General features: G+C 43.7%; 3 protein-coding genes across 8 annotated transcripts in view; 1 reads left to right on the top strand and 2 right to left on the bottom strand.

Moving 5' to 3' along the window:
- Positions 1–174, bottom strand: part of LOC110532711 (proton-transporting V-type ATPase complex assembly regulator TMEM9) — a 10,794-nt gene extending 10,620 nt beyond the window's left edge. Inside the window, exon 1 of the mRNA XM_021616809.3 lies at positions 1–174. This exon is cut by the window's left edge and continues 132 nt beyond it. The gene's annotated coding sequence lies outside the window, so the exon portion shown is untranslated.
- A 35,913-nt stretch (positions 175–36,087) lies between these two features.
- Positions 36,088–68,051, top strand: LOC118966098 (complement C1q-like protein 4). Of its 3 annotated transcripts, none has more exons than XM_090185233.1 (3): positions 36,088–37,950; positions 63,787–63,876; positions 66,431–68,051. In XM_090185233.1, the coding sequence occupies exons 1-3, from the start codon at positions 37,390–37,392 to the stop codon at positions 66,434–66,436; spliced, it is 657 nt and encodes a 218-aa protein (XP_090041359.1). In that variant the 5' UTR covers positions 36,088–37,389; the 3' UTR covers positions 66,437–68,051. The 3 variants fall into 3 exon arrangements, with proteins under 3 accessions (XP_090041359.1, XP_090041358.1, XP_090041357.1); XM_090185232.1 differs by lacking the exon at positions 66,431–68,051 and having other exon boundaries at positions 36,092–36,755; positions 37,209–37,950; positions 63,787–65,363; XM_090185231.1 differs by lacking the exon at positions 66,431–68,051 and having other exon boundaries at positions 36,092–37,950; positions 63,787–65,363.
- A 2,561-nt stretch (positions 68,052–70,612) lies between these two features.
- LOC110532709 (myosin light polypeptide 6) overlaps positions 70,613–72,089 on the bottom strand; it is a 9,886-nt gene continuing 8,409 nt past the window's right edge. For all 4 annotated transcript variants that reach the window (XM_090185234.1, XM_090185235.1, XM_021616807.3 and 1 more), the window contains one exon: positions 70,613–71,350. In XM_090185234.1, coding sequence (XP_090041360.1) covers positions 71,322–71,350 — 29 coding nt within the window. In that variant the 3' untranslated portion in view covers positions 70,613–71,321. The remainder of the gene's footprint in view (positions 71,351–72,089) is intronic.

Here is a 72,089-nt window from a genome sequence, read left to right as displayed (position 1 = left end):
GACGGGTGTATTTATGATTCCTGGCAATGCACAAATTATTTACATATTTGAATGCAATTTAATGCTTGCTGGGTAAAAAGCCTCAGTCCATCATGTGAAATATTGGCTAAAATGTCTGTTTACGATGTGTAGCCTGATGTATCATTTAACATTTGAGTCATTAAGCAGACACTCTTATCCAGAGTGACTTACAGGACCAATTAGGGTTAAGTGCCTTGCTTAAAGACACAGCGACAGATTTGTCACCTTGTCGGCTCGGGGATTCAAACCAGTGACCCTTCGGTTACTGGCTCAACGCTCTAACCACTAGGCTGCCTGCCACCCTCGAATCCTCTCTTTAGCTGTAACGTAAACCCTGCTTCTTCTTCTTGACCCGATCAATATCTCTATTTCCTGGTAATCCTATCATATATATTCTTTCAGCCTAGACTCTAGGCTACCTTTTAATACGTCATACAAATCAATAACGCACGGATGCAGCTGAAAACACTTGAGGTCCTAGTCATCATGGGGAGAAATGGCAGAGGGAGACACTGATACTTCTCTAATGAGAAGTAACATCAGTGACATCAGTGTAAACACTTCTCTGTATTGTCTGGTTGTCTTCCTCTTTCCCTCCACCTGTATCTGTATTTCAGACTGGTCTCATAGACTAGACGGAACATAGTTAAAGTAAGTCCAGGACAATGAAATTAGTATGATATGTTAGGTTTGGTATAGTTATATAAGACAGAAGGTCAACTCTACTGGAGGGATGCTCAGGCGCCGCTCCAGGATGTCCCATAAGTGATCAATTGGGTTGAGATCTGGTGACTTACACACCCGCACACACACACACACACACCTACCAGACAAGCTAAATGCCTTTTATGCTCACTTCGAGGCAAGCAACACTGAAGGATGCACGAGAGCACCAGCTGTTATAGATGACACCAGCTGTTCTAGATAACGTGACTGAGTCTGTAATACCTACATGTTTTAAGCAGACTACCATAGTCCCTGTGCCCAAGGAAGCGAATGTAATCTGCCTAAATGATTACCGCCCCATGTCACTCACATCAGTAGCTTTGAAAGGCTGGTCATGGCTCACATCAACAGCATCCTCCCGGACACCCTAGACCCAATCCAATTCGCATACCGCCCCAACAGATCCACAGATGACGCAATCTCAATCGCACTCCACACTGCCCTTTCTCACCTGGACAAAAGGAACACCTATGTGAGAATGCTGTTCAATGACAACAGCTCAGCGTTCAACACCATAGTGCCCACGAAGCTCATCGCTAAGCTAAGGACTCTGGGACAAAGCACCTCCCTCTGCAAATGGATCCTGGACTTCCTGATGGGCCTCCCCCAGGTGGTAAGAGTAGGCAACAACTCGTCTGCCACGCTGATCCTCAACACTGGGGCCCCTCAGGGGTGTGTACTTAGTCCCCTCCTGTATTCCCTGTTCACCGACGACTGTGTGGCCAAACACGACTCCAACATCATTATTAAGTTTGCTGACGACACAACAGTGGTAGGCCTGATCACCGACAACAATGAGACGACCTATAGGGAGGAGGTCAGAGAATTGGCAGTGTGGTGCCAGAACAACAACCTCTCCCTCAATGTGAGCAAGACAAAGGAGCTGATCGTGGACTACAGGAAAAGGGGTGCCGAACAGGCCCCCATTAACATCGACAGGGCTGTAGTGGAGCGGGTCGAGAGTTTCAAGTTCCTTGATGTCCACATCACTAACTAACTATCATGGTCCAAACATACCAAGACAGTCGTGAAGAGGGCACGACAAAACCTTTACCCCCTCAGGAGACTGAAAATATTTGGTATGGGTCCCCAGATCCTCAAAAGGTTCTACAGCTGCACCATCGAGAGCATCCTGACCAGTTGTATCACCGCCTGGTATGGCAACTGCTCGGCATCTGACCGTAAGGCACTACAGAGGGTAGTGCGAACGGCCCAGTACATCACCAAGCTTCCTGCCATCCAGGACCGATTTAATAACAGGTGTCCGAGGAAGGCCCATAAAATTGTCAGAGACTCCAGTCACCCAAGTTATAGACTGTTTTCTCTGCTACCACATGGCAAGCGGTACCGGAGTGCCAAGTCTAGGACCAAAAGGCTCCTCAACAGCTTCTACCCCAAAGCCATAAGACTGCTGAACAGTTCATAAAATCGCCACTGGACAATTTACATTGACCCCCTCCCTTTTGTACACTGCTGCTACTCGCTGTTTGTTTGTTACCTATGCATAGTAATTTCGCCCCCACCTACATGTACAGATTACCTCAACTAGCCTGTACCCCAGCACACTGACTCGGTACTGGTGCCCTCTGTATATAGTCCTGTTATGTTATTCTTATTGTGTTACTTTTTATTGTAATTTTTTATTTTAGTCAACTTGGCAAATATTTTCTTCTTCTTGAACAGCACTGTTGGTTAAGGGCTTGTTAGTAAGCATTTCACTGTAAAGTCTACACTTGCTGTATTCGGCATGTGACAAATAAATAAAGTTTGATTTAACACACACACACACCTTTGAAACCCCCTATGCTCCTTTGAGACCCCTCTTTCAAAGTCACTGAGATCTCTTCTACTAGCCATGGTAGCCCAAATAATGGACAACTGGGTATTTTTATACATGACTCTAAGCATGATGGGATGTTACTTGCTTAATTAACTCTGGAACCACAGCTGTGTGGAAGCACCTGCTTTCAATACACGTTGTATCCCTAATTTATTCAAGTGTTTCCTTTATTTTGGCGGTCAACAATATTAGGAGAGGACTTCAGGAAATAGCAGAGCGAGCACCCCACTATCCACATTGATGGGACCAAAGAGGAGAAGGTGGAAAGCTTCAAGTTCCTCGGCATACACATCACTGACAAACTGAAATGGTCCACCCACACAGACAGTGTGGTGAAGAAGGCGCAACAGCGCCTCTTCAACCTCAGGAGGCTAAAGAAATTTGGCCTAACACCTAAAACCCTCACAAACTTTTACAGATGCACAATTGTAAGCATCCTGTCGGGCTTTATCCCCGCCTGGTATGGCAACTGCACCATCCACAACCGCAAAGCTCTCCTGAGGGTTTTGCAGTCTGCTCAATGCATTACCGGGGGCAAACTTCCTGCCCTCCTGGACACCTACAGCACCCAATGCCACAGGAAGGCCAAAAAGATCATCAAGGACATCAACCACCTGAGCCACTGCCTGTTCACACCGCTATCATCCAGAAGGCGAGGTCAGTACAGGTGCATCAAAGCTGGGACCGAGAGACTGAAAAACAGCTTCTATCTCAAGGCCGTCAGACTGCTAAGCAGCCATCACTAGCACATCAGAGGCTGCTGCCTGTAGACATAGATTAGGAATCACTGGCCACTTTTAGAAATGGATCCCTAGCCACTTTAATAATGATCCGTATCTGGCATTACTCATCTCATATGTATAAACTGCACTCCACACTATTCTACGGTATCTTAGTCACTTTTAAATTGTGTTTACATATTGCATTACCCATTTCATATGTATATACTGTATTCTATACTACACCACTGACTGTTAAACAGTCATCTCCAGCACATCTGAGGCTGCTGCCTATAGACACTTTAAGGAAATGAAACACCAGCCACTTTATGTCTCCGTATCTCGCATTACTCATCTCATATGTGTAAACTGTACTCTATACTATTCTACGGTATCTTAGTCACTTTAATTGTTTGTAAATATTGCATCACCCATCTGATATGTACTGTATATACTGTACTCTATACTATGCCACTGTATCTTAGGCCAACGCTCTGACATACACAACCGTTCAAAGGTTTGGCGTCACCTGGAAATGTCCTTGATTTTTAAAGAAAAGCACATTTTTGGTCCATTTAAAATAACATCAAATTGGTCAGAAATACAGTGTAGACATTGTTAATGTTGTAAATGGCTATTGTAGCTGGAAACTGCAGTTTTTTATGGAATATCTACATAGGCGTACAGAGGCCTGTTATCAGCAACCATCCCTTCTGTTTTCCAATTAGCTAATCCAAGTTTATAATTTTAAAAGGCTAATTGGTCATTAGAAAACCCTTTTGCAATTATGTTAGCAGAGCTGAAAACTGTTGTTTTGATTAAAGAAGCAATAAAACTGGCCTTTAGACAAGTTGAGTATCTGGAGCATCAGCATTTGTGGGTTCGATTACAGGCTCAAAATGGCTAGAAACAAAGACCTTTCTTCTGAAACTCGTCAGTCTATTCTTGGTCTGAGAAATGAAGGCTCTTCCATGTGAGAAATTGCCAAGAAACTGAAGATCTCGTACAACGCTGTGTTCTACTCCCTTCACAGAATAGCGCAAACTGGCTCCAACCAAAATAGAAAGAGGAGTGGGAGGCCCCGGTGCACAACTGAGCAAGAGGACAAGTACATTAGAGTGTCTAGTTTGAGAAACAGATGCCTCACAAGTCCTCAACTGGCAGCTTCATTAAATAGTACCTGCATTAAAGAGGACTGGCAAAAGTGCTCTTCACTGACGAGTCATGGTTTTGTCTCACCAGCGGTGATGGTCGGATTTGCATTTATTGTTGAAGGAATGAGCGTTACACTGAGGCCTGTACTCTGGAGTGGGATCGATTTGGAGGTGTAGGGTCCGTCATGGTCTGGGGCGGTGTGTCACAACATCATCGGACTGAGCTTGTTGTATTTGCAGGCAATCTCAACGCTGTGCGTTACAGGGAAGACATCCTCCTCCATCATATGGTCCCCTTCCTGCAGGCTCATCCTGACATGACAATGCCACCAGCCATACTGCTCGTTCTGTGCGTGATTTCCTGCAAGACAGGAATGTCAGTGTTCTGCCATGGACTGCGAAGAACCCGGATCTCAATCCCATTGAGCACGTCTGGGACCTGTTGGATCGGAGGGTGAGGGCTAGGGCCATTCCCCCCAGAAATGTCTGGGAACTTGCAGGTGCCTTTGTGGAAGAGTGGGGTAATATCTCACAGCAAGAACTGGCAAATCTGGTGCAGTCCATGAGGAGGAGGAGCACTGCAGTACTTAATGCAGCTGGTGGCCACACCAGATACTGACTGTTACTTTTGATTTTGACCCCCCCCCCCCCCCCCCCACCTTTGTTCAGGGACACATTATTCAATTTCTGTTAGTCACATGTCAGTTTATGTCTCAGTTGTTGAATCTTGTTGTGTTCATACAAATATTTACACATGTTAAGATTGCTGAAAATAAATGCAGTTGAGAGTGAGAGGACGTTTCTTTTTTTTTTGATGAGTTTATTAGAATTTTAGCAACCAGGAAATGGCTGAGTGATTTCTGCATATTGTACCTTTTTAAGAAGCTGATAAAAAGAAAAACATAGAAATGTTAAGAGGAAACAGTTAATCTGGTTTAGACTAGTTCTAGTGTTGTTCAGTCCGAGAACTGTTGGTGTTCTTCTGCCTCATATAAGTGGACAGCTGTCAATCACACACCTGAGTCCCGGGAGAGGAGGAGGAGGGGGAGAAGAGGAGGAGGATGAAGAAAAGAGGAGAGGAGCTGTGGTGAGTCTGGTGCCGAGGGGAGAGGAGAAGAGGATGAGGAGAGGAGAAGAGAGTGTATCTGAAATGGATGCAGTGTAGAAGAGGTAGAGCCTCTAAGGGACAGAGATGCTCTTTGAGGGAACTGAGAGGAGACTGACTGCTGAAGCAGAGCAGGAGATTCAGCCAGACAGAACACGCAGCCCTAGCAGCTACCATGACACATGCAGGACACACACACACACACACACACACACACACACACACACACACACACACACACACACACACACACACACACACACACACACACACACACACACACCTAAATGAATAGGCAGCAGACACTGTCTGAATAACACAGCAGCTCAGTGCCACTGTGTTCTGGGGTCACAGTCTTCTAAAGTGATGACAGAAAACGATCCCTAACAAACACACACACAGACAGAAACACATGCGCCGGCACGCACACACACACAGGCATACACACATATACATGTGCACACACACACACACACACACACACAAGCATACACACATATACATGTGCACACACACACACACAGACACACACACATATGCATGCATTTCCCTCATTACTACTTATTTAATGTTCCCCATTCCCGGAAGACAAAACCTTTTTTAAATAAAAAATAAAAAATCTCTCTCTCTCTCTCCCCCCCTCCCATCCACACTGTATAAACAGCATCATGACAATAAAACACAAGAAAACAATTTCATGCATGTCCCCCAAATTCATGCTAATCTCTGTAGACTGGTACAAAGTGTCCAAAATATCCCTGTTCAGGGAGGAGGGGAGATAAATACCACACATGGAGAGGAAGAGGACAGAGGGAAGAACTGATCCCTATCTCCATCCATCGGTCCGTCTGTGCAGACACACTCTACCTTTTTATCAGAGTCAAAGGAAGACACCGTACATCATCCTAACATGGGGCTCATCGCTCCTCTACTCCTCCTCAGGTGTGACAGGCAGGGACATGACAAGGATACATAGTGCGGCCCAACAAACACAATCAACACATTTAAAGACATTAACATGACATATACATTACCAGTCAAATAATTGGACACGTCTCAAAAAGACACAGCGGTTGGAACCAAAAATCTCTAATTTGGACTCATCAGACCAAAGGACAGATTTCCATGGATCTAATGTAAATTGCTCGTGATTCTTGGACCAAGCAAGTCTCTTCTTTTTACGAGTGTCCTTTAGTAGTGGTTTCTTTGCAGCAATTCAACCATGAAGGCCTGATTCATGTACTGTAGTCTCCTCTGAACAGTTGATGTTGAGACGTGTCTGTTACTTGAAGTCTGTGAAGCATTTACTTGGGCTGCAATCTCAGGTGCAGTTAACTCTAATGAACTTATCCTCTACAGCAGAGGTAACTCTGGGTCTTCCTTTCCTGTGGCGGTCCTCATGAGAGCCAGTTTCATCATATCGTTTGGTTTTTGCGACTGTACTTGAAGAAAGTTCTTGAAATGTTCCGGATTTACTGACCTTCATGCTTATTTGAGCTGTTCTTGCAATAATATGGACTTGGTATTTTACCAAATAGGGCTATCTTCTGTATACCAACCCTACCTTGTCACAACACAACTGATTGGCTCAAATGCATTCCACAAATGAACTTTTAACAAGGCAAACCTGTTAATTGAAATTAATTCCAGGTGACTACCTATGGAAGCTGGTTGAGAGAATGCCAAGAGTCTACAAAGCTGTCATCAAGGCAAAGGGTGGCCAATTTGAAGAATTTTAAATATAAAATATTTTTTATTTGTTTCACACTTTTTTGGTTACTACATGATTCTATATGTATAATTTCATAGTTTTCATGCCTTCATTATTATTCTACAACGAAGAAAATAGTAAAAGTAAAGAAAAACCCTGGAATGCGTAGGTGTGTCCAAACTTTGGACTGGTACTGTATATAACAATTCTTTATGTTATTAGCATTTATGACCTATGCATACTGTATTCTTCTGTGTTTTGATCACATTATCATTTAGTTGTTAATTAATTTATAAGTTAGTTGGTATTAAACTATCTATCCACTTTGTCTTCCTCATAAGATTCCTATTGACAAATATAAATAGAACCTCAGGAGGCTGAAGAAATTTGGCTTGTCACCGAAAACACTCACAAACTTTTACAGATGCACAATTGAGAGCATCCTGTTGGGCTGTATCACCGGCTGGTACGGCAACTGCTCCGCCCACAACCGTAAGGCTCTCCTGAGGGTAGTGAGGTCTGCACAACGCATCACCGGGGGCAAACTACCTGCCCTCCAGGACATCAACACCACCCGATGTCACAGGAAGGCCAAAAAGATAATCAAGGACAACAACCACAAGAGCCACTACCTGTTCACCCCGCTATCATTCAGAAGGCGAGGTCAGTACAGGTGCATCAAAGCTGGGACCGAGAGACTGAAAAACAGCTTCTATCTCAAGGCCTTCAGACTGTTAAACAGCTGCCAATGTACTGTCTCAATCCCTAGCCACTTTAATATAAAAAAATTGGATGTAATAAATGTATCACTAGTCACTTTAAACAATGCCACTTTATATAATGTTTACGTATCCTACATTACTCATCTCATATGTATATACTGTACTCTATACCATCTACTGCATCTTGCCTAAGCTGCACGGCCTTCACTCATCCATATATTTATATGTACATATTCTTATTCGTTCCTTTACACTTGTGTGTATAAGGTAGTTGTTGTGAAATTGTTAGATTACTTGTTAGATGTTACTGCATGGTCTGAACTAGAAGCACAAGCCTTTCACTACACTCGCATTAACATCTGCTAACCATGTGTATGTGACCAAAAACGTTTGATTTGATTTGATTTTACAGCCTGCATTTTATATTGAATAACTTGAGATGTCGTGCCACTGATCAACACACAGTGCCCCATAATGTAAAAATTGAATTTTGTTTGTAGAACATTTTTTTGTTAATGAATAATACACTTAAAGCTGAAATGTTTTGAGTCAATAAGTATTCAATCCCTTTTGTATGGCAAGCCTCAATAAATTCAGGAGTAAACATGTGCTTAACAAATTGCATAATAAGTTGCATGGACTCATTACGTGTTCAATGATAGTGGTTAGTTAACATGATTTTTGAATAACTCTACCTCATCTCTGTACCCTACACATGCAGTTATCTGTAACATCCCTCAATCGAGTAGTGAATTTCAAGCACAGTCAACCACAAGGACCAGGGAGGTTTTTCAATGCCTCGCAAAGTAGGGCACCGATTGGTAGATGTGTAATAATAAAAAACATATATGAATATCCCTTTGATCATGATGAAGTTATTTGGCTTTGGATGGTGTATCAATACACCCAGTCACTACAAATATACAGGTCTCCTTCCTAACTCAGTTGCCGGAGAGGAAGGAAACTGCTCAGGGATTTCACCATGAGGCCAATGGTGATTTTAAAACAGTTACAGAGTTTAATGGCTGTGATATGAGAAAAATGAGGATGGATCAACAACATTGTAGTTACTCCACAATACTAACCTAAATGACAGAAAAAAAAGAAGGAAGCCTGTACAAAATAAAAATAAAAATATTCCAAAACATGCATCCTGTTTGCAATAAGGCTCAAACTAACATAATACTGCAAAAAAATGTTTCAAAGAAATAAATACAAAGTGTTATGTTTGTCGCAAATCCAACACAACACATCACTGAGTACCACTCTTCATATTTTTAAGCATGGCCGTGGCTGCATCATGTTATGGGTATGCTTGTCATCAGCAAGCACTAGGGGGGTTTAAAAAATACAGCTATAAGCAAAGGCAAAATCCTACAGGAAAACCTGGTTCGGTCTGCTTTCCACCAGACACTGGGAAATGAATTCACAATAACAATAACCTAAAACACAAAGTCTTATCTATACTGGAGTTGCTTACCAAGAAGACTTCCTGAGTAGCCTAGTTACAGTTTTGACTTAAAACAGCCTGAATATCTATGGCAAGACATGAAAATGGCTGTCTAGCAATGATCAACAATCAACATGACAGAGCTTGAAGATTTTTTAAAGAATAATGGTAAAATATTGTAGAATCCAGGTGTGCAAAGCTCTTAGAGACTTACCCAAAAGGACTCACAGCTGTAATCGCCGCCAAAGGTGATTCTACAAAGTATTGACTCAGGGGTGTGAATACTTATGTAATTTTCAAATATTTCTAAAAACATATTTTGATTTTGTCATTATGGGATATTGTCTGGGTGAGAATATATATATTTTTAAATCCATTATGAATTCAGGTTTTAACACAACAAAATATGTAATAAGTCAAGGGGCATGAATACTTTTGGAAAGCACTGTAGATATAAACATGTCAAATATGTTCAGAAAGAAGGATACTCTTCCTGCGTCTCAAATATCTGAAACTTAAATGGAATATAAGAAGAGGACAAAGGTGAATTGAGTATTGCAAATGCAATGGAACGTTCCCATGCAGATGTCAATACAGTTAATGTGGCCTCTGAAATGCAGGATCACCATCTGGTGATGCCGTGTTAGAAACATACACTGTGTCCTGTTATATTCCATCGTCTTTTATCCATCCACCTTGTAGTGGTGATTCTCAACCCAAGATCTTTAGTACGTATTTAAGGGGTTTCGTGAAAAAAGGAAGTAAAAATGCACAGCTGTTCTTGTACAGTAGACCCAACACAACTCCTGTGGAATGAACAAATCAGAGACAAAACCAACGCACCATATAGCAAATCCGGTACCGACAGACAGTAGTTTGACCTATCACTGCGGTGGTACCAAGGGCATCAGGAAGGAGAGAGGAGGACATGAGGGATCTCTGTGCGATTATTTAGTGACTTATGGTAGGTGCCTGTCAGGGATTTAACGATAAATGGTGGCAGCCAAGAATTACACTTTTCACTTTTATTTTTTATCTCTCTCACCCTCCCTGGTTTCCCCCCCCTGCCTCTTTTCGCCCCCCCCCCCTCCACCCCCATCATCCTCTCTCTGTCCTATTCCCTCCCCCAGAACCTCTCTCTGTCTTTGTTGTCTCCCTTCTCCCTTGACAGCAATAACTTCCAAGTTGCAATGAATTTTGTAGCGATATGTCCTCAGTTGTCGTAATGTGTATAACAGACTGATTTAAAACATGCTGTGGTGGTGTTACAGGACACATCTACAACGTATTTTACCCTGTTACCAGGACAAACGTCTAATACTGCAGTGGGTCTGGTGTGACCTGGCCGGTTTAGTATGAGGGTTTTGTCTCATCCTGTTTGATACATTGCCTCTCTCTCTACTTGTCATTCCCTGTTGTTACATAATGTTTCTAACAGACTGAGCAGAGATCAGAGATTGACTTTCCAGTGTAAATGCTGCTTGCATTATTCATTCCAGCCCGCCAGTCTGTCTGTCAGGTCTGTTTGTGTGTGCGTGCGTGCGTGCGTGCGTGCGTGCGTGCGTGAATGGTGTGTGCGTACGTGGTGTGCATGACCAGGGCCCACAACATGAATAATTGATCTGATGTGATTAAAGTTTTGAGACCCTCCCTTCTCTCTCCTGGTTGATGAAATGACACCACAGCTGCCTGTGTTCACATCCCTGCCTCTTTAAGCTGTTCCCTTCTCCTCTCAATCAAGCTTGTTTCAATTAAACAAAGCTGTTACCATAGCTTTGTTTACTGAGCGTTTCTCTGGTAATATGAAGGACAGTGACTTGTCTGCAGTGCCTCCCATTCATTTGGTTCCTCCCACAGTAACAACATTTCCTGATTAGGCTAAACTGCTTTTGTGCTGAAACACAACTATCTGTTCCTCCAAAAATGTTAGAACGATGAATCCGTAGATGTGCATAGACTGAGAATCAGATAAAACTGTCATTGTAAATGGCAGACTGTCTGATACAATGAAGCACATAAATGAACACTTCAACAGGGTCCTGTTGAGAGCAACCTTGGTCAACTTGACTCTACTGCCCTGCCTCTGCATGTTCTGCATTCCCTCCCATGTCCACACTACATACTACATTCTTCACGCTACACGCTACAAGCTACACGCTACACTCTACACACACACTCTGCTCATTTCCTAGTAGGATCACTTCTCCCTCTCTCCGCTCTTAACCTTCAAAGCCCAACTAAGAATGTCACTTTGATGTGTCTCCCAGAGCCGAGGAATAAAATCCATGACAGAGAGCGTCTTGAGGAGGGAGAGATGGAGGGATGGAGGGAGGGAGGGAAGGAGGGAGGGAATGTGGGAAGAGTGACAGGTAATGACAGTGGCTACAAGCTGTGACCTTTGGAATGGTCAGGGAAGCATGACGACCAGGCTCAAGGTGACAGAAGAGGATCACTTTGGGGGAGAGGAGGAAGTGGAACGGACAAAGTTTGTGTGTATGGTTTATTGGTAGTAGCAATAGAGAGGATAGTAGGGATAGTAATAGTTCTGTAAGGGAATCATTGTTGTAGCTATAGTTACTAAAACACAAACTGTACCATTCACACTAATAAAGAAGACAACATACAAAGCTATTGTAACAGCTTTGTTTAATTGAAACAAGCTTGATTGAGAGGAGAAGGGAACAGCTTAAAGAGGCAGGGATGTGAACACAGGCAGCTGTGGTGTCATTTCATCAACCAGGAGAGAGAAGGGAGGGTCTCAAAACTTTAATCACATCAGATCAATTATTCATGTTGTGGGCCCTGGTCATGCACACCACGTACGCACACACCATTCACGCACGCACGCACGCACGCACGCACGCACACACTTGGAACACAGAAGTGAATATATCACAGTATTATTGATGGGATTTTAACTGGTCATGTGAATCTGGTAGGCATAAGAACTGTGCACAGAAAGGACTAGAGAAGGATATGTGGACAGTGAGAGGAGCGTTAGAGGGAGGAAAGGTAGAGGTAGAGGGAGGAGAGGAGAGGTAGAGGAGGAGAGGAGAGAGAGGTAGAGCGGTAGAAGGAGTAGAGGAGAGGTAGAGGGAGGGGAGGTTGAGGGAGGATAGGTAAAGGGAGGTGAGGAGTGGTAGAAGATAGAGAGGAGAGGTAGAGGATAGAGAGGAGAGGTAAAGGATAGAGAGGAGAGGTAGAGGATAGAAACGAGAGGTAGAGGATAGAGACGAGAGGTAGAGGATAGAACACACACCATTGTAAATACAACCCATATTTATGCTTATTTATTTTATCTTGTGTCCTTTAACCATTTGTACATTGTTAAAACACTGTGTATATATATATATATATAATATGACATTTGTAATGTCTTTACTGTTTTGAAACCTCTGTATGTGTAATGTTTACTGTTAATTTTTGTTGTTTTTCACTTTATATATTAACTTTGTATGTTGTCTACCTCACTTGCTTTGGCAATGTTAACACATGTTTCCCATGCCAATAAAGCCCTTGAATTGAATTGAATTGGATAGAGACGAGAGGTAGAGGATAGAGACGAGAGGTAGAGGATAGAGAAGAGAGGTAGAGGGAGAGAGGAGAAGCGGTAGAGGGAGGAGATGTAGAGGGAGAGGAGGTTGAGGGAGGATAGGTAAAGGGAGGTGAGGAGTGGGAGAGGTAGAGGATAGACAGATAGAGGGAAGAGAGGAGAGGGAGAGGAAGGAGAGCAGAGGTAGAGGAAAGAGGTAGAGGAAGGAGAGGAGAGGTAGCGGAAGGAAATGAGAGGTAGCGGAAAGAGAGGAGAGGTAGAGGAAGGAGATGAGAGGTAGAGGAAGGAGAGAGGAGGTAGGGGAAAGAGAGGAGAGGTAGAGGAGAGGTAGAGGAAGGAGAGGAGAGCTAGAGGAAGGAGAGGAGAGTTAGAGGGGAGAGGTAGAGGGAGGAGAGGCAGAGGAGAGGAGAGGAGAGGAGAGGAGAAGTAAAGGGGGGAGAGGAGAGCTAGAGGAAGGAGGGGAGAGTTAGAGGTAGAGGAAGAAGAGGTAGAGGGGTGAGGTAGAGGGAGGAGAGGTAGAGGAGAGTTATAGGGAGGAGAGGAGAGGTGGAGGAAGGAGAGGAGAGGAAGGAGAGGAGAGGTAGAGGGAGGAGAGGCAGATGTAGAAGAAGGAGAGGAGAAGTAGAGGGAGGAGAGGAGAAGTAGAGGGAGGAGAAGAGAGGTAGAGAGGTAGAGAGGAGAGGTAGAGGACAGAGAGGAGAGGTAGAGGACAGAGACGAGAGGTAGAGGACAGAGAGGAGTGGTAGAGGGAGGAGAGGTAGATGAGAGATAAAGGGAGGAGATGTAGAGGGAGGAGAGGAAGATGGGGGTGAGGTATAGGGAGGAGAGGGTGAGTGGGGTGAGGTAGAGGGAGGAGAGGTAGAATGGGGTGAGATAGAGGGAGGAGAGGTAGAGTGGGGTGAGGTAGATGAGAGTTAGAGGGAGGAGAGTTAGAGGGGGGTGAGGTAGAGGGAGGAGAGGAAGAGTGGGGTGAGGTATAGGGAGGAGAGGTAGAGTGGGGTGAGGTAGAGGGAGGAGAGGTAGAGTGGGGTGAGGTAGAGGGAGGTGAGGTAGAGGGAGGAGAGGTAGAGGGGGGTGAGGTAGAGGGAAGAGAGGTAGAGTGGGGTGAGTTAGAGGGAGGAGAGGTAGAGGGGGTGAGGTAGAGGGAGGAGAGGTATAGTGGGGTGAGGTAGAGGGAGGAGAGGTATAGTGCAGTGAGGTAGAGGGAATAGAGGTATAGTGCGGTGAGGTAGAGGGAATAGAGGTAGAGAGGGGTAAGATAGAGGGAGGATAGGTTGAGGGGGGTGAGGTAGATGGAGGAGAGGTAGAGGGGGATGAGGTAGAGGGAGGATAGGTAGAGGGGGGTGAGGTAGAGGGAGGAGAGGTAGAGGGAGGAGAGGTAGAGGGAGGAGAGGTAGAGGGGGGTGAGGTAGAGGTGGGTGAGGTAGAGGGAGGAGAGATAGAGGGGGTGAGGTAGAGTGGGGTGAGGTAGAGGGGGGTGAGGTGGAGTGGAGTGGGGTGAGATAGAGGGAGGAGAGGTATAGTGGGGTGAGGTAGAGGGAGGAGAGGTAGAGGGGGGTGAGGTAGAGGGAGGAGAGGTAGAGGGGGGAGAGGTATAGTGGGGTGAGGTAGAGGGGGTGAGGTGGAGTGGGGTGAGGTAGAGGGAGGACTTGTCCAGCCCAAGTCCCTGGTGGCGGCCTTTCAAGTCACTAGTCTTCCTGTCCTCTCTGTCAAGCCTTAACAAACACCCCGTCACACACACACACACACACCACCCAGCCTGAGCCTCACCAGCAGTCCACATGTCTGCATTTCTCTCCCCTTTGAGGCTTCAGAGGAATGCTAAGAAAGCAAGACGTTCTGCTGGAGAAAAAGAAATCTATCTATCTATCTATATATCTATATATCTATCTATATATCTATCTATCTATATATATATCTATCTATCTATCTATCTATCTATCTATATATCTATATATCTATCTATCTATCTATCTATCTATCTATCTATCTATCTATCTTTGTCTGTCTCTACCTCTCTCTCCTACACACTCTGTAGTTCTCTCTCTTCCATTCTGTCTCTACCTCTCTCTCCTACACACTCTGTAGTTCTCTCTCTTCCAGTCTGTCTCTACCTCTCTCTCCTACACACTCTGTAGTTCTCTCTCTTCCAGTCTGTCTCTACCTCTCTCTCCTACACACTCTGTAGTTCTCTCTCTTCCAGTCTGTCTCTACCTCTCTCTCCTACACACTCTGTAGTTCTCACTCTTCCAGTCTGTCTCTACCTCTCTCCTACACACTCTGTAGTTCTCTCTCTTCCATCAGTTAGAAAATACCTTGATGACGTCAAGGGAGTGAGACAGAGACAGATATGAGAGAGACATTATGGAGGGTTTGAAACAGTATAAAATACTTAGGTGCAGAGGAGTGAGGGGGGGAAAAAAGGAGTGAGCGGGGATTCATTTCTAATAAGCTATGCTTCCTAATAAGAAATGCAAAGGCTGTACAGAATTACAAATGAGAGAGAGAGAGAGACAGAAAGAGAGAGACAGGAAGAGAGAACGAGCGAGAGACAGAAAGAAAGAAAGAAAGAAAGAAAGAAAGAAAGAAAGAGAGACAGAGAGAGACAGAAAGACAGAGAGAGAGAGAGAGACAGAGAGAGAGAATAACACAAGAGGTAAAAAGAGGTTTGTTATACAAGGAAATTCAAAGTATGAGTTTCTTGTTAACTCTATGATAAATGTAACACATCGGTTGGGGTTTCTAGTTAACTCTATGATAAATGTAACACATCGGTTGGGGTTTCTGGATAACTCTATGATAAATGTAACATCGGTTGGGGTTTCTGGATAACTCTGATGAATGTCACACATCGGTTGGGGTTTCTGGATAACTCTATGATAAATGTCACACCGGTTGGGGTTTCTGGATAACTCTATGATGAATGTCACACATCGGTTGGGGTTTCTGGATAACTCTATGATAAATGTAACATCGGTTGGGGTTTCTGGATAACTCTATGATGAATGTCACACCGGTTGGGGTTTCTGGATAACTCTATGATGAATGTAACACATCGGTTGGGGTTTCTGGATAACTCTATGATGAATGTAACACATCGGTTGGGGTTTCTGGATAACTCTATGATGAATGTAACACATCGGTTGGGGTTTCTGGATAACTCTATGATAAATGTAACATCGGTTGGGGTTTCTGGATAACTCTGATGAATGTCACACATCGGTTGGGGTTTCTGGATAACTCTATGATGAATGTCACACCGGTTGGGGTTTCTGGATAACTCTATGATGAATGTCACACATCGGTTGGGGTTTCTGGATAACTCTATGATGAATGTCACACCGGTTAGGGTTTCTGGATAACTCTATGATGAATGTCACACATCGGTTGGGGTTTCTGGATAACTCTATGATGAATGTCACACATCGGTTGGGGTTTCTGGATAACTCTATGATGAATGTCACACATCGGTTGGGGTTTCTGGATAACTCTATGATGAATGTCACACATCGGTTGGGGTTTCTGGATAACTCTATGATAAATGTAACATCGGTTGGGGTTTCTGGATAACTCTATGATGAATGTCACACATCGGTTGGGGTTTCTGGATAACTCTATGATAAATGTAACATCGGTTGGGGTTTCTGGATAACTCTATGATGAATGTCACACATCGGTTGGGGTTTCTGGATAACTCTATGATGAATGTAACACATCGGTTGGGGTTTCTAGTTAACTCTATGATAAATGTAACACATCGGTTGGGGTTTCTGGATAACTCTATGATAAATGTAACATCGGTTGGGGTTTCTGGATAACTCTGATGAATGTCACACATCGGTTGGGGTTTCTGGATAACTCTATGATAAATGTCACACCGGTTGGGGTTTCTGGATAACTCTATGATGAATGTCACACATCGGTTGGGGTTTCTGGATAACTCTATGATAAATGTAACATCGGTTGGGGTTTCTGGATAACTCTATGATGAATGTCACACATCGGTTGGGGTTTCTGGATAACTCTATGATGAATGTAACACATCGGTTGGTAAAGAGGGGAGGATATTACAGATTGCAGTACCCTCCCTCTCTCCCAGGCCTCTCTTCAGTTCTCAGCCTCCCCCAGATCGCTTCATAAGTGTTGTGGGGATTAGGTGTGAAAGGGGGCTCTATTGATTTCAGACTCTGATCTCAGATCACCCTGTCTGTTTACAGTTAATTCACAGCAAGTCCTTTTGCTTCTCTCGGAGAAAGAGAAAGACTGTGTGTGTCCGTGAGTGCGCACAAACTTGTGTGAATATATCTATGTGTATTTATTTATGTGAGAGGCTTGCCTCTTTCTGTGCCTAAAATCTGTACTTCCTAATCAGAACAGGCTTGTTACATTTCATACGAAATATGAGGTCCTGTGAGAATAGGAAATCCTTATATACCATCCTTAATAGCCACAGTGTTCTGTCACGTATCACTCAGTGAGTGTGTTCGGGTGACTCAGGGCAAGGTGGTGTGGAGCGCTTTCAGAGCTGCCAGGTTCCATAGCGTGGTGTCATGTGTGGAAGCAGACAGAGGAGGGTGAGTCACTGTGACATTTGGAGGAGGGCCCGGTGGAGACCTGCCTGCCTGCAGACCTCTACGTCTGCAGCTTGGAGCCGCAGCTGGACCAGATGGATCAGATGCTGCAGCTCCAGGGGGCTCCAGGACCCTCGCAGCAACAACACAGAACCTCCCCAGTGAGGAGCATGTCAGGAAGCACCCTCACCTCCCCAGGTGTGTGTGTGTGTGTGTGTGTGTGTGTGTGTGTGTGTGTGTGTGTGTGTGTGTGTGTGTGTGTGTGTGTGTGTGTGTGTGTGCGTGCGTGCGTGCGTGCGTGCGTGTGTGTGCTACTCCCCAGAGGAGAGGGCTGTGAGGTTCCCCCGTGTAGGATTAAAACTGACAACACGCTCTTTGATCTGTCAGGCTTTTACCAAACAAACACCTTAACTGGTGTCTAAATGACCTTTGATGGCTTAGCATGTTACCAACAAGGCTTTGGAGAAAGTAGAGATACAAAAGTGGTAACACACATTATTGTGACACGGACGTGTTCATTTGAGATGTGCAAGATGGTCATAGTGTGTATCTGTTGTTGATTACAGAGTTCTACTCAAACCCCCAGATATAGAATTTTATTTCCAGATTCATAAATCAGTCTTTTGTCATTTGGGACTATGCTGTGGATTTGAATGGTTGTCAGTTTATCGGTGCTCTTGCCAAACCCTGTCAAACCTATTGGCAGCTATAAATGTGTGTGTGTGTTATACCTACTGGCAGCTGTCACTGGAGACCAAAGCTTACATCCCATCCTTTTATTCCAACAACAAAGTCCCATCCTTCCCTCTAGCTATTTACACCACCTCTCAATCCATGTCTCCTTTCATTTCTCTGTATTGCTTTTGACTGTTTTTCCCCTCCCTCCCTCCCTCCCTCCCTCCCTCCCTCCCTCCCTCCCTCCCTCCCTCCCTCCCTCCCTCCCTCCCTCCCTCCCTCCCTCCCTCCCTCAGGCTTGCTTGTGGCGGTGTGAGGTGCAGGTGGATTTCTGTCTGTCTCTGTTTGTTTCCATCCAACATGCTAGGAGGATTTTCTGATCACACTATAAAGTTCCCCTTGTCTGCTCCCCCTTCCTCTCTCTAAACATCATATACAACACATAAAGGGCAACACATTATGTGGGAAGAGTTAAAATGGCTCTATTGCTGGGTTTCATCTCTGCCTTATCTCCTACATAATGGCCTTATCTCCTACATGATGGCCTTATGTTTTACATGATGGCCTTATCTCCTACATTATGGCCTTATCTCCTACATGATGGCCTTATCTCCTAAATGATGGCCTTATCTCCTACATGATGGCATTATCTCCTACATGATGGCCTTATATCCTAAATGATGGCCTTATCTCCTACATGATGGCCTTATCTCATACATGATGGCCTTATCTCCTACATGATGGCCTTATCTCCTACATGATGGCATTATCTCCTACATGATGACCTTATCTCCTACATTATGGCCTTATCTCCTACATGATGGCCTTATCTCCTAAATGATGGCCTTATCTCCTACATGATGGCCTTATCTCATACATGATGGCCTTATCTCCTACATGATGGCCTTATCTCCTACATGATGGCCTTATCTCATACATGATGGCCTTATCTCCTACATGATGGCCTTATCTCCTACATGATGGCATTATCTCCTACATGATGACCTTATCTCCTACATTATGGCCTTATCTCCTACATGATGGCCTTATCTCCTAAATGATGGCCTTATCTCCTACATGATGGCCTTATCTCATACATGATGGCCTTATCTCCTACATGATGGCCTTATCTCCCACATGATGGCCGTATCTCCTACATTATGGCCTTATCTCCTACATGATGGCCTTATCTCCTACATGATGGCCTTATCCCCTACATGATGACCTTATCTCCTACATTATGGCCTTATCTCCTACATGATGGCCTTATCTCCTACATGATGACCTTATCTCCTACATGATGACCTTATCTCCTACATGGGCCTTATCTTATACACAAAGGCATTATATTTTACATGATGGCCTTGTCTTTTACATGATGACCTTATCTTTTACATAATGACTTTATCTCCTACATGATGGCCTTATCTCCTACATGATGACCTTATCTTCTATATGATGACCTTATATTATACACAAAGGCCTTATATTCTATATGATGACCTTATATTATACACAAAGGCCTTATCTTCTATATGATGACCTTATCTTTTACATGATGACCTTATCTTTTACATCAGGTATTCCCAAACTGGGGTACGCGCAATGCTGTCGGTGGTACGCCAAAACAGATTTTTTTCACGTTTTCAAATTATATTTTCAATGTTCTGGACTGCTTTGTGACATGAAATGGGCTTTGGTGGTCAAGATGTGTTGGTATCTCTACTGATGGTGCAAAAGCAATGACAGAGAGACATAGCAGAGTGGTAACACGTGTGCAAGCAGTTGCTCCCTACGCCACTTGGGTACACTGCAGCATCCACCGACAGGCTCTTGCTGCCAAGGGAATGCCTGACAGCTTGAAAGACGTTTTGGACACTACAGTGAAAATGGTTAACTTTGTTAAAGCAAGGCCCCTGAACTCTTGTGTATTTTCTGCACTAAGCAATGATATGGGCTGGGGCAAAATTGAGAGACGAGCAAAGTTTTCATTACTGACCATCATTTTCACTTGTCTGACTGCTTGCATGATGACGAGTTTCTCACAAGACTGGCCAATCTGGGTGATGTTTTTTCTCGCCTGAATGATCTGAATCTAGGATTACAGGGACTCTCTGCAACTATATTCAATGTGCGGGACAAAATTGAGGCTATGATTAAGACGTTGGAGCTCCTCTCTGTCTGCATTAACAAGGACAACACACAGGTCTTTCCATCATTGTATGATGTTTTTATGTGAAAATGAACTCAAGCTTACCGACAATGTCAAATGTGATATAGCGAAGCACCTGAGTGAGTTGGGTGCACAATTACACAGGTACTTTCCCGAAACGGATGACACAAACAACCCTATTCATTACCCCTTTCATGCCCTGCCTCCAGTCCACTTACCGATATCTGAACAAGAGAGCCTCATTGTAATTGCAACAAGCGGTTCTGTGAAAATGGTATTTAATCAGAAGCCACTGCCAGATTTCTGGATAGGGCTGCTCTCAGAGAATCATGCCTTGCGTTGATAAGACACTGATGCCCTTTGCAACCACATACCAATGTGAGAATGAATTCTCGGCCCTCACTAGCATGAAAACTAAATACAGGCACAGACTGTGCGTGGAAAATGATTTAAGACTGAAACTCTCTCCAATACAACCCAACATTGCAGAGTTACAGTATGTGCATCCTTTCAAGCACACCCTTCTCATTAACCTATGGTGAGTTATTTACAATTTTAGATGAACAAATAAAGTTTTAAATTTAAGATGGCTAAATAAAGAGCAAAATGACTGATTATTATATCATTATTTGTGCCCTGGTTCTATAAGGGCTCTTTGTCACTTCCCACGAGCCTGGATGTGACAAAAACTCACACTCATTCTTATGTTTAATAAATGTATTGTATAGTGTGTGTGGCAGGCTTACAATGACAGCAAAAAAACAACATTTGAGTGTGAGCTGACCCTGGTGCTAGAGGGGATACGCAGCTGAAGGTTGATTGTTTGAAGGGGTACAGCACTATACAAAGTTTGGGAACCACTGTTCTACATGATGGCCTTATCTCCTACATGATGGCCTTATCTCCTACATGATGGCCTTTTCTTTGACATGATGGACTTGTCTCCTACACGATGGCCTTGTCTCCTACACGATGGCCTTATCTCCTACACGATGGACTTATCTCCTACACGATGGCCTTTTCTTTGACATGATGGACTTGTCTCCTACACGATGGCCTTATCTCCTACATGATGGCCTTTTCTTTGACATGATGGACTTGTCTCCTACACGATGGCCTTGTCTCCTACACGATGGCCTTATCTCCTACACGATGGACTTATCTCCTACACGATGGCCTTTTCTTTGACACGATGGACTTATCTCCTACACGATGGCCTTTTCTTTGACATGATGGACTTGTCTCCTACACGATGGCCTTATCTCCTACACGATGGACTTATCTCCTACACGATGGACTTATCTCCTACATGATGGCCTCATCTCCTACATGATGGACTTATCTCCTACATGATGGCCTTATCTTTGACATGATGGACTTATCTCCTACATGATGGCCTTTTCTTTGACATGATGGCCTCATCTCCTACATGATGGCCTCATCTCCTACATGATGGACTTATCTCCTACATGATGGCCTCATCTCCTACATGATGGACTTATCTCCTACATGATGGCCTCATCTCCTACATGATGGCCTTTTCTTTGACATGATGGCCTTTTCTTTGACATGATGGCCTTATCTTCTACATGATGGCCTTTTCTTTGACATGATGGCCTTTTCTTTGACATAATGGCCTTTTCTTTGACATGATGGCCTCATCTCCTACATGATGGCCTTATCTTTGACATAATGGCCTTTTCTTTGACATGATGGCCTTATCTCCTACATGATGGCCTTATCTTTGACATGATGGACTTATCTCCTACATGATGGCCTTTTCTTTGACATGATGGCCTCATCTCCTACATGATGGCCTCATCTCCTACATGATGGACTTATCTCCTACATGATGGCCTCATCTCCTACATGATGGACTTATCTCCTACATGATGGCCTCATCTCCTACATGATGGCCTTTTCTTTGACATGATGGCCTTTTCTTTGACATGATGGCCTTATCTTCTACATGATGGCCTTTTCTTTGACATGATGGCCTTTTCTTTGACATAATGGCCTTTTCTTTGACATGATGGCCTCATCTCCTACATGATGGCCTTATCTTTGACATAATGGCCTTTTCTTTGACATGATGGCCTTATCTCCTACATGATGGCCTTATCTTTGACATGATGGACTTATCTCCTACATGATGGCCTTTTCTTTGACATGATGGCCTCATCTCCTACATGATGGCCTCATCTCCTACATGATGGACTTATCTCCTACATGATGGCCTCATCTCCTACATGATGGACTTATCTCCTACATGATGGCCTCATCTCCTACATGATGGCCTTTTCTTTGACATGATGGCCTCATCTCCTACATGATGGACTTATCTCCTACATGATGGCCTCATCTCCTACATGATGGCCTTTTCTTTGACATGATGGCCTTTTCTTTGACATGATGGACTTATCTCCTACATGATGGCCTTTTCTTTGACATGATGGCCTTTTCTTTGACATGATGGCCTTTTCTTTGACATGATGGCCTTATCTTTGACATGATGGCCTTTTCTTTGACATGATGGCCTTTTCTTTGACATGATGGCCTTTTCTTTGACATGATGGCCTTTTCTTTGACATAATGGCCTTTTCTTTGACATAATGGCCTTTTCTTTGACATGATGGCCTCATCTCCTACATGATGGCCTTATCTTTGACATGATGGCCTCATCTCCTACATGATGGCCTTTTCTTTGACATAATGGCCTTTTCTTTGACATAATGGCCTTTTCTTTGACATGATGGCCTTATCTCCTACATGATGGCCTTATCTTTGACATGATGGCCTTATCTCCTACATGATGGCCTTATCTTTGACATGATGGCCTTATCTTTGACATGATGGCCTTATCTTTGACATGATGGCCTTATCTCCTACATAATGGCCTTATCTTTGACATAATGGCCTTATCTTTGACATGATGGCCTTATCTCCTACATGATGGCCTTATCTTTGACATGATGGCCTTATCTTTGACATGATGGCCTTATCTCCTACATGATGGCCTTTTCTTTGACATGATGGCCTTTTCTTTGACATAATGGCCTTTTCTTTGACATAATGGCCTTTTCTTTGACATGATGGCCTTATCTCCTACATGATGGCCTTATCTTTGACATGATGGCCTTATCTCCTACATGATGGCCTTTTCTTTGACATAATGGCCTTATCTTTGACATGATGGCCTTTTCTTTGACATGATGGCCTTTTCTTTGACATGATGGCCTTACCTCCTACATGATGGCCTTACCTCCTACATGATGGCCTTACCTCCTACATGATGGCCTTTTCTTTGACATGATGGCCTTATCTCCTACATGATGGCCTTACCTCCTACATGATGGCCTCATCTCCTACATGATGGCCTTACCTCCTACATGATGGCCTTTTCTTTGACATAATGGCCTTTTCTTTGACATGATGGCCTCATCTCCTACATAATGGCCTTATCTTTGACATGATGGCCTCATCTCCTACATGATGGCCTTTTCTTTGACATAATGGCCTTTTCTTTGACATGATGGCCTCATCTCCTACATGATGGCCTCAACTCCTACATGATGGCCTTTTCTTTGACATGATGGCCTCATCTCCTACATGATGGCCTTTTCTTTGACATGATGGCCTCATCTCCTACATGATGGCCTTTTCTTTGACATGATGGCCTCATCTCCTACATGATGGCCTTTTCTTTGACATGATGGCCTCATCTCCTACATGATGGCCTCATCTCCTACATGATGGCCTTTTCTTTGACATGATGGCCTCATCTCCTACATGATGGCCTTTTCTTTGACATGATGGCCTTATCTCCTACATGATGGCCTTTTCTTTGACATGATGGCCTCATCTCCTACATGATGGCCTTATCTCCTACATGATGGCCTTTTCTTTGACATAATGGCCTTTTCTTTGACATGATGGCCTCATCTCCTACATGATGGACTTATCTCCTACATGATGGCCTTTTCTTTGACATGATGGCCTCATCTCCTACATGATGGCCTTTTCTTTGACATAATGGCCTTTTCTTTGACATGATGGCCTTATCTCCTACATGATGGCCTTATCTCCTACATGATGGCCTTATCTCCTACATGATGGCCTTTTCTTTGACATGATGGCCTTTTCTTTGACATAATGGCCTTTTCTTTGACATGATGGCCTTATCTCCTACATGATGGCCTTATCTCCTACATGATGGCCTTATCTCCTACATGATGGCCTTTTCTTTGACATGATGGCCTTTTCTTTGACATGATGGCCTTTTCTTTGACATAATGGCCTTTTCTTTGACATGATGGCCTTATCTCCTACATGATGGCCTTATCTCCTACATAATGGCCTTATCTCCTACATGATGGCCTTTTCTTTGACATGATGGCCTTATCTCCTACATAATGGCCTTATCTCCTACATGATGGCCTTTTCTTTGACATGATGGCCTTTTCTTTGACATAATGGCCTTTTCTTTGACATGATGGCCTTATCTCCTACATGATGGCCTTATCTCCTACATAATGGCCTTATCTCCTACATGATGGCCTTTTCTTTGACATAATGGCCTTTTCTTTGACATGATGGCCTTTTCTTTGACATGATGGCCTTTTCTTTGACATGATGGCCTTTTCTTTGACATGATGGCCTCATCTCCTACATGATGGCCTTTTCTTTGACATAATGGCCTTTTCTTTGACATGATGGCCTCATCTCCTACATGATGGCCTTTTCTTTGACATGATGGCCTCATCTCCTACATGATGGCCTTTTCTTTGACATGATGGCCTTTTCTTTGACATGATGGCCTTTTCTTTGACATGATGGCCTCATCTCCTACATGATGGCCTTATCTTTGACATAATGGCCTTTTCTTTGACATGATGGCCTTTTCTTTGACATAATGGCCTTTTCTTTGACATGATGGCCTTACCTCCTACATGATGGCCTCATCTCCTACATGATGGCCTTACCTCCTACATGATGGCCTCATCTCCTACATGATGGCCTTTTCTTTGACATAATGGCCTTTTCTTTGACATGATGGCCTCATCTCCTACATGATGGCCTTATCTTTGACATGATGGCCTCATCTCCTACATGATGGCCTTTTCTTTGACATGATGGCCTTATCTTTGACATGATGGCCTCATCTCCTACATGATGGCCTTATCTTTGACATGATGGCCTTTTCTTTGACATGATGGCCTTTTCTTTGACATGATCGCCTCATCTCCTACATGATGGCCTTATCTTTGACATGATGGCCTCATCTCCTACATGATGGCCTTATCTTTGACATGATGGCCTCATCTCCTACATGATGGCCTTATCTTTGACATGATGGCCTCATCTCCTACATGATGGCCTTATCTTTGACATGATGGCCTCATCTCCTACATGATGGCCTTATCTTTGACATGATGGCCTCATCTCCTACATGATGGCCTTTTCTTTGACATGATGGCCTCATCTCCTACATGATGGCCTTATCTTTGACATGATGGCCTCATCTCCTACATGATGGCCTTATCTTTGACATGATGGCCTTATCTTTGACATGATGGCCTCATCTCCTACATGATGGCCTTTTCTTTGACATGATGGCCTTATCTCCTACATGATGGCCTTATCTTTGACATGATGGCCTTATCTTTGACATGATGGCCTTTTGTTTGACATGATGGCCTTATCTTTGACATGATGGCCTCATCTCCTACATGATGGCCTTATCTCCTACATGATGGCCTTTTCTTTGACATGATGGCCTTACCTCCTACATGATGGCCTTACCTCCTACATGATGGCCGTACCTCCTACATGATGGCCTTATCTCCTACATGATGGCCTTACCTCCTACATGATGGCCTTATCTCCTACATGATGGCCTTACCTCCTACATGATGGCCTTACCTCCTACATGATGGCCTTACCTCCTACATGATGGCCTTTTCTTTGATATGATGGCCTTTTCTTTGACATGATGGCCTTTTCTTTGACATGATGGCCGTACCTCCTACATGATGGCCTTACCTCCTACATGATGGCCGTACCTCCTACATGATGGCCTTATCTCCTACATGATGGCCTTACCTCCTACATGATGGCCTTTTCTTTGATATGATGGCCTTTTCTTTGACATGATGGCCTTTTCTTTGACATGATGGCCGTACCTCCTACATGATGGCCTTACCTCCTACATGATGGCCGTACCTCCTACATGATGGCCTTATCTCCTACATGATGGCCGTACCTCCTACATGATGGCCTTATCTCCTACATGATGGCCTTATCTCCTACATGATGGCCGTACCTCCTACATGATGGTCTTATCTGCAACATAGTGGCCTTTTCTTTGACATGATGGCCTTTTCTTGATGGCCTTTTCGTCAACATGATGGTCTTATCTTCTACATGATGGCCTTATCTTCGACATATGAAGACCTCTGAATCCGAGTTCACCCGCATTCACATTAGGAACCCACAGTTGGAACTCATGGCTTGTGGAATCCAATTAAAATAGCATTCACACTTTATGCCCCGGCTTGATAAATACAATAGGGAGGAACAGTTTCAAATATCCACCTGAGGTTCTAGCTTAAGGCAGAGTTAATAGAGATGGTGGCATAACAGAATAGGTTGTTTACTGTAAATGATAGAGATAGTGAGGAAAAACAACACACAATACACATTAACTTTCAGCAATGTAACAATCAAAACACACATCTCCTTCCTTTTCCTTCTGAGACCAAACCCTCACTATAGGGTGTCAACCCACTTTGCCCAGAGCGGGGTGGACAATTTCACTTCCTGATGTTAATAAATACATTTTACCAAGATAAATATGATTTTTCATGTTCTGAATCGTTCAGTGGGGTCTTTCTCAAAAGTATGTGGACACCTGTTTGTCGAACATCTCATTCCAAAATCATCAGCATTAATATGTATTTTGTCCCCCTTTGCTGCTAGAACAGCCTCCACTCTTCTGGGAAGGCATTCCACTAGATGTTGGAACATTGCTGCTAGAACAGCCTCCACTCTTCTGGGAAGGCTTTCCACTAGATGTTGGAACATTGCTTTCCATTAAACCACAAGAGCATTAGTGAGGTCGGGCTCGCAGTCGGCGTTGAGGTCAAGTCTCTGTGCAGGCCAGTCAAGTTCTTCCACACCGATCTCGACAAACCCTTTCTGTATGGAACTCGCTTTGTGCACAGGAAAGGTCCTTCCCCAAACTATTGAAACAATGTTGGAAGCATAGAATCTTCTGCAATGTCATTGTATGCTGTAAAGTTAAGATTTCCTTTAAAAACAGCCCCAAACCATTATTCCTCCTCCAACAAACTTTACAGTTGGCTCAATGCATTCAGGTGAAAGGTAGCTTTCACCTGGCATCTGCCAAACCCAGATTAGTCTGTCGGACTGCCAGATGGTGAGGTGTGATTCATCACTCCAGAGAACGAGTTTTGCTCCAGAGTCCAATGGTGGCAAGCTTTACACCACTCCAGCAAATGTTTGGCATTGCGCATGGTGATCTTAGGCCTGTGTGCGGCTGCTCAGCCATGGAAACCCATTTCATGAAACTCTCGACTAACAGTTATTGTGCTGACGTTGTTTATAGAGTCAGTTTGGAACTTGGTAGTGAGTGTTGCAACCGAGGACAGATGATTTTTATGCTCTATGCACTTCACCACTCGACTGTCCCATTCTGTGAGCCGTTGTTACTCCTAGACGTTTCCACTTCACAATAAAAGCCCTTACAGTTGACCGAGGCAGCTCTAGCGGGGCAGAAATTTGACAAACAGACTTTTTGGTAAGCTGGCATCTTATGACGGTGCCACGTTGAAAGTCACTGAGCTCTTCAGTAAGGCCATTCTTCTGCCAATGTTTGTCTATGGAGATTGCATGGCTGTGGCTGAATTAGCCAAATCCACTAATTTGAAGGGGTGCTTCTCGCAGAGACTTTTGAGAAGTTTAGATGTTGTGGTGGTCTTCTGCGAAATTGTTTCCGTTGGTCGCAAAAATCTCAATTAACATGAATCGACCTGAAATAAATGTAAAAGGCTTTGACATTAAAAAGCTTGTGGTATTCTCAGTGCTCTGTTGACATTTTACAGAGATATGCTTGTTTTTATGAGAAATCTTAGAAAAATAACAGGAATTCCGCATTAATATGAAAAGCGTATACTAAAATATGAAATACAACATGTCATGTCTCAAAATTGATATCTATCTTACCTCTATATTGTTTTATCGGATTTGAGTAGATGGGGAGTTCAAAAGTGAGCCTGTTAGTTTGCCTTAAAGGAAATCAAAGGATTAGTAACTTAGTTTTAGTCAAGATCAGGTTACCTATAAGTACAAAAGTAGTTATGTTTTCGGGTTATTACATATTTATTTACTTATTTCTGGCTATCTTCTAAAGTACCCATAATGCACTATTTATCAACATCATATGGAGGATCTAGTCTGTGCTACCGAGTTCGTATGTTAGCTCAAGTGTGATGTAAACAAGGAGAATATGGGGCACGTGCGTCCGTGCAGCATGCTTTTCACAGACTTTGTGGTTATGTTATTTAGTGGGAACCCATTAGCACAGCAGGCTCTGGTGCCTTTTTGCCGTGGGCTCAAAACTAAAGAGAAAATCACACCTGCTTGCCTAGTACCTCGTCTGTTGTCCTTTTTGTTTTGTCAACTTTTCAGCATGTTTTCTGTGAAGTAGGCTATTGGAGTTTTGTAACTTTTTCCACCTTGGCTTAGTGCTAGCGAGCTAGCTGATGGACATCTGGGATCTATCTATTTCCGATTTCCCTGACTCTCTCTGCCTTGCAAGGGCCCCAGACATCAATCAGTAAATCTGCTCTCTCTACTTTTAATCTGCGGTTATGTTTTAGTTGTGTTGTGTTAGTTGTGTTCTAGCTGGTCTCCAGTAGTTGGGCTCTAGCTTGCAGACCATAACTATGGTGGTTGGCTAGGCTGGCTAGGCTAATAGCTAGTTGGCTCAAATAGATAACGTTAGCTGACTGGCTAGCTTTTTGGCAAAGATAATTGCATATAGCTAACTTTCTTTGATAACTAGTTAGATGGTGTTGTGTATGTCTAAAACTTTGGCTTACTTTAATGTAGCTGTAAGCTAGGTGTTGATAGAGTGTAACATTAGCATTAGAGCTAACGTTAGCAGACTAGTAGGGCTAACGTTAGCATGCTAGTTGGCAAACAACCTTGAAGTTGATTTGTAACAATACATTCATAAAGTATTTGCTTCTAAGTTGTCTGAAAATTAAATGTAAACCAGTAGTAATCCGTGCAAAATTCTCCATTTTAGTTCTCCATTTTACATCACACCCCGGAAAAACATTTTCCGACTTTGGCATTCTTTGGAATTCTGATCGGTTTTATGTAATAACTTGAAAAATTCAGAAGTGAGGTATAACTTTGCGTACTTTGGTGCAAAAAGTGCTAATCAGTCCCTTGTGAAGATGCTGGATGAAACGGGTACAAAAGTATCTATATCCACAGTAAAACGAGTCCTATATCAACATAACCTGAAAGGCTGCTCAGCAAGGAAGAAACCACTGCTCCAAAACCGCCATAAAAAAGCCAGACTGCACATGAGGACAAAGATTGTATGTTTTTGGAGAAATGTCCTCTAGTCTGATGAAACAAAAATATAACTGTTTGGCCATTATGACCATCGTTATGTTTGGAGGAAAAAGGGGGAGGCTTGCAAGCCGAAGAACACCATCCCAACCGTGAAGCACGGGGGTGGCAGCATCATGTTGTGGGGGTGCTTTGCTGCAGAGGGACAGGTGCACTTCACAAAATAGATGGCTTCATGAGGTAGGAAAATTCTGTGGAAATATTGAAGCAACATCTCAAGACATCAGTCAGGCAGGAAGTTAAAGCTTGGTCGCAAATGGGTCTTCCAAATGGACAATGACGATAAGCATACTTCCAAAGTTGTGGCAAAATGGCTTAAGAACAACAAAGTCAAGGTATTGGAGTGGCCATCACAAAACCCTGACCTCAACCCTATAGAAAATATGTGGGCAGAACTGAAAAAGCGTGTGCAAGGAGGCCTACAAACCAAATTCAATTACACCAGCTCTGTCAGGAGGAATGGGCCAAAATTCACCCAACTTATTGTGGGAAGCTTGTGGAAGGCTACCCGAAACGTTTGGCCCAAGTTAAACAATTTAAAGGCAATGCTACCAAATACTAATTGAGTGCATGTAAACTTCTGATCCACTGGGAATGTGATGAAAGAAATAAAAGCTGAAATAAATAATTCTCTCTACTATTATTCTGACATTTCACATTCTTAAAATAAAGTGGTGATCCTAACTGACCTAAGACAGGGAATTTTTACTTGGATTAAATGTCAGGAATGGTTGAAAACTGAGTTGAAATATATTTGGCTGAGGTGTATGTAAACTTCCGACTTCAACTGTACATCAAACATGAGCAGAAATCTGATCAACTGATGGGAATATTTGCTCAACAATTACGCAAAATACAAAGCGTTCAGAAATATAAGTATTGATTATACTTCTTTGTAAAGACAACGTGGGTGTAAAGCAAATCTATGATTTCAACTAAGGCACAATATACTGAACATACCAGCCAACTTAAAGCCTGGCCGGCAGGTATAATTCCGTATGATGCTATTATAATGAATTGTAAGACTTGTCGTGAGCATCTTAAAAATGATTTTACCTGCAGGCTTTAGCAAGTAAAGTGTTAACTCAAGGTTCTTTCCAACCTTTTTAAGAAACAAAATGTGCCTCGATATGACCACCAATAACAAATGTCACATTCAGGGAGAGTGTCAGCTACTATTGCTTAAGCAATAGGAATAGGAAATGAAAGGTTGTGTTTTGTTTAATCAGAAAATGAAGTGGACTTAAAGAGAGAATTGCAGAGAGAGAGTAGAACTTCTCTCAGTATGTCTGACCATGTCTCCGAGCTTGGAGTGGAGGAAGAGGGGGGAAGCAAGAGATATCTGGACAAACCAGGAGGGAGAGAGGGAAGAAAGAAGAGAGAGAGACCGAAACGGAGAGAGAGAGAGAGCAATGTGTATCTTTTATTATTAATAGGGAGAATGAGAGTTGCTGTGCAACTCAATCTGTACACTGTCACTCTGGATCAGGCCTCCTAATCAGAGCCTAATGGAACTGCACAGCACCACCATGTTGTATACACACACACACTGTGCACTCAAGTGTATACCTTCACACAAATGGAGATGGGCTGCATTTAAAAATAAACGCCCTCAATTCCCTTTTCCTGTCTTACGAATTTGTTCTCTCTTTCTTTCTTTTGTCACTAACCATTTGTCAAATAGATGCCCCTCGTTCACTGTTTATCTCTCATCCCCGCTCCCACAATCGTTATATTGAGTAATAACTCTCTCCTGTCTGTCGTTTGGTGTACAGTATGTGTGGTGTGTGTGTGCGTTGTTCTGGCCTGCCCCTAAACAACCCTGTTGAAGGCTGGGTATCTTCGAAATCCTAAGGACCTCTACATTGATTTACATTGATTTACACACGGATATATATCCCCCCTGACAGTGGATAGGGATTTGATAGTAGGATCTGTTGTAGTGTGAGTCTAGCTGTGGGTAGCTGAGGAGTGGGACCACTGGGAGTAGCAATGGTGGCCATCAGACATCATCAGACTGTGAACCTGCCTCCAGGGGATTCAACAACCATCCTACCAATGTTATCCCTCCATCCTTCAGCATCTCTCCAACACTATCCGTACATCCCTCTGGCTGGAGCTCACAGTGAAATCATATCTTACGTCTTTATATATCAATGTTCTCACTAAAATCTACTTCATACTGTATCATCAAAGTCTATGTTTATTTGTCTAATGGAAGAACACGCAGGTCCTGATTCTTTGAGGTTCTGAAATCACCTTCAATTAAATCTTAAATGAGCCTTGAATTCTGACAATGGCTGAACACAAAGCTCAATGCGATAACGTATACAACAAAGCACGCACAGACAAATGCAATAAATATTCCATGAGTTACATGACCATAAATAAGTACCTGTTCTTTCTCTTTACACAGAGAGGAGAAAAACGACTGAGTCTGAATTAACGGCAAGAGAAAGAGAGAGAGACAGAGAGAGATTTATCCTTGTTGCACCGCGATATATGAGGCACCTTAAACAAACATTTAAAAATAAGTCTCCCGGCCCTAGCTACAGTAAATTGAATGTTCTGCTCACACCTCTGATATCTGAAGAGGCATTGGGAGCATGGACGGACGCTGCTCAATAACACAAATAAAAAGAACCCTTTGCCCAATAGGAATAACAAACATCAGCTAACAAGGACAGGAAAGAATAGAGTGAGAGAGAGAGAGAGGAGGAGGGAGGGAGAGAAAGAGAGAGAAAAATAATCAAAAGAGAGGGAGATAGGTGGAATGAGGGAGTGAGAGAGAGAGAGAGACAGATAGCTCAGAGACATGCACATATTTTAATATTAATCAGCTCAGTAATATTTTAACAGCCACTAAAAATCAAATTCTGACTATATTTCCTCTGACTGCGGGCCCTGATGATCTGTCGTCCGGTCGACGGTGAGGCTGCTTCTAGAGCTCTGATGAGTGTTCTGTTATGTTCTAGTGTTCTAATAGTTTTAATGATACTGACAGACTGACCAAGCCACAAAGTGAGACTGACACACCATTTAAGACAACACATGGACAGGATTGCACTTGTAAAGTCCTGAAAGAGAACCCCATGAGGCTCTAGTAGCCTACTCCAGCTCAGCCCCAAACAAAACCTTTTCCTTCTCTTCACGTTCCCCATTAACCTAGTCTCACGTTGTCATACTTCATAGACTTTGATATATTCACTAGGCTAAATGCGCAAAAGCTCAACCCTCGTTAGGCATCATCTGAGTTTTTTTCTCTCTTTCTCTGATGGACTATCTCCCTCGCTCCCTTGACAGTGGTCATATCTAAGGAGCGAGGGAGAAAGAGAGAGAAAGGGAGAGGTAGGAGAGGTAATTGATGACAAAGTCATCATCAATATGTATTCCCCTAAAGCCTCCCACCAGCTCTCACCTCAGCCATTAAACTTTAAACATGCAGATGTGTGATTAAGCCTGTCATGGAGAGAGATGACTCAACTCTCAGAGGATACAGAGCTAAAACCTGCATTTTAAACACCTTATTAGAATCATTGACGGCCATTATATATACTAAAACCTCAAAGATAATGCATACAAGTAAAACAAATATATAATAATATGCTCCTACCGTTTTGACCACAACAGTAAATGAATTGGGCAATTAAGATGCATTTACTGTAAATTACTATCATTTCAATTATTTTAAGTTATTTATTTTACTATCTATTATTATATTACTATAATAATACATGTCTATAAAAAGGAGGGAGCACAGAAACAGTGAACTTTGTGTGTGTGTGTGTGTGTGTGTGTGTAAGAGAAAAATAACGGTTCTCAGGGTGGCTCAGGTATCTCTTCCTAATGAGGCCCGATAGCGAGGGAAAGCGACTCAAACAGACAGACGATAATCTACGCGTGTCTGTGTGTGTGTGTCACGCAGACAATAGTCTAGGGAACATTTTGTGTCATCTCTCCATTCCTAACCCATACGTACTACAACAATTGTTCTTAGTCACCCTCGCCTTATTTCTCCCTCCTTACAACTCTTTAGATGGGTTGCCTGGCAACGTCACGAAAATAATGTGTGCACATCGATGTGGCCGGAAGATGTGCGTTGTTATGATTCTGAACGGTCAGATAGATAGTAACAATGACAAGAAGCTGCCTTGTGGGGCATCGTAGGTGACTCGTTTCAACTCGTTTGTATCTTGTCATTGATACCATGTCTTGTTTTGAGGTGTTTGACTGATGTCACGTCTATGCTAATATGGGTCAAATTCGCAAGCTTGCTAACCAACAACTGTAACAATGTATTTGAGAGACAACAAGTGCTCAATGTGCAAATGTTCTACTGGGCACAGATGTCAATTCAACGTCTATTCCACGTTGGTTCAACGTCATTTCATTGAACTGATGTAGATTCAACCAGTGTGTGCCCAGTGGGGTATTTACGTTTTCAATAAACATTTTGCAACACAATATAGTTTGCATGTTGTCAACAGTCTAAGTTAACCCTGTCTGTTTTGACCCATTAGTGTATTTTGTCGATTTTTATTTAACAACCAATTGACTAAAGTTGGTTAAATTATTAGAATTTCATTTAGTATTTTTTTTTACATGTGTGCTCAATGCAGTTTCTCTAAAGATGAGTCAGAACTATTGAAAATAGGTGAAAATATAACCATTGCCATTCATACCATCTCTTTTGTGTACTTTTGAAAATATATTATTATTTTTACTTTCCCCCTGAACCCAATTAGACTCAGACCTATATTTTGTAACAAAATGACTGCTATCAAAAACCTAAGGAGAGGGGGAGGAGAGATCTTACAGGTGTTGTAGCCTACATGCAGAGGAAGTGGTAAATTTTTGAAGATGGAAAAAATCAGTTCCTTAAAGTAATTTGGTTTTTACAAACCCGAAGCTGCTCAACAGATACTTGGACTACAACAAGCTAACAAGGGCAAAACAAACTAAATGTTAGGCTACATTTCTAGCAAGTTCGGGTTGGTTATTTCCCTAATTTCTTGAAATCCATGTTGGACTTCATAGTTCCTTAGCTGGACTGACCTCAGTCGAAACAGGTCATCACTATCTTCTATAGCCACAAAGTCATAAACCCCGCCCTTTTCTACAATTGATCTTCTTAAAATATGATTTTAAACCTAACCCTAAACTTCACTGCTAAACGTATGCCTAACTATAACCTTAAATAAAGACCAAGTTTGACTTTGTGGCTGTGGAATCTGACTTTGTGGCTGTGGAATCTGACTTTGTGACTATAGAAGCTAGTGGAAACCGTTGAAAGGGGATATTACCGTACAGGTGGTGGTGAGAAAAAGTGATTACTTATTCTGTCTCCTCGCTTCCCGGGCATCTCCTGCTTAAAAAGTGCGCGCGTCTCTCGGCTATTCATTTGGCACGCGAAGTTCCTCGTAGTGTCTGTTGGAGGATTCGTACCTGGATATACTCGAGTCTAAGACGACTGATGGAGAAATCTACTTGACTTTAGTTTCACTATAATAGGAAGACAGAGTGAGTAAAATGACTGTGCAATGCATGCTTTTCGTTTTTGTGATTTCCCAGATTTATTTTGGAGAGAGAAATGTTTTAACAATGATGATAAAACGAATAGAAATACTGTAGGCTACCTATAAGCTAATAATAATTAGATACATAAGTATTTAATAAATACTATTACTTGACAAATGGAAATTAATTAAATTCCAATAGAAAATTGCACTTAATTAAATATTCAGGGATTCCTAGGGATGAATATAAAACCACATTTGTCAGATTATTGGATTTTGACCCAGTAAGACCTGATAAACATTTTATATAATTGCATTTTTCTTATCAAATCTGAAAAGAGGACATAAAAAAATAAACCGTGTCCTCCTTGTAGAAATTACCAGTTGTTTTAAATTAGAGTTGTCAGTTTCAAGCCTCAATGAGCATTTGATCTGTAACTAAGTAGAGCATGATTAGGCATTGTGGTGCTCATGTGAATTTCCTTTCTTTTTTGGCTTCAGACCAATCCCTGCTTCTCACTTAAAACAGTTTAGTTTTTAATTATATTCATGGGACAGGATAATAAAAAAAGCGCAATCAAGAGATCCAGTAAATGATGTATTTGTTTAATTCTTCATCTTTCCACAGACTTTGTGAGTCCATGAAGAGAGGAATACACCTTAGACCACAAAATAAAGATTTGATTGGTTTCTCGCCCCAGCACCCTCCATCTAGCTCTGGACACCCTGTAATACTGCTACCACCCTAGAAACACACAGGACTAAAATGATTCTGACAGGAAGGCAACTCTGAACATATCGAATTTCTTTTCCCTTCTCTTCCTTCTCTTATTTGTTCTCTCAGTCATGCTGTATTCAGCAGAGAGACACCTCTGTTACCTGAGTTTCTGTCATTCATAAGGGGAGCCCTTAGAAAAGCACAAGTGGTTTGTTGAAGAGACTGACAAAAAAATGATACCGTCTACTGTACATAATTAGCTGAATTGGCAGTTGAAGTCGAATCAGCGATCTCTTGGTAAATTCTGATAACATAAGTTCACTATTGTACGTTCTCTTGGCCTGGGTTTGGATGATGTTTGATGCGCAGAAAATAGGAGGAATTTGATCAAAGCGAAGACAAGAAGAACTCTGGAAGACAAGAGCAGGACAAAAGGTGAAAGAGGCTAAATGAAATGAACTATGTCAACTACAACATAGAGTTGTCTGAACACTGACTGCAGGTTTTAAACTACGACATAGAGTTGTCTGAACACTGACTGCAGGTTTTAAACTACAACATAGAGTTGTCTGAAGACTAACTGCAGGTTTTAAACTACAACATAGAGTTGTCTGAACACTGACTGCAGGTTTTAAACTACGACATAGAGTTGTCTGAACACTGACTGCAGGTTTTAAACTACAACATAGAGTTGTCTGAACACTGACTGCAGGTTTTAAAGAGTGAAATCCTGCTCCCTCCCCATCCCTTTCCCTTCATCATCCCCCTCTCTCCTGTTGTTCCTCTCTTCCCTTCTCTCCGTCTGCCATCTTCCTTTTCTCTCCCACATTCTACTCATGTTGTCTCAACGGACCCTTCTCTCTTGGCTGCTGACACCTGTTGACCTAGTCTGAAAGCACCACAGACATACAGCAACCAAACCTCTCCACACCTTCTTTCCAGTCTTTCCTATTCTGTCTATCTATAGTCCACCCTGGCACCCGGCACTATTCCATCTAAGGGGGAGGAGGACTTTCTGACCCTGGCCGCTTCTCGGTTCAGCCGTCGGAAGCGTGCCATCGGAGCCGCCATGGGCGTGGCCATGGTTCTACTCCTCCTGATAGCCATCCCCCTATTGGTTCACACCATGAAAGGGGGAGGAGCTAGCCAAGGAAGTGGCGGTGAGGGGACCCATTATGAGATGCTGGGGAGCTGCAGAATGGTCTGTGACACATATAGTACTGCCCAACCAGGCCAGGAGCTGACAGCCATGTCCCCTCAACCGGAATACCCCGGGCGGAAGAAAACGGGGTTCCGCGGGGTCCCTGGGATCCCTGGTCCTCCAGGCGCCCGAGGACCCCCTGGGGAATCAGGCAAGCCAGGGCCACAGGGGCCTCCCGGCCCTGGACCTAACGGTTACTTCCCCTCCTACAGCCCCAAAATCGCCTTTTATGCAGGGCTAAGGAAACAGCACGAGGGCAGCGAGGTGTTGAAGTTTGATGATGTGGTAACCAATGTAGGGAACTACTATGAGCCAAGTACTGGGAAGTTCACCTGTCCTCTACCTGGTATCTACTTCTTCACCTACCATGTTCTGATGAGGGGCGGAGATGGGACCAGCATGTGGGCTGACCTGAAGAAGAACGGACAGGTAGGAGAGAGAGTGTGTGTATGTATATGTGTATGTGTTTGTGCGTGTGTGTGTCTGTGTGTATGCGTTTGTTCAAACAACACTTTCATTGACCATCACCTCTGAGCAGTGGTGTAGTGGAGGGTACACACAGCCAGAGTTGAGTAAGTTACTTTCTAAATGCAATCCGTTACAGTTACTAGTTAGTTACCTGTCCAAAATGTAACGTAATGTTTGGATACCCAAACTCAATAATGTAATCTGATTACTTTCCCCCTTAAGAGGCATTAGAAGAAGACAAAAAGGATCCATCAAATACATTTGGTGTGTTATCATAGTGGTCTCTGTCTTGTGACTCGCTCAGGTGGAACAAACTTAAACTTTTTTTAATTGAGAAAGCAGAGAGGTGTCATAATATATATTTTTTCTACATTTTTAAGTAGTAAGTAATCATCTAGTTTTTCAAAATAATTTGTAATCTGATTACAAGATTTTGCTGGTAAAGTAACTGATTACAGTTAACGTAAAAAAAAAAATAATCTGATTACATTTAACTGATTACATGTAATCAATTACTCCCCAACCCTGTACGCAGGTATACGCCATGTACCGGCTTATTTTTCAATGGGCATTGCATATACTCCCCACAATGCATATCAAAGTTATGTAGTGGAGGTATACGCCGTATTAACTAATGATGCTAATCAACTATTGTTTCTTCACATTTTCTGTGCAGCAATATGCACATAAATGTTCCAAAATACAATTTGCGGGAAAACACTGTTCTACTGCACATACAAGCGGCTTCATGTACAGAGATGGAAATATCCGTTAGAGATGTTGGTGATTCTGCTGGTGATTCTCTGATCCACCTCTACGCAGACAACACCATTCTGTATACTGGCCCTTCTTTGGACACTGTGTTAACTAACCTCCAGATGAGCTTCAATGCCATACAACTCTCCTTCCGTGGCCTCCAACTGCTCTTAAATGCAAGTAAAACTGTTACGGTGAGTGAATGAGGACCCAAAAGCGAACTAACTTAAACAGAGCTTCTTTAATAACCAAACATAGGTAGGCTCAGATAGACCGGCAGATTCCGACAGGACAGGACAAGGTTACAGCAAACATGACGATAGTCTGGTTCAGGCATGAAACACAACAAACAAGAATCCGACAAGGACAGGAACAAAAACAGAGAGAGATATAGGGACCTAATCAGAGGGAAAAAGGGAACAGGTGGGAAACGGGGTGAATGGGTAGTTAGGAGGAGACAAGGCACAGCTGGGGGAAAGAGGGGGAGAAAAGGTAACCTAACAACGACCAGCAGAGGGAGACAGGGTGAAGGGAAAGGACAGAAACACACAACATGACAATACATGACAGTACCCCCCCACTCACCGAGCGCCTCCTGGCGCACTCGAGGAGGAAACCTGGCGGCAACGGAGGAAATCCTCGATCAGCGCACGGTCCAGCACGTCCCGAGAGGGAACCCAACTCCTCTCCTCAGGACCGTACCCCTCCCAATCAACGAGGTACTGGTGACCACGGCCCCGAGGACGCATGTCCAAAATCCTGCGGACCCTGTAGATGGGTGCGCCCTCGACAAGGATGGGGGGGGGGGGGGAAGACGAGCGGGGGCGCGAAGAACGGGCTTAATACAGGAGACATGGAAGACCGGGTGGACGCGACGAAGGTATCGCGGAAGAAGAAGTCGAACTGCGACAGGATTAATGACCCGAGAAATACGGAACGGACCAATGAACCGCGGGGTCAACTTGCGAGAAGCCGTCTTAAGGGGAAGGTTCTGAGTGGAGAGCCAAACTCTCTGACCGCGACAATATCTAGGACTCTTAGTTCTACGCTTATTAGCAGCCCTCACAGTCTGCGTCCTATAACGGCAAAGTGCAGACCTGACCCTCTTCCAGGTGCGCTCGCAACGTTGGACAAAAGCCTGAGCGGAGGGGACGCTGGACTCGGCGAACTGAGATGAGAACAGCGGAGGCTGGTACCCGAGGCTACTCTGAAAAGGAGATAGCCCGGTCGCAGACGAAGGAAGCGAGTTGTGGGCGTATTCTGCCCAGGGGAGCTGTTCTGACCAAGACGCAGGGTTGCGAAAAGAAAGACTGCGTAAGATGCGACCAATAGTCTGATTGGCCCGTTCTGCTTGACCGTTAGACTGGGGGTGAAAGCCGGAAGAGAGACTGACGGAAGCCCCAATCAAACGGCAAAACTCCCTCCAAAATTGAGACGTGAATTGCGGACCTCTGTCCGAAACGACGTCTGACGGAAGGCCATGAATTCTGAAAACATTCTCGATGAAGATTTGTGCCGTCTCTTTAGCAGAAGGAAGCTTAGCAAGGGGAATGAAATGAGCCGCCTTAGAGAACCTATCGACAACCGTAAGAATAACAGTCTTCCCCGCTGACGAAGGCAGTCCGGTGACAAAATCTAAGGCGATGTGAGACCACGGTCGAGAGGGAATGGGAAGCGGCCTGAGACGGCCGGCAGGAGGGGAGTTACCGGACTTAGTCTGCGCGCAGACCGAACAAGCAGCCACGAAACGACGCGTGTCATGCTCCCGGGTGGGCCACCAAAAACGCTGGCGAATGGAAGCAAGCGTACCCCGAACGCCAGGGTGGCCGGCTAACTTGGCAGAGTGAGCCCACTGAAGAACGGCCAGACGAGTAGGAACGGGAACGAAAAGAAGGTTCCTAGGACAAGCGCGCGGCGACGGAGTGTGAGTGAGCGCTTGCTTTACCTGCCTCTCAATTCCCCAGACAGTCAACCCGACAACACGCCCCTCAGGGAGAATCCCCTCGGGGTCAGTGGAGGCTACTGAAGAACTGAAGAGACGAGATAAAGCATCAGGCTTGGTGTTCTTAGAGCCCGGACGATAAGAAATCACGAACTCGAAACGAGCGAAAAACAGCGCCCAACGCGCCTGACGCGCATTAAGTCGTTTGGCAGAACGGATGTACTCAAGGTTCCTATGGTCAGTCCAAACGACAAAAGGAACGGTCGCCCCCTCCAACCACTGTCGCCATTCGCCTAGGGCTAACCGGATGGCGAGCAGTTCGCGGTTTCCCACATCATAGTTACGTTCCGACGGCGACAGGCGATGAGAAAAATACGCGCATGGGTGGACCTTGTCGTCAGAGAGGGAGCGCTGAGAAAGAATGGCTCCCACGCCCACCTCTGACGCGTCAACCTCGACAACGAACTGTCTAGAGACGTCAGGTGTAACAAGGATAGGAGCGGATGTAAAACGATTCTTGAGGAGATCAAAAGCTCCCTGGGCGGAAACGGACCACTTAAAGCACGTCTTGACAGAAGTAAGGGCTGTGAGAGGGGCTGCCACCTGACCGAAATTACGGATGAAACGACGATAGAAGTTCGCGAAGCCGAGAAAGCGCTGCAGCTCGACGCGTGACTTAGGGGCGGGCCAATCAATGACAGCTTGGACCTTAGCGGGATCCATCTTAATGCCTTCAGCGGAAATAACAGAACCGAGAAATGTGACGGAGGAGGCATGAAAAGTGCACTTCTCAGCCTTCACAAAAAGACAATTCTCTAAAAGGCGCTGGAGGACACGTCGAACGTGCTGAACATGAATCTGGAGTGACGGTGAAAAAATCAGGATATCGTCAAGGTAAACGAAAACAAAGATGTTCAGCATGTCTCTCAGGACATCATTGACTAATGCCTGAAAGACAGCTGGAGCGTTAGCGAGGCCGAAAGGAAGAACCCGGTATTCAAAGTGCCCTAACGGAGTGTTAAACGCCGTCTTCCACTCGTCCCCCTCCCTGATGCGCACGAGATGGTAAGCGTTACGAAGGTCCAACTTAGTGAAAAACCTGGCTCCCTGCAGGATCTCGAAGGCTGAAGACATAAGAGGAAGCGGATAACGATTCTTAACTGTTATGTCATTCAGCCCTCGATAATCTATGCAGGGGCGCAGAGACCCGTCCTTCTTCTTGACAAAAAAAAACCCCGCTCCGGCGGGAGAGGAGGAGGGGACTATGGTACCGGCGTCAAGAGCTACAGACAAATAATCCTCGAGAGCCTTACGTTCGGGAGCCGACAGAGAGTATAGTCTACCCCGGGGGGGAGTGGTTCCCGGAAGGAGATCAATACTACAATCATACGACCGGTGTGGAGGAAGAGAGGTGGCCCTGGACCGACTGAACACCGTGCGCAGATCGTGATATTCCTCCGGCACCCCTGTCAAATCACCAGGCTCCTCCTGTGAAGAAGAGACAGAGGAAACAGGAGGGATAGCAGACATTAAACATTTCACATGACAAGAGACGTTCCAGGAGAGGATAGAATTACTAGACCAATTAATGGAAGGATTATGACAAACTAGCCAGGGATGGCCCAAAACAACAGGTGTAAAAGGTGAACGAAAAATCAAAAAAGAAATGGTTTCGCTATGATTACCAGAAACAGTGAGGGTTAAAGGTAGCGTCTCACGCTGAATCCTGGGGAGAGGACTACCATCCAGGGCGAACAAGGCCGTGGACTCCCTTAACTGTCTGAGAGGAATGTCATGTTCCCGAGCCCAGGTCTCGTCCATAAAACAGCCCTCCGCCCCAGAGTCTATTAAGGCACTGCAGGAAGCTGACGAACCGGTCCAGCGTAGATGGACCGACAAGGTAGTGCAGGATCTTGAAGGAGAGACAGGAGTAGTAGCGCTCACCAGTAGCCCTCCGCTTACTGATGAGCTCTGGCTTTTACTGGACATGAAGTGACAAAATGACCAGCAGAACCGCAATAGAGACAGAGGCGGTTGGTGATTCTCCGTTCCCTCTCCTTAGTCGAGACGCGGATACCTCCCAGCTGCATAGGCTCAGCTCCCGAGCCGGCAGAGGAAGATGGTAGTGATGCGGAGAGGGGGGCAACGGAGAACGCGAGCTCCTTTCCACGAGCTCGGTGACGAAGATCAACCCGTCGCTCAATGCGAATAGCGAGTTCAATCAAGGAATCCACGCTGGAAGGAACCTCCCGGGAGAGAATCTCATCCTTTACCTCTGCGCGGAGACCCTCCAGAAGACGAGCGAGCAAAGCCGGCTCGTTCCAGCCACTGGAGGCAGCAAGAGTGCGAAACTCAATAGAGTAGTCTGTTATGGATCGATTGCCTTGACATAGGGAAGACAGGGCCCTGGAAGCCTCCTCCCCAAAAACAGATCGATCAAAAACCCGTATCATCTCCTCCTTAAAGTCCTGATACTGGTTAGTACACTCAGCCCTTGCCTCCCAGATTGCCGTGCCCCACTCACGAGCCCGTCCAGTAAGGAGAGATATGACGTAGGCGACACGAGCAGTGCTCCTGGCGTAAGTGTTGGGCTGGAGAGAAAACACAATATCACACTGGGTGAGGAACGAGCGGCATTCAGTGGGCTCCCCAGAGTAACACGGCGGGTTATTGATTCTGGGCTCCGGAGATTCGAAAGCCCTGGAAGTGGCCGGTGGATCGAGGCGGAGATGGTGAACCTGTTCTGTGAGGTTGGAGACTTGGGTGGCCAGGGTCTCAACGGCATGTCGAGCAGCAGACAATTCCTGCTCGTGTCTGCCTAGCATCGCTCCCTGGATCTCGACGGCTGAGTGGAGAGGATCCGAAGTCGCTGGGTCCATTCTTGGTCGGATTCTTCTGTTACGGTGAGTGAATGAGGACCCAAAAGCGAACTAACTTAAACAGAGCTTCTTTAATAACCAAACATAGGTAGGCTCAGATAGACCGGCAGATTCCGACAGGACAGGACAAGGTTACAGCAAACATGACGATAGTCTGGTTCAGGCATGAAACACAACAAACAAGAATCCGACAAGGACAGGAACAAAAACAGAGAGAGATATAGGGACCTAATCAGAGGGAAAAAGGGAACAGGTGGGAAACGGGGTGAATGGGTAGTTAGGAGGAGACAAGGCACAGCTGGGGGAAAGAGGGGGAGAAAAGGTAACCTAACAACGACCAGCAGAGGGAGACAGGGTGAAGGGAAAGGACAGAAACACACAACATGACAATACATGACAAAAACTAAATGCATGCTCTTCAACTGATTGCTGCCCGCACCCACCCGCCCGACTAGCATCACTACTCTGGACAGTTCTGACTTAGAATATGTGGACAACTACAAATACCTAGGTGTCTGGTTAGACTGTAAACTCTCCTTCCAGACTCACATCAAACATCTCCAATCCAAAATGAAATCTAGAATCGGCTTCCTATTTGGCAACAAAGCCTCCTTCACTCATGCTGCCAAACATACCGTCGTAAAACTGACTACCCCCCTTGACCCCTTGACCCCCCCCTCCTTGACTAAGGCGATGTCATTTACAAAATAGCCTCCAACACTCTACTCGGCAAATTGGATGCAGTCTATCACAGTGCCATCTGTTTTGTCAGCAAAGCACCAAATACTACCCACCACTGCAACCTGTATGCTCACGTTGGCTGGCCCTCGCTTCATATTCGTCACCAAACCCACTGGCTCCAGGTCATCTATAAGTCTTTGCTTGCTATGTAAAGCCCCGCCTTATCTCAGCTCACTGGTCATCATAGCAGCACCCACCCGTCTTGGCCAGGTCGCAGTTGTAAATTAGAACTTGTTCTCAACTGGCCTACCTGTTTAAATACAGTGCCTTGCGAAAGTATTCGGCCCCCTTGAACTTTGCGACCTTTTGCCACATTTCAGGCTTCAAACATAAAGATATAAAACTTTATTTTTTTGTGAAGAATCAACAACAAGTGGGACACAATCATGAAGTGGAACGACATTTATTGGATATTTCAAACTTTTTTAATAAATCAAAAACTGAAAAATTTTGATTGAAGCTTTTTTTCCAGAATGGTCCTGTATTTGGCTCCATCCATCTTCCCATCAATTTTAACCATCTTCCCTGTCCCTGCTGAAGAAAAGCAGGCCCAAACCAGTGGGGTGTTTGACAGTGGGGATGGTGTGTTCAGCTGTGTTGCTTTTACGCCAAACATAACGTTTTGCATTGTTGCCAAAAATTTCAATTTTGGCTTCATCTGACCAGAGAACCTTCTTCCACATGTTTGGTGTGTCTCCCAGGTGGCTTGTGGCAAACTTTAAACAACACTTTTTATGGAAATCTTTAAGAAATGGCTTTCTTCTTGCCACTCTTCCATAAAGGCCAGATTTGTGCAATATACGACTGATTGTTGTCCTATGGACAGAGTCTCCCACCTCAGCTGTATATCTCTGCAGTTCATCCAGAGTGATCATGGGCCTCTTGGCTGCATCTCTGATCAGTCTTCTCCTTGTATGAGCTGAAAATTTAGAGGGACGGCCAGGTCTTGGTAGATTTGCAGTGGTCTGATACTCCTTCCATTTCAATATTATCGCTTGCACAGTGCTCCTTGGGATTTTTAAAGCTTGGGAAATCTTTTTGTATCCAAATCCGGCTTTAAACTTCTTCACAACAGTATCTCGGACCTGCCTGGTGTGTTCCTTGTTCTTCATGATGCTCTCTGCGCTTTTAACGGACCTCTGAGACTATCACAGTGCAGGTGCATTTATACGGAGACTTGATTACACACAGGTGGATTGTATTTATCATCATTAGTCATTTAGGTCAACAATAGATCATTCAGAGATCCTCACTGAACTTCTGGAGAGAGTTTGCTGCACTGAAAGTAAAGGGGCTGAATAATTTTGCACGCCCAATTTTTCCGTTTTTGATTTGTTAAAAAAGTTTGAAATATCCAATAAATGTCGTTCCACTTCACGATTGTGTCCCACTTGTTGCTGATTCTTCACAAAAAAATACAGTTTTATATCTTTATGTTTGAAGCCTGAAATGTGGCAAAAGGTCGCAAAGTTCAAGGGGGCCGAATACTTTCGCAAGGCACTGTAAAGGTGAAATAAAAAAATAAAAAATAAAGGGGAGACCTAATGACTATCGTTGCTACAATAATACCTCTGGCTGCTCGACAGTGAAAGAAAAACAATAGAACAGGAGAACGCATGTAAGTCTTTAAAAAAAATTGCCTTCACATTTTAATGGTGGGATTTTGGCTATAGGCTACTTTGAAGCAAGGTAAGACTTGCCTCGTAATATGAAGTAAAGCATCCATGTTTCAAACAATTAAGGATCAGGAAAAATATAGCAATGCTAATGATAGACCTAACCATATTCTGGTAGATGGAAAGGTTTTCCCCAAAACTTTAATTACATGTTAATTAGCTACCAAGTAGTCTATGCTTAACTGGCAGAATTATATCATGATTATTTGCATTAATCCATTAATCTCATGTGCTACATAAACACTACTAACCAAACAAGAGTGCTAGGTGCCTGCACAACATTTCTTAGGTTTTTCCCAGACCTCAAAAGCTAGTGGTTAGGATACGGCACTCTCAACGCCGCGGCCCGTGTTCGATTCCCGGTCAGGAAACTACTTTTTGGGGTGGCAGGTAGCTTAGTGGTTAGAGCGTTGGGCCAGTAACCGAAAGGTTGCTGGATTGAATCGCCAAGCTGACAAGGTAAAAATCTGCCGTTCTACCCCCGAACAAGGCAGTTAACCCACTGTTCCCTGGTTGGCTGTCATTGTAAATAAGATGTTGTTCTTAATTCTTGCCTAGTTAAATTAAGGTTTAACCATATTGTTGTGGACTTCAATTCAAAAATTCAGTTTGGTTGTTTTTCTACAAAAAAAGTGTGACTAATTTATCTGTTTCAATAGTAGGCCTACTGTTAGCCCACTTGCACGGTTCAGCTTGGCTTGACTGTGAAAGACCAATACAGGGTTTATCATTCTAGTTCAACAGTGTATGTCACTGTTTCTCACAAAATGTTTCACACAGGGAGCCTTTCCTTCAGGCCATTTGGAAAAATGTAAAAAACATTTAGAGTATACCCACTTCTCCAGACACCACTACACCACTGCCTCTGATTCTCACTTTCACCTTCGCTATACAACATTTAGAGTATACCCACTTCTCCAGACACCACTACACCACTGCCTCTGATTCTCACTTTCACCTTCGCTATACAACATTTAGAGTATACCCACTTCTCCAAGCACCACTACACCACTGCCTCTGATTCTCACTTTCACCTTCGCTATACAACATTTGTCACTTTTAATTCACATCACATTCCTCTGCATCTGTGGGCAGCAGCAACACGGTAGCAAAATATAGATTGAAGAAAATATTTTCCATCATTAGGGAGAAGTGATGCTTCACACTTTAAAATCACAGCTACTAATATTTGCATTTCCACCAGTCATAGCCAAATGACGAGTGGCAGTATGCTGCCGTCGGTGGTCGCCAAAGGAAAGTCTAATTAGTAGGTATTATACACCAGGTGTATCCCAAATGGCACCTTATTCCCTACATAGTGCACTACTTTTGACCAGAACTCTATGAGCCCTAAAGTAGCGCGCTATAAAGGGAATAGGGTGCCATTTGGGACACAGCTTGTCACCTCAGATAGATACTGTAGATAAATAATGAAAGAGAAACTGACAGGCCACTCATCCATCGGTCCCTCATTCTCTCTTTCCCCTGGTACTAATTAAAGACAGAGGGGCTGATTGGGGGGAAGAGGAAAAGAAGAGGGTTAGGATAAATCACTTTAATTTGAGGACTTTAACACAACTATGTTTTCATCTGAATTCATCAGTCACCACACTGACACGTTACCATTCAGTCCTCTGTGTGTCTTTTTAAGGCGCTGGGATAAAGTGGATGTCAAACTTCAGTTGGACCTTGTGTACAATTGATTAGTAAGGTGATCTAAATCTTATTAATCTTTAAATGTGTCCAAATCCTGTATTTGTGTTTAGCAAACTCAGAAAGAGCTGACACATGATATTTAAGATACCTACCTGGCTTCTGCTTTGTGTCATCCTATATTGTCATTCCAGTCATCTCATCATTCCATTAAATCATTCATAACTCTTACATTAGATCCCCTGAAATAACTCACCCCCCCATATCCCCACTTCCCCCTCTACCTCCCTCTCATTCCTCTACCACCCTCTACTCCCAAATGCTCCACTTCCCTCTACCCCCCTTCTCCTCCACTCATACTCCCCTCTACCTCCTCTCCTTCTTGTCCATTGATTGTTCATTAATTAGAGTTTCACTCAAGTAAATGATTTAACCTCACAGAGAGACCCAGGTCAATCTCACACACATCAGGTGGTCCCGTTTAATTTAACAGTTTCTATAAAGACAGATCTTATATTCTGAAATTGGCTGAAAGGGACTCTTCCCTTTTTGCCCTCATATTCAAAATCTGTCTCCAGCACCATATCATTGTCTATGTTCCAGTCAGAATACATTAATAAGAAAAGGCAAACCCACACACTCAAGTAGCTCCGATACTATAATGTATTCACTAACGTTACGACAGCAAACGTGTCACTCAAAATACCACCTGAGATGATTTTTCCAGTTGACTGCAGCCTCGTCGATTCACCAAGACAGTTGTTTTAGATTTGTATTTTGCTTACTTAGGTATCAGAAACTAGTGGTGTCTGTATAGAAGTGTGGTGTCTGTTAATATCAGATGCTCGATTAGATTCTTGCCGGACAGTCGCGTATGCTTCTTTCTATCTCTTTTAAAATGTAAGTAAAAGATTCAAAGGAATGGGAGTCATATTCAGAACATTTAGTTATTGCTTGCTTTTCTAATGTCTACCGACTATGCCAGCAGGCATGCCAGCTATATCATGACACAAGGTGAGACCCAGAGGCAGACACAGGAGGCAGATGATTGGAGTCTTACAATGTTTATTAATCCAAAGGGGTAGGCAAGAGAATGGTTGTGGACAGGCAAAAGGTCAAAACCAGATCAGAGTCCAGGAGGTACAGAGTGGCAGACAGGCTCGTGGTCAAGGCAGGCAGAATGTTCAGGCAGGCGGGTACAAAGTCCAGAAACAGGCAAGGGTCAAAACCGGGAGGACAAGAAAAAGGAGAATAGCAAAAAGCAGGAGAATGGGAAAAACGTTGGTTGACTTGGAAAAACATACAATATGAACTGGCACAGAGAGACAGGAAACATAAATATAATGGGGAAATCAGTGACATCTGGAGGGGGTGGAGACAATCACAAGGACAGGTGAAACAGATCAGGGCGTGACAAGCTAAGATAGTTAGACAAGCTAACTACTCTGACTAAATTGATAGCCTGAAATGGCTACTTGGTACAGTGGCTAGTTATGAGGTTGGGAGATCTGGATTAGCTATAGCCAACTTCATAAAATATCTAGGTGGCTAGTAGCATTACAGAGAAACAACAACAACAACAAAAATGTAATAAGCAAAATTTAAACAACAAGACAAATCTGAGTGGTCTGGTGGTCTGGTGGTCTGGTGCCCCCTATGGGCATGACACCTCTGCTTCTCCATGTGAACACCCACACCATGCTTCTCCATGTGAACACCCACACCATGCTTCTCCATGTGAACACCCACACCATGCTTCTCCATGTGAACACCAAAACCATGCTTCTCCATGTGAACACCCACACCATGCTTCTCCATGTGAACACCCACACCATGCTTCTCCATGTGAACACCCACACCATGCTTCTCCATGTGAACACCAAAACCATGCTTCTCCATGTGAACACCCACACCATGCTTCTCCATGTGAACACCCACACCATGCTTCTCCATGTGAACACCAAAACCATGCTTCTCCATGTGAACACCCACACCATGCTTCTCCATGTGAACACCAAAACCATGCTTCTCCATGTGAACACCCACACCATGCTTCTCCATGTGAACACCCAAACCATGCTTCTCCATGTGAACACCAAAACCATGCTTCTCCGTGTGAACACCCACACCATGCTTCTCCATGTGAACACCCACACCATGCTTCTCCATGTGAACACCCACACCATGCTTCTCCATGTGAACACCCAAACCATGCTTCTCCGTGCTGCATTAGAATTACAACTCCTTACTCATAATTTATTCCTGGTGCTAACATATGTCCTTGTCCTGATTGTGTCCACATTCTGATTTGGCCCACATTTGTTGACAAGTGTTGATGATCAAAAGACAGATTCTGATCTGATTCTGATCAAATCTTCCTCACCAACTCCGGAGATAGTCAGGCACACATTGTGTCTGGATATCTTACAAGTGTAGACGGATCTGGACAGTGAAACCGTTTTAATCATCATTTTCCCGCCTTGTAAAATCCTTGACAAGTGCCACCATTTAACTATGACATCAATATGTGACTTAAAATTTGAAAAAGGAATATTATTTTTAAAGAATGTGTGTCAAATAATTTTCATACAGGGAGGAACCTGGAAATCTGGTCACAGTGTGGGCACAGTGAACAGATAAGATAAACATTTGAATACCGTGTTTAGATGCAAATCTGAAAATGTGGGCACAATTAGAATGTGGAAAAGATCAGGACCAAGGATGCATTTTGGCGCCAGGTATAAACAGGGCTTCTGTTTCCAGACAGTTGCTAATGAATTTGTAAATCTATCAATGTCTCAGTTATTTTACATGCTCTGGTCAGTGACTCAGTGTCCATATGGTAGTTGTTCCTAAATGAGATTCAGGTCACGGAGTCTACAGCCAGCCAGCCAGCCAGGGTGAAGTTCAGTTAATCCCTGTGTGGCTGTCCAGTGTCCACTCTAAGGTAGATTGATTAAGCAGGTGTGTGTGTGTGTGTGTGTGTGTGTGTGTGTGTGTGTGTGTGTGTGTGTGTGTGTGTGTGTGTGTGTGTGTGTGTGTGTGTGTGTGTGTGTGTGTGTGTGTGTGTGTGTGTGTGTGTGTGTGTGTGTGTGTGTGTGTGTGTGTGTGTGTGTGTGTGTGTGTGTGTGTGTTATAAAAATGAAGAATAAGAACACCTTAAGAATCCCCCCCCTCAGAACAGGATCAATTCATCAGGGTATGGACTCTACCATGTGCCGAAAGCGTTCCAAGGGGATGCTGGTCCATGTTGACTTTAATGCTTCCCACAGTTGTGTCAAGTTGGCTGGTAGTATATATATATATTACATATGTGTGTGTGTGTATAAGCAACAACAATAACAATAATTGATTGTCATCTCTAATGGTTAGCTTGTCATTCTGCTAGACATCCTGTAGTGACAAGCCAATATCACATTAGCATCTGGTGTTGCTGTGACTTCCCATTGACAGACAGCATATGTCATCCCCCTCATTATTTTGGGCAGGGTGCTTTTCCCCTCAGGCACAGTCGGAGGAAGGCTGCAGTTAGAAACGTTGGCACTTGGCCACTTTTGATTTCCCCTAAAACACAAAGAAGGAGTATCCAACACTACTATATTATTTTATAAGGTATTTAACATTATGTATTATATAAAGTATAATTGTTGGGAGCAGGGACTTTTATTGTAGCAATATCGCTCCAATATGTTGAAGGTTTATTAATGTAAGTCTGCTATTTTTGCTCGTAATGGTGAACAGAGAGACAGAGATATGTGAGGGAGGCATGGTAGGATTATGAAGGAGATAAATGTGAAGGTGGGGACTGAGATGGAGCAATAGAAAGAGATTAGAACAACCTATGAAATAGCTGGCCACTCCCCCAGAGAAGCCAGCAGAACAGCCCATGAAAGAGCTGGCCATTCCTCCAGAGAAGCCAGCAGAACAACCCATGAAAGAGCTGGCTGGCCACTCCCCCAGAGAAGCCAGCAGAACAGCCCATGAAAGAGCTGGCCACTCCCCCAGAGAAGCCAGCAGAACAGCCCATGAAAGAGCTGGCTGGCCATTCCCCCAGAGAAGCCAGCAGAACAGCCCACACCAGATCCTGACCACAGCAGAACAGACAAATGACTCCCTCCTAGCAACCCCATGAAAACCCCTCGACACCCACTGAGGACACACAAAAGCCACAGATTGTACTCCTTATGGACTCGAATGGGAAATAAATACAAGAAAATTAACTTTCCCGCAAACACACAGCGGCTAAACTCTGCTGCCCAAATAGTCAGCGCGCCCTCACCTACTATCTGATGGCCAACTAGGCTCACCCAGCCACGTAATAGTTCACACAGGCACAAACGACCTGAGAGCACAGCAAGAAAGGGTGGCCACAGCACTGTTTGGTGCTTCTGTCCCCAACCAAGGAGGGCCTACAGGCCTACTGTCAGACTTGGACTCTGACGGTGAATCTCAGTAAGACAAAAATAATGGTGTTCCAAAAAAGTTCCAATATCCAGTACAACAAATACAAATTCAATCTAGACACCGTTGCCCTATCGCACACAAAGAACTATACCTACCTCGGCCTCAACACCACTGGTAACTTCCACAAGGATGTGAACATTTTTTAATTTTTTTTAATTTCACCTTTATTTAACCAGGTAGGCAAGTTGAGAACAAGTTCTCATTTACAATTGCGACCTGGCCAAGATAACAACAAAGCAGTTGGACACATACAACAACACAGAGTTACACATGGAGTAAAACAAACATACAGTCAATAATACAGTAGAAACAAGTCTATATACGATGTGAGCAAATGAGGTGAGATAAGGGAGGTAAAGGCAAAAAAAAGGCCATGGTGGCAAAGTAAATACAATATAGCAAGTAAAACACTGGAATGGTAGATTTGCAGTGGAAGAATGTGTAAAGTAGAAATACAAATAATGGGGTGCAAAGGAGCAAAATAAATAAATAAATACAGTAGGGAAAGAGGTAGTTGTTTGGGCTAAATTATAGGTGGGCTATGTACAGGTGCAGTAATCTGTGAGCTGCTCTGACAGCTGGTGAGGGAGATAAGTGTTTCCAGTGTTTCCAGTTTCAGAGATTTTTTAAGTTCGTTCCAGATCTAAGAGACAAGGCAAGTAGGGCCTTCTAAGACATCAAAAGGAACATAAAACTCACTTCTCAAATAGGATCTGTGTAAAAATACTTCAATAAGTTATAAAACCCTTTGCTCTCTATTGTTATGAGGTCTGGAGTCCACTCACCAATCAAGAATTTGCAAAATCCCAAACAATGCATTCAGGGCAGAATTAGGACTATACCAGATAGTTATCAACATCCAGAAAAGAGCTGTTAAATTCTACAACCACCTAAAAGGAATCGATGCCCACACATTCCACCACAAAGCCCTCACCTACAGAGAGACAAACCTAGAGAAAAGCCCCCTCAGCTAGGTGGTTCTGGAGCTCTGTTCACAAAGACAAACACGAACACAAACAGACCCCACAGAGCCCCAGGACAGCAACACAATTAGAAATATAATTATTTGACAGACTAGAAAGAATCAAACAACAACCAGAGCAAACTAGAATGCTATTTGGCCCTAAGCAGAGAGGACACAGTGGCAGAACACCTGACCACTGTGACTGACCCAAAATTAAGAAAATTCTTGACTATGTAGAGACTCAGTAAGCATTGCTTTGCCTTGCCGTAGGCATACCTGGCTCTCAAGAGAAGACAGGCTATGTGCACACTGCCCACAAAATGAAGTGAAACTGAGCTGCACTTCCTAACCTCCTGCCAAATGTTTGACCACATTAGAGATACATATTTCCCACAGATCGCAGAGACCCACAAAAAAATGTAAAACAAATCAAACATTGCTAAACTCCCATATCTGTTAGGCGAAATACCACAGTGTGCAAACACTGCAGCAAGATTTGTGGCCCGTTGCCATGAGAAAAGGACAACCAGTGGAGCACAAACAACATTTAATACCACCAATAACAACATTTAATACCACCATTAAAACATTTAATACCACCAATAACAACATTTAATACCACCAATAACAACATTTAATACCACCAATATTTCTCTGTTTATTTGTACTACAAATATTTGCACATTACTAAAGTACTATACATAGCTCATAATATAACACTTGAAATGTCTTTATCTTTTTGAAATTCATTTTTACTAGTTTTCTGTTGATGTTGTTTTGTGTCTCTTCACTTTTGTTCATTGTTTATTTCACTTGCTTTGGCAATGTAAACACGTTTCCCATGCGAATAAATCCTCTTTGAATTGAATTGAGAGAGAGAGAGAGAGAGAAAGAGAGAGGGACAGAGAGAGAGAGAGACAGATAGAGAGAGAGAGACAGATAGAGAGAGAGAGAGACAGATAGAGCGAGAGAGAGAAAGAGAGAGAGAGAGAGAGAGAGGGACAGAGAGAGAGAGAGCGAGAGAGAGAGAGAGGGACAGAGAGAGAGAGACAGATAGAGAGAGAGAGAGACAGATAGAGAAAAAGAGAGAGAAAGAGAGAGAGAAAGAGAGAGAGAGACAAGAAAACGAGAGATCAACAGGGAGATGGAGATGGCCAGGGGAGGGGGAATGAGCTCCTCCATGTGTGGCCGCCACACTGAGCTGATCCTGGGGCTGTGAGGAGAAAGAAGGCCCCTGGGGGCCAGCATAGAGCCTGGGGCTGTCTCTCTTGTCTCTGGCTAGCCCTGGCCCTTTCATTACAGGGCTTCTGGTAAACGGGCCTGGGAGGGAGGGAGGAGACAGAGACAGACAAGGATAGATGAAATGAGAATCTGAAAAAATCATTTTTATTTAACTAAGCAAGTCAGTTAAGAGCAAATTCTTATTTACAATGAGAGCCTACCCCAGCCAATTGTACACCGCCATATGGGACTCACGATCAGAACAGATGTGATGCAGCCTGGATTTGAACCAGGGACTAGAGTGATGCCTCTTGCTCTGAGATGCAGTGCTGCTGCGCCACTCGGGAGCAAGTCAGTAGCCATTCGGGAGGTGGGGCTAGGGTAATAAACTGATCAAGCACGGCTATTCTGTGAGACCGGCAGGGAGATGTGAGGGTATACAAAGTCCTCTTTTTATCTATGGTGCCTTGGTTCACTGGTAATAAAACTGACAGGATTCATTGGTTGTGATATACTGACCTCTTAGAGGGAAGACAATAGAAAAGTAGCTCTTAAACTCTCTCTCTTTCTGCCGCACATGGCAAGGCAAGACAGGTGGGAGGGGGGGGAGAGAGAGAGAGAGAGAGAGAGGGGTGAACAGGCAGTGGCTAGGGTGGTTGTTGTCCTTGATGATTTTATTTGGCCTTCCTTTGACATTGGGTGCTGCAGGGCAGGTATTTTGCCCCCGCACTACCCTCTGGATAGCCTTGTGGTTGAGGGCAGTGCAGTTGCCGTACCAGGCGGTGATATAGCCTGACAGGATGCTCTCGATTGGGCATCTATAGAAGTTTGTGAGGGTTTTAGGTGACACGCAAAATTTCTTCAGCCTCCTGAGGTTGAAGAGGCGCTGAAACAGGTTAAGGAAGGATTTTTTTAAAAACTTTGAGACAACTGAGACATTGATTTTGTATGTGTGCCATTCAGAGGGTGAAACGTGCCTTTGTGCACAGGTTTGTGTCAAGAACTGCAACGCTTTTGAGTTTTTCACACTCAACAGTTTCCTGTGTGTATCAAGAATGGTCAACCGGGCCTCCCGGATGGCGCAGTGTCATCAGAGTCCCTGGGTTCGCGCCCAGGCTCTGTCGTAACCGGCCGCGACCGGGAGGTCCGTGGGGCGACGCACAATTGGCCTAGCGTCGTCCGGGTTAGGGAGGGATTGGTCGGTAGGGATCTCCTTGTCTCATCACGCACCAGCGACTCCTGTGGCGGGCCGGGCGCAGTGCGCACTAGCCAAGGTTGCCAGGTGCACGGTGTAGCCTCCGACACATTGGTGCGGCTGGCTTCCGGGTTGGATGCGCGCTGTGTTAAGAAGCAGTACGGCTGGTTGGGTTGTGTATCGGAGGACGCATGACATTCAACCTTCGTCTCTCCCGAGCCCGTACGGGAGTTGTAGCAATGAGACAAGATAGTAGCTACTACAACAATTGGATATCACGAAATTGGGGAGAAAAAGGGGTAAAAAAAATAAAAAAGAAAAAAAAAGAATGGGTAACCACCCAAAGGACATCCAGCCAATTTGACACAACTGTGAGAAGCATTGGAGTCAACATGGGCCAGCATCCCTGTGAAACGCTTTCGATACCTTGTAGAGACGAATTGAGGCTGTTCTGAGGGCAAAAGCTTGAGGTGAAACTTAATATTCGGAAGGTGTTCCTAATGTTTGGTATGTATGTAATTACTATGGCAAGAAAGATCAAAAGACGTCTATTTTGAGAGATTTATATTACATAATCATTAACTCTTTTGTTGGTTGTCTCGAAGTATGAAATACAGGTTAAATCACAGGTTATATCAATTTCTACAGAAAACCCAGTGATTTGAGCTCACATATTGAAATCCATTATAAGGAGAGAAGCACAGAGTACAGCCAGAGTCAGAGCTTCCTTAGCTACAATACCCTAAAGGCTAATTATAATACATTTCAGCAGCTCTACCATGTCCATGCCTGGACCCCAAATAACACCCTATTCCCTTTATAGTGCACTACTTTAAGCCAGGGCCCATACGACTGTGGTCAAAATTAGTACACTATGTAGGGAATAGGGTGCTATTTGGGAAGCACACCATGTCACTTCTTTCTGGAGTTAATACAGGTTCTGGTCATTACAGAGTGGCCGTGTGAAACCACTTTCATGTGATCTATTAAAAGAGTATAAATTACTGGTTAAAAAGACCCAGGGAAAGATTAAATCTGAGGCAATGAAGGCAGTATAATCTCCATTTGTCCACTTTGAACATTTTATATAATATGCACCTCGTCCATACCACGTCAGCGGGCATCCCTTACATACCAGTTGTGTCACGACAGTGATATAACATACATATCATTGGTATTCCTTGTTTATGACAAAACTCAAGGAACCACCCAGCTGGCACATTTGGTTCCTTGGAAGTTGTCGGAGTGTACCTTTTTGGTTTCCCATTGGGTCTGGGAACAAAGCCATACGTTTCTTGACCGGTAAAACTGAACGGAAGTTAACATTTCGCCTGTTCTGGGAACGTTCATTTTTAGGTTGCAGGGAGGTTCTGGGAACGTTTTACTCTGGTTGCCTCACAGTTTTCCTGGGGGTTTTTAATAAGGTTTTGAGAACAGAAATTATAGGGTATTTGGAGGTAATTAAATAACATTCTGAGAACACGTTTTAATAAGACTTTTAACAATACTGCTAGTGTAACGGTTTTCTTCATCTGAAGGAGAGGCGGACCAAAATGCAGCGTGGTGGTTATTCATGATTCTTTAATAAAGAAAACTATACATGAATAAACTAACAAAAACAATAAACGTGAGAAAACCTAAACAGCCTATCTGGTGACAACAAACACAGGAACAATCACCCACGAAACACTCAAAGCATATGGCTGCCTAAATATGGTTCCCAATCAGAGACAACGACAAACACCTGCCTCTGATTGAGAACCACTCCAGACAGCCATAGACTTACCTAGAAAACCCCACTAAGACACAAACCCAATACCTAACAAAACCCCAAGACAAAACACACCACATAATAAACCCATGTCACACCCTGGCCTGACCAAAATAATAAAGAAAACACAAAATACTAAGACCAGGGCGTGACAGCTAGCTTATTTTGGGTTAACTGTTTTGAACTATAAGCACTAAATTGCTTAGGCATTAATCATGTAAACACATTTATTTCAATTAGAATTTTGCACAGCATCAGTGAGATTTGAACATATGACCTTCTGTTCGCTATCCATGGAATTAGTCCACTGCACTACAAAAATGGAGTTAGCTAAGTTTGTTTTTCACCATTTCAAAGAAACGAGCACTCATTATGTTCAGGTGTGAACACACTTAACAAGATAGAGGATAGAGAGAGTTTTGTTGACACTGAGAACAGAATGTACAAAACATTAGGAACACCTTCCTAATATTGAGTTGCACCCACCTTTGCTTCAATTTGTCACGGCATGGACTTTATTTCCCTTTCTACAAGGTATCGAAAGCGTTCCACAGGGATGCTGGTCCATGTTGAGTAGAATGCTTCCCACAGTTGTGTCATGTTGGCTGGATCTCCTTTGGGTGGTGGACCATTCTTGATACAATGACGGAACTGTTGAGCGTGAAAAATCCAGCAGCGTTGCAGTTCTTCACACAAACCAGTGCGCCTGGCACCTTCTACCATACCCCGTTCAAAGGTACTTAACTCTCCTCTCCTTCATCTACACTGATTGAAGTGGATTTAACAAGTGACATCAAAAAAGGGATCATAGCTTCCACGTGGATCCATCTGATGAGTCTATGCCATGGAAAGAGCAGGTGTTCCTAATGTTTTGTACAGTCAGTGTGTATGTTTTTAAAAATAACATTCGTAGGATGTTCTTTGAATGTTACTAAGGTTTTCTTGTGGTTTTTATGGAAAGTTTTCTTAATGTTCCAAGAACATGACTTTAAATAGAAGCATGAGGAAACCTGCAGAAAACGTTATGCTGAAGTACTGAAATCTCCACAGATGTTTCTTAAGCGCTAGTTGGATATCCTGCACCATTCCCAGAAAGTTGTGGGACGGTTGTATGCAAAATAACCATAGGGCAACCACGCTCTCACCAGATCCACGCTCTCACCAGATCCACGCTCTCACCAGATCCACGCTCTCACCAGATCCACGCTCTCACCAGATCCACGCTCTCACCAGATCATGTCTCACCAGATCCACGCTCTCACCAGATAATTTCTCACCAGATCCACTCTCTCACCAGATCCACGCTCTCACCAGATCATGTCTCAACAGATCATGTCTCACCAGATCCACGCTCTCACCAGATCATGTCTCACCAGATCCACGCTCTCACCAGACCGTGTCTCACCAGATCCACGCTCTCACCAGATCGTGTCTCACCAGATCCACGCTCTCACCAGATCCATGCTCTCACCAGATCATGTCTCACCAGACCGTGTCTCACCAGATCCACACTCTCACCAGATCGTGTCTCACCAGATCCACACTCTCACCAGATCCACACTCTCACCAGATCATGTCTCACCAGATCCACGCTCTCACCAGATCCACGCTCTCACCAGATCCACGCTCTCACCAGATCCACGCTCTCACCAGATCGTGTCTCACCAGATCCACGCTCTCACCAGAGCGTGTCTCTCCAGATCCACGCTATCACCAGATCTAAGATACATGGTTCTCAGATCGTTATGTGCTTGCTGGGCAGGGAAGGATTTCGGACCAGAAAAATGAGGGGTTAGGGGAACATGTTGCATTTAACAAGTATAGCATGACATATTACAGCTCCATGATCTATTATAAAACATAGCTACATTAGCATAGATAAGGCAATTGCAAATGTGGCAGAATGTTAAATAGCAAATCTTTATTTCTTTAAATGGCAATAGCAGAGAAAACACTGCTGTCACCATCATAATCATATCATAACCTGACAGCACCATGTCACCACCATAACCTCTAACTTCAACCACACGTCATGTCCCCTAACAGCAATAAGGAAACCTACCACTAAAACAGACACAAATATCCCCTGGAGGAATCACATCCCAGTCTTTGGATTCATTAATTAGTATACCGATTTCACCTAATTCAAAACAGACATCGATAATTAGTACACAAATGCAACGTCTAGGCAATGTTTAGAGCCATTCCCTTGTTCTCTCTCTAATGCCTTATGCACTTGTCTGGACATCGTGACATGTTCAGTGTGTGGGTGTCTATATATCTGTCTTGTGGTGTTATCTCAGTCTGGCCCTCACAACACTCCCCTCCCTATTGCCTCCTCCCTCAGCCCACTGTCTACCAACCTCCATTAACACATCTATCTTCCTCTCCTCTCGTCCACTGATCTCTCTCTCTTTCTCTCTCTCTCTCTCTCTGTTCCTCTTCCTTTCTGTTTCATCTTCCTCTCCTCTCGTCCACTGATCTCTCTCTCTCTCTCTCTGTTCCTCTTCCTTTCTGTTTCATCTTCCTCTCCTCTCGTCCACTGATCTCTCTCTCTCTCTCTCTCTCTGTTCCTCTTCCTTTCTGTTTCATCTTCCTCTCCTCTCGTCCACTGTTCTCTCTCTCTCTCTCTCTCCCTGTTCCTCTTCCTTTCTGTTTCATCTTCCTCTCCTCTCGTCCACTGTTCTCTCTCTCTCTCTCTCCCTGTTCCTCTTCCTTTCTGTTTCATCTTCCTCTCCTCTCGTCCACTGATCTCTCTCTCTCTCTCTCTCTCTCCCTGTTCCTCTTCCTTTCTGTTTCATCTTCCTCTCCTCTCGTCCACTGTTCTCTCTCTCTCTCTCTCTTTCTCTCTCTGTCTCCCTGTTCCTCTTCCTTTCTGTTTCTCTGTTGACCAACTTGTCTTGTTTTGTCATCCTTTTATCGTCATGCTTTGTGAGGTTTTGCATCTCGGTCATGTTTCGTTTTTCTCTGGTCCTCCATTCCCCTGGCTCACTGTATGATGGACTATCTTTCCTTTATTATGTCCCCCTGACTGCCCACAGAGCAACACAGTGTTAGAAAGGGTGGACAAAAACCCTTTCAAACTTACACAACAGCCTCTCTCAACAAGCCTGTTAATACGATGACATGGTCTGTTGAGTGTGACTTACACAGAATGTGGGACCAGTGTTCAGGAATCAGTGTTCTTTTGTTAGAGGGCCCGCCTTGAGATTGGAAGGTTGGCGGTTCAATCCCGTGTTGAGTCATACCAAAGTGGGACCCGGTGCCTTAACGAGATGGATTGTGGGTAAGGCTCAATGGGCCATTCTGGCTTAGACAAGGCTTACTTTCTAATGATTAGTCAGCAATGTACTTAGCATATATATATATCAGAATGCACCTTGTTGGGGAGAAGGACATAAGGGCTCATACATGCTTATAAAGCATTATTATACTTGTCAGATTTATGTAAAGTGTTACCAATGACACAGTAAAGTAGCGGGATTGAGTGACATGACGTTAGTCGAGCTGCAGATCATACTCTGTGCCTGTCGTGTCGTGTCTTGGAGATATGCGTCGGTCGTCTGGGGGGCTGACAGAGATTGAGTGGTCTATGCTCAGCACTCACACCGTGGCTGCCTAGACATGAAGCCTGACAGATAGATACAAGGTCAGTTAGGCCACTGACGCCAGACAGACAGTATGTCTATGGAGTTGAGGTATAAATCTTACATACTCACTCCTCTTTTTTGAGACTGTAATTGTGTAGCTTTCCGTCACCTGGTTGGTTAGTGCTGCCCGACTATCTGACAGGTCCTTGTACAGACTGCACTGGATAAACAGACGGATTGGGATCTAACCTCTGACTTCTTCCTCGATCACAACCATATTGTCTGTTATTGTTTAGCAGAGTACGCAGAGCTGATCACACACCCTGTTTTTGGTCATCAGAAGACGCAGAGCTGATCACACATCCTGTTATTGGTCCTCAGAGGACGCAGAGCTGATCACACACCCTGTTATTGGTCCTCAGAGGACGCAGAGCTGATCACACACCCTGTTATTGGTCATCAGAGAGCTGCTGTAGCTGTGGATGTGGCTCTCAGACCTGTGTAATGAAGCAGAAGGCTGATTGGCTAGTGTAGAATAGATGAGGAAGAGGTGTTCACAGGGGACAATGGGTAGTCTACAGCAGTGGTCAGCATCCTTTTCTGAGTGAAGATCACTTTCGCAGTCAAAAATCAAGCTGAGATCTACCGCTCAGAATTAAAACATGACATAAAATGACATGAACCTAATAAAAACGGTTCTGTAGGAGGTTTGGGCAGTAGGCCTAATACATGATCACAGCATATTAACTATATAATTGGCCTGACAATATTGTTCTTCTCAGACCATATTAGATTTAAAAACTACAGCTTTGTTAACAAACTAGGTCAATTGGTGTAGCACTTGTGAGGCACAGCTGAGCATAAATTGAAATAATTTGCATTCTTATTTTACTGGACTTGATGTTACCTGCATCGGATGGTCATGATGCTTTCAAGACAACTGGGAACTTGAAGAAAATAAACTAGGTCAAATCGTGACGTCAGGGATCTTCAGGTCAGAAGGTCGGAGCTCTAGAAAGATGCCAAACTTTTCAACTTGGTATTCCAAGTTGGATGACCTATCATGAGGTAGGAAAATTATGTGGATATATTGAAGCAACATCTCAAGACATCAGTCAGGAAGTTAAAGCTTGGTCGCATATGGGTCTTCCAAATGGACAATGACCCCAAGCATACTTCCAAAGTTGTGGCAAAATGGCTTAAGGACAATAAAGTCAAGGTATTGGAGTGGCCATCACAAAACCCTGACCTCAATCCCATAGAAAATCTGTGGGCAGAACTGAAAAAGTGTGTGCAAGGAAGGAGGCCTACAAACCTGACTCAGTTACACCAGCTCTATCAGGAGTAATGGGCCAAAATTCATCCAACTTATTGTGGGAAGCTTGTGGAAGGCTACCCGAAACGTTGGACCAATGTTAAACAATATAAAGGCAATGCTACCAAATACTAATTGAGTGTATGTAAACTTCTGACCCACTGGGAATGTGATGAAAGAAATAAAAGCTGAAATAAATCATTCTCTCTACAATTATTCTGACATTTCACATTCTTAAAATAAAGTGGTGATCCTCACTGACCTAAGACAGGGCATTTTTACTTGGATTAAATGTCAGGAATTGTGAAAAACTGAGTTCAAATGAATTTGGCTAAGGTGTATGTAAACGTCCGACTTCAACTGAACATGACAAAATGCTAATAATAATAAAAACGCAGGGCTATTAATAGCCTACATCTGGCTACTCATTGTAGCTGCAGCACGAGTGGAAGTAGGGAGAAGCGCATTTTATATTTTGTAATAGTGTTGAGTAAAAACAGTTTTGACAGTGCTGAATAAAAACTTAGACATGAACTCACTCAAAACAGTCTCTCTCAGGTCATGATTTTAAAAGTTATTACATCTCACGTAGGCTAGTATCAAACTAATGAAATGTTTGGCGATCGATCTGGAATGCCTTGAAGATCAACCAGTCGATCGCTATCGACCGGTTGGTGACCACTGGTCTACAGGGATGGAAGTCAGGAAGTCAGGCAGTCAGGTCTAGAAACAGCAACAGTATCTTCCCCCAGCAGCTGTTGACCTGCTGCTTATGATGTAAATGCCCTAGCGCTAATAGCAGAGCTCAATGTGCATGGTATTGAGTGTCTCTCTGTGTCCCAAATGGCACCCTATTTCCTTTATAGTGCACCACTTTTGACCAGGGCCTATAGTGCACTAATAGGGAGATATTTGGGATGCATCCACTGTGTCCGGCCCAGTCTGAGCCTCCTTCCATTTGCATGCTGGTGGGGAGCTCAGTCTGTATTGACCCGCAGGCAGTGGATCTTTACTTGTTCCTTAACACATTTAATTGGGTTTACTCGTGTGGACACGGAGACACAAATGCATTAATTAAGTTACTATTACAAAGCAGGAGGGGTTTGCCTATTGTAAAGCTATAACCTTGATGGGTTCAACACATGACAATGTCTGTCTGTCTGTCTGTCTGTCTGTCTGTCTGTCTGTCTGTCTGTCTGTCTGTCTGTCTGTCTGTCTGTCTGTCTGTCTGTCTGTCTGTCTGTCTGTCTGTCTGTCTGTCTGTCTGTCTGTCTGTCTGTCTGTCTGTCTGTCTGTCTGTCTGTCTGTCTGTCTGTCTGTCTGTCTGTCTGTCTGTCTGTCTGTCTGTCTGTCTGTCTGTCTGTCTGTCTGTCTGTCTGTCTGTCTGTCTGTCTGTCTGTCTGTCTGTCTGTCTGTCTGTCTGTCTGTCTGTCTGTCTGTCTGTCTGTCTGTCTGTCTGTCTGTCTGTCTGTCTGTCTGTCTGTCTGTCTGTCTGTCTGTCTGTCTGTCTGTCTGTCTGTCTGTCTGTCTGTCTGTCTGTCTGTCTTCTGTCTGTCTGTCTGTCTGTCTGTCTGTCTGTCTGTCTGTGTGTGTGTGTGTGTGTGTGTGTGTGTGTGTGTGTGTGTCACAGGTGAGGGCCAGTGCCATCGCCCAGGATGCGGACCAGAACTATGACTATGCGTCTAACAGTGTGATCCTGCATCTAGACGTGGGGGACGAGGTGTGTGTACAGCTGGACGGGGGGAAGGTCCATGGAGGAAACACCAACAAATACAGCACATTCTCTGGGTTCCTCATCTACCCTGACTGACTGACTGAATTGACCAACTTGACCGACTGGACTGACTGACCTTCACAACTTTAAAAAGACAAGAGAGGCTGTGGGTGGACTGCAGGAGCTGAAGGCAACACAGACAGATACAGACAAACACACACACACACACATACACACATATACACACACATACACACACAAACAGTGCACACAAACATACATAAAAAACGTGCATACATACAGTGCCAGTCAAAAGTTTGGACACACCGACTCATTCAAGGGTTTTTCTTTATTTTGACTATTTTCTAAATTGTAGAATAATAGTGAGACATGAAAATTATGATATAACTCATACGGAATCATGTAGTAACCAAAAAGGTGTTAATAAACAAATGAACATATGTTTATATTTTAAATTCTTCAAAGTAGCCACCCTTTGCCTTGATGACAGCTTTGCACACTCTTGGAATTCTCTCAACCAGCTTCACCTGGAATGCTTTTCTAACCGTCTTGAAGAAGCTCCCACATATACTGAGCACTTGTTGGCTGCTTTTCCTTCACTCTGCAGTCCAATTCATCCCAAACCATCTCAAGTCGGTTGAGGTAGGGTAATTGTGGAGGCCAGGTCATCTGACGTAGCACTCCATCACTCTCCTTCTTGGTCAAATAGCCTTTACACAGCCTAGAGGTGTGTTGGGTCATTGTCCTGTTGAAAAACAAATGATAGTCCCACTAAATGCAAACCAGATGGGATGGCGTATCACTGTAGAATGCTGTGATAGCCATGCTGGTTAAGTGTGCCTTGAAAACTAAATAAATCACTGACAGTGTCACCAGCAAAGCACCCCCACACCATCACACCTCCTCCTCCATGCTTCACGGTGGGAACCACACTTTGAGAGATCATCCGTTCACATACTCTGCGTCTCACAAAGACACAGCGGTTGGAACCAAAAATCTCAAATTTGGACTCATTAGACCAAAGGACTACTGGTCTAATGCCCATTGTTCGTGTTTCTTGCTCAAGCAAGTCTCTTCTTCTTATTGGTGTCCTTTAGTAGTGGTTTATTTGCAGTAATTCGACCATGAAGGCCTGATTCACTGAGCCTCCTCTGAACAGTTGATGTTGAGATGTCTCTGTTACTTGAACTCTGTGAAGCATTTATTTGGACTGCAATTTCTGAGGCTGGTAACTATAATTAACTTATCCTCTGTAGCAGAGGTAACTCTGGGTCTTCCTTTCCTGTGGCGGTCCTCATGAGAGACAGTTTGATCATAGTGCTTGATGGTTTTTGTGACTGCAATTGAAGAAACTTTCAAAGTTTTTGAAATGTTCCGGATTGACTGACCTTCATTTCTTAAAGTAATGATGGACTGTTGTAATGATGGACACCTGTTAATTGAAATGCATTCCAGGTGACTACCTAATGAAGCTGGTTGAGAGAATGCCAAGAGTGTGCAAAGCTGTCATCAAGGCAAAGGGTGGCTACTTTGAAGAATCTCAAATCTAAAATCAATTTTGATTTGTTTTACACTTTTTTGGTTACTACATGATTCCATATGTGTTATTTCATAGTTATAGTTATAGTTCATAGTTCATAGTTCATAGTCTTCACTATTATTCTACAATGTAGAAAATAGTAAAAATAAAGAAAACTTGAATGTGTAGGTGTGTCCAAACGTTTGATTGGTACTGTATGTACATACATTCATGCCGTACATGCATACACACACTTAACACTCTCCCGTACAACTGCTCTCTCTTTCTCACACACACACACGCACGCACGCACACACACACACACACACACACACACACACACACACACACACACACACACACACACACACACACACACACAGAAATGACAGCACACTGAAAGGACATGGACTGACTGAGTGTGGTTTTTCAAATGAAGAAGTGTTTCATTTGTGTGTTGTGTTATTGAGCCAATCATGACCAAGTGAATTTACTGACCCCTCATGTGTGTGGAAATATGGACATCAGAACATGTACAGAATAGGTGTGCAAAAGGTTGCATTAAAATATACCACATATTCAATGTCACGTCTACTTACATTGTTGTACATACAGTTTAACTAAGAGCATCAGTCCTACCCATTGAGCATTCTGAGTGTGACCAAAGGTTGTGAATGTGTGAATCAAGACTGGGTTCGCCTACTGAGTTAAAGCAAAGGCATTAGCTCTGGGAGCCAACACAAATTTCCAGAGTTCAATTTCCGCTACATTTCGCCCCCCTCTGACCCAGTCGACAGTTCAGTAGTTCACACTGTTAAGTCACTGTGATATGTCCCAATAACATCATCCAACTGTTTCAAAATAAAAGCCCCCTGCTGTTTCAAAATAAAAGTCACCTGCTTTTTCAAAATAAAATACCCCTTTATAATCCCTGTTGTTCATAATTTAGGCCAGAACAGTCTCACTCTACTACATGGAGACAGTTTGGTTTTTTATGATCAATTGTTGCTTGATTTTCAGCTATAAAAAAACAAGGAAGGACATAAATAAAACTGAAAACACAGATAACAAAATAACATGAAGAGAGAATTCAAAGTAAATCACATCTGGTCACAGATGGTTGAGCTTCTTTAACCATCACACCATGAGGCTGAGGGAGGACACCATCACACCATGAGGCTGAGGGAGGACACCATCACACCATGAGGCTGAGGGAGGACACCATCACACCATGAGGCTGAGGGAGGACACCATCACACCATGAGGCTGAGGGAGGACACCATCACGCCATGAGGCTGAGGGAGGACACCATCACGCCATGAGGCTGAGGGAGGACACCATCACACCATGAGGCTGAGGGAGGACACTATCACACCATGAGGCTGAGGGAGGACACTATCACACCATGAGGCTGAGGGAGGACACCATCACACCATGATGCTGAGGAAGGACACCATCACACCATGAGGCTGAGGGTGGACACTATCACACCATGAGGCTGAGGGAGGACACCATCACACCATGAGGCTGAGGAAGGACACCATCACACCATGAGGCTGAGGGTGGACACTATCACACCATGAGGCTGAGGGTGGACGGAAGGGGCAGAGGGGAATACAACACACAAACAGACACACGCACACAAACACACAGTACATATGCTGAAATTGCAAAAAAGTGAAAGGACGTGGACTGAGTGTGTGTGTTTCTATAGATGTGTGTGTGAAGAGTTGAGTGTTTTTGAGCCAATCATGACCAAGTGCATTTCTTAACCCCTCCTGTGTGTTGGCATGTCAGAGTGTGTGCAAGAAAGGATATCAGAACATGTACATTATAGGTGCAGTAACACTTTAACTCTGGTACATATCACAAGTCTCTTCTACTTACATTGTGAACTGTACCTACAGTACAATCACAATCATTCCTACCCATTCAACATTCTGAGAGTGACAAACGTGTTATTGTGTGATGCAATATCATGTTAGCCCACTGAGCTAAAGCCTGTGGAATTAGTTTTTGGAACTAAGGCAAGTTTTTTTCACTTTAATTTTTTGTACATCATTGGGAAGACATTCTCTAGCTAAAGGATCGAATGCTCTGCCTTCTACTGTTTTAACAGGATAAATAACATACATTGAGTGTACAAAACATTAGAAACACCTTCCTAATAAAATAAAAAAATATGAGAGCAGGTGTTCCTAATGTTTTGTAAACTCAGTGTCTATACAGTATGTGTGCACACACCCGACAACGAGAGAACCTTCCTTGTTCAATTCATTTGGAGTGACTAGCCATTTGGCTCTTAGCCTTCGCTAATTGTGTCAAATTGAGAATATGATTTGTGCCCCAAATGGCCCTATATAGTGCACTAGTTTTGGCTCTGGTCAAAAGTAGTGCACTATATAGAGAACAGGGTGTCATTTGGGATTCAGATGTGGCCTGTGAGTGTGGACCTAGAGGCTGAGGGTTCAAACCTAACCCATACCGGTTGGCCACTGCTTCAAACCGACTGTTCTTCCATGGATTTCCAATATGTCTAGTTAAGACACTGCCTTACAAGGTAAGAATATATTGATCTGAGTTGTAGATCATACACCTAGCTCTAAAAAATTAAAAAATTAAAGATATGTACATTTCAAAATGTGGCAATATCTTTCCTGACTACTAAATAGCCATAAAGTGTAACCTAATGGTGGTTACTAGTCACTTGTTGACATTGTTGGATGGAGATCCTTGAGAAACATGGTTCATCAAAACAAACAGCATGCCACTACATTATCTCACAAGTGATCAAGTGATCTTTATTTCGGTTTGAATAACAAGTGAATGTCAAAAACGTGATTAGTTAAGAGTTGAAATGTACACCATTATAAGCAGTTTATTGAACTGGAATTGTATCAAGTCAGCCCCATGCATCATTTTGTCACTTTAAACCAATATCTAAGCCTCATAATGAAGGGGAATGACCATACATTAATTATATGTATGGAGAATTTACAAACTTGAATTTTTAGTGTCTAAATGTTGTAATTTAATTGAAATCTTGAATTTGTAGCTTCACAATGTCAACAAATCTGAATGTGTGCTTATCCAAGATCACGTGTGTGTGAGACTGTGTGCCCAGCCTCCTTGGTCTCTTCAGTAGTCCTGACAGATAGATTCCAGTGTAAAGTTAATTGGTGGAGGAGGGTATGAGGCAGGTTGCACTGAGTCCATTAGAGATTCCCCTGTCGAATGCAGAGGATAACACACACATACAGCAGGATTCAAATAATCAATACACTTCACTTCCAACCAACACACAAACATGCACGTAAACACACACTCAGTAATTAGAGGACAACCTATTCACCACTTGGGTATGATACCTTACATTACTCCGATAGCTCTGGTGGTACCTAATGAGAGTAAGAAGCAACTGGTTGTGAGGGGAATTAGGAAAAGGTCAGGAAGCGTGGAGTGGAATCTGTCTCGGCACACTGACCAACATAACATACAGGATTCTACTGGGCAGTTCCGTGTTCCAGTCTAGAACACTGTCATACAGGATCACACACAGGCTGCCAATTATGGACTGTACAAGTTGAATATAAGAATCCGTGCCAAGAAAGGTTGAAGAGGTTCTAAAATACATGATGAAATCTCTTAAAGAGTGTTATAGAATTATTCTAACACTGGTCATAAGACAACTGTGTAACTATAGAAAAGTGTTCCATGAAGAGGACACCAGTCCCACTGAGTTAGAGCATGCCTTCATCTACAATGAAGAGAACACCAGTCCCACTGAGTTAGAGCATGTCTTCATCTACAATGAAGTGAACACCAGTCCCACTGAGTTAGAGCATGCCTTCATCTACAATGAAGAGAACACCAGTCCCACTGAGTTAGAGCATGCCTTCATCTACAATGAAGTGAACACCAGTCCCACTGAGTTAGAGCATGCCTTCATCTACAATGAAGAGAACACCAGTCCCACTGAGTTAGAGCATGCCTTCATCTACAATGAAGTGAACACCAGTCCCACTGAGTTAGAGCATGCCTTCATCTACAATGAAGAGAACACCAGTCCCACTGAGTTAGAGCATGCCTTCATCTACAATGAAGTGAACACCAGTCCCACTGAGTTAGAGCATGCCTTCATCTACAATGAAGTGAACACCAGTCCCACTGAGTTAGAGCATGCCTTCATCTACAATGAAGTGGACACCAGTCCCACTGAGTTAGAGCATGCCTTCATCTACAATGAAGAGAACACCAGTCCCACTGAGTTAGAGCATGCCTTCATCTACAATGAAGTGAACACCAGTCCCACTGAGTTAGAGCATGCCTTCATCTACAATGAAGTGAACACCAGTCCCACTGAGTTAGAGCATGCCTTCATCTACAATGAAGTGAACACCAGTCCCACTGAGTTAGAGCATGCCTTCATCTACAATGAAGTGAACACCAGTCCCACTGAGTTAGAGCATGCCTTCATCTACAATGAAGTGAACACCAGTCCCACTGAGTTAGAGCATGCCTTCATCTACAATGAAGTGAACACCAGTCCCACTGAGTTAGAGCATGCCTTCATCTACAATGAAGTGAACACCAGTCCCACTGAGTTAGAGCATGCCTTCATCTACAATGAAGTGAACACCAGTCCCACTGAGTTAGAGCATGCCTTCATCTACAATGAAGTGAACACCAGTCCCACTGAGTTAGAGCATGCCTTCATCTACAATGAAGTGAACACCAGTCCCACTGAGTTAGAGCATGCCTTCATCTACAATGAAGTGAACACCAGTCCCACTGAGTTAGAGCATGCCTTCATCTACAATGAAGTGAACACCAGTCCCACTGAGTTAGAGCATGCCTTCATCTACAATGAAGTCATTAAGCCACTATTCAAGCAGACGCAGACTTAGAATTGGTCAATAAAAGGAGTTGTTTTGGTATGGTTACTGCCCATCATTAATTAAAACAGTACGAGTTGCCATGGTCTGCCAAGTATGAAGTCTTTTTGCCAAAATAGACATCACTGCCCTCTTGTGTCCACTTAATATAATGCAACAGATTTCTGAACACAAAAGTGACAATTTCTTTTAAAACAGATATTTGTGGAAGTAAAATGATTTGACCACAAATATCCATAGCTGATTAAGGTCACCCAGTCAAATCATGTTCTCTTAGAAGTTTAAAGTTTGTTAGAAAAAAAACTACTTTCAGTTTTCAAAAAAATATTTTATTTGAATGCTGCAACAATAAAGGGAGAATAAAACAAAAATCCACTGAACATTGCATTTGTACATCAGCATGATTGTATGGCTTCATATACATATTGGCTAACAAACTGCATAGCAATAGGAAGGGAGACATTGCCAGCCAAACAAGACTTCGCTAGCCTGGTCTCAGATCACTTTGTGCTGTCTTGCCAACTACATTGCTGTTTAATGTCATGGCAGAGTTGGCAAGACAGCACATACTGGTCTGGGACCCAGGCCAACAATAATAGGTAATTGGTCACCCACCACCACAACGCGGTCCCTTCCCACTGACTCAGCTAAGCCATGTATTGTATCACAATAATCATTGTCCAAGTGTAGGTATTAAGTAGCCTGGTCCCAAGACAAACAGATCTGGAACCAGATTGAATTGTTTGTATCTGGGAATGTTAATGCAGGTCACGCCAGCAGCACACAAGCGTCTAGTTACATGCAAGTTGGTCTTATTCTTAATTGAAAGAGCCAGGCCATTAACATAGCTTGGGTCATCATGGTCTGAACGTGGGACTGTAAAGGACATGAAGACATAATACAATAAAGGGAGCAGGCAGGAGGAGAGGGATGGAAGCTAGTTGAATATGTACCAGAAATAAAAACAGGGTGAAATAAACTAACAAAGAAAAGGAAGGAATGTTTCTTCTTAATCTTCAACCGCTCATGACCATCCGGACGAGTTCTGTGACGGAGAGAGAGAGATGAGACCGAGAGAGGGAAAGAGAGAGGGAGAGAGATGAGACCGAGAGAGGGAAAGAGAGAGGGAGAGAAATGAGACCGAGAGAGGGAAAGAGAGAGGGAGAGAGATGAGACCGAGAGAGGGAAAGAGAGAGGGAGAGAGATGAGACCGAGAGAGGGAAAGAGAGAGGGAGAGAGATGAGACCGAGAGAGGGAAAGAGAGAGGGAGAGAGATGAGACCGAGAGAGGGAAAGAGAGAGGGAGAGAGATGACAGCCCTCATTTTGACATCAGCACAGACAACTTCCAGGATGACCGTTTCAGACAATGTGTGGAGCGATCGAAAGAGCAGGAGAATTCAATTCTGGATGAGTCGTCAGGCAAGATACAGATCAGGGGGAGACAGATTGGGGGCGCTAAAGTACAGGGAGATCTTAGCTACAGCTTCATTGTAACTCTGTGGTTAACAGGAGTGACTGGTCTACTATGGGAAACATGGTCCAAATGAGCAAAATTATAAAACTATGTAACTACATAATGTGTAAAGTATGAAATGGGGCTTTCACATAAAAACTCCACGGCAAACCAAGGCCTATTTTGGTCCCGCAAAGGTGGTCAAATTACATTAGCATTATCTAGCAAGCTCTGAACACCCAGTAAAACAAACACTCTTGCTCAGCATGTACAGTTGAAGTCGTAAGTTTAAATACACTTAGGTTGGAGTCATTAAAACTCATTTTTCAA

Source organism: Oncorhynchus mykiss, chromosome 9, assembly GCF_057628025.1.
Source record: "Oncorhynchus mykiss isolate SJ-2025 chromosome 9, ASM5762802v1, whole genome shotgun sequence".
Classification (NCBI taxonomy): Eukaryota; Metazoa; Chordata; class Actinopteri; order Salmoniformes; family Salmonidae; genus Oncorhynchus; species Oncorhynchus mykiss.
This window is presented reverse-complemented; position numbering and strand designations above follow the sequence as displayed.

Coding starts and splice junctions, on each gene's coding strand:
- LOC118966098 (XM_090185232.1), top strand. CDS start 37,390: ATGGGCGTGGCCATGGTTCTACTCCTCCTGATAGCCATCCCCCTATTG. Junction 37,951..63,786: donor ACCTGAAGAAGAACGGACAG/GTAGGAGAGAGA, acceptor TGTGTGTCACAG/GTGAGGGCCAGTGCCATCGC.